The sequence below is a fragment of the Ornithodoros turicata genome, chromosome 10 (genome assembly GCF_037126465.1).
Source record: "Ornithodoros turicata isolate Travis chromosome 10, ASM3712646v1, whole genome shotgun sequence".
NCBI lineage: Eukaryota > Metazoa > Arthropoda > Arachnida > Ixodida > Argasidae > Ornithodoros > Ornithodoros turicata.
Genome location: NC_088210.1, coordinates 16837928 through 16908572, shown reverse-complemented (window position 1 = coordinate 16908572; position 70645 = coordinate 16837928). Strand labels below are relative to the sequence as shown.

General features: G+C 45.2%; 5 protein-coding genes, 1 long non-coding RNA gene and 1 other non-coding gene across 11 annotated transcripts in view; 2 read left to right on the top strand and 5 right to left on the bottom strand.

Annotated features, from left to right (window-relative positions):
• The window catches only part of LOC135370203 (uncharacterized), a 10371-nt gene extending 4786 nt beyond the window's left edge, over window positions 1–5585 (bottom strand). Inside the window, exons 1-2 of the mRNA XM_064603905.1 lie at window positions 5497–5585; window positions 4311–4374 (exon numbers count right to left, since the gene is read on the bottom strand). Coding sequence (XP_064459975.1) covers window positions 4311–4335 — 25 coding nt within the window. The 5' untranslated portion in view covers window positions 4336–4374; window positions 5497–5585. The remainder of the gene's footprint in view (window positions 1–4310; window positions 4375–5496) is intronic.
• A 12821-nt stretch (window positions 5586–18406) lies between these two features.
• Window positions 18407–24039, bottom strand: LOC135369744 (mucin-2-like). The gene is made up of 4 exons (XM_064603262.1): window positions 24003–24039; window positions 23612–23703; window positions 18810–21988; window positions 18407–18482 (listed from the first exon to the last, which is right to left on the bottom strand). Exons 1-4 carry the CDS (start codon window positions 24037–24039, stop codon window positions 18407–18409), a joined length of 3384 nt encoding a protein of 1127 aa, XP_064459332.1.
• Window positions 24040–29988: 5949 nt separating this feature from the next.
• Window positions 29989–44779, top strand: LOC135370713 (ARF GTPase-activating protein GIT1-like). 2 transcript variants are annotated; one of them, XM_064604518.1, is made up of 17 exons: window positions 29989–30174; window positions 30650–30783; window positions 31119–31231; window positions 31883–31985; window positions 32068–32154; window positions 32494–32624; window positions 32738–32832; window positions 33009–33054; window positions 33755–33803; window positions 34694–34864; window positions 35900–36023; window positions 36079–36215; window positions 36662–36905; window positions 37709–37908; window positions 39113–39189; window positions 39258–39447; window positions 41271–44779. In XM_064604518.1, the coding sequence occupies exons 1-17, from the start codon at window positions 30117–30119 to the stop codon at window positions 41469–41471; spliced, it is 2160 nt and encodes a 719-aa protein (XP_064460588.1). In that variant the 5' UTR covers window positions 29989–30116; the 3' UTR covers window positions 41472–44779. The 2 variants fall into 2 exon arrangements, with proteins under 2 accessions (XP_064460588.1, XP_064460589.1); XM_064604519.1 differs by having other exon boundaries at window positions 39269–39447; window positions 41271–41357.
• On the bottom strand, window positions 44775–46556 carry LOC135370714 (uncharacterized). Its single transcript, XR_010415435.1, has 2 exons — window positions 46087–46556; window positions 44775–46033 (listed from the first exon to the last, which is right to left on the bottom strand). It is a non-coding gene; the product is annotated as an uncharacterized LOC135370714 (long non-coding RNA).
• On the top strand, window positions 45011–68237 carry LOC135370711 (oxysterol-binding protein 1-like). Of its 4 annotated transcripts, none has more exons than XM_064604514.1 (13): window positions 45011–45375; window positions 46251–46410; window positions 50310–50515; window positions 51933–52195; window positions 54387–54588; window positions 55338–55422; window positions 55496–55631; window positions 57496–57657; window positions 58524–58769; window positions 63879–64190; window positions 64957–65126; window positions 66042–66262; window positions 67051–68237. In XM_064604514.1, the coding sequence occupies exons 1-13, from the start codon at window positions 45231–45233 to the stop codon at window positions 67194–67196; spliced, it is 2454 nt and encodes an 817-aa protein (XP_064460584.1). In that variant the 5' UTR covers window positions 45011–45230; the 3' UTR covers window positions 67197–68237. The 4 variants fall into 4 exon arrangements, with proteins under 4 accessions (XP_064460584.1, XP_064460585.1, XP_064460586.1 ...); XM_064604515.1 differs by lacking the exon at window positions 45011–45375 and adding an exon at window positions 45783–45890; XM_064604516.1 differs by lacking the exon at window positions 45011–45375 and adding an exon at window positions 45908–46087.
• A 903-nt stretch (window positions 68238–69140) lies between these two features.
• Window positions 69141–69211, bottom strand: Trnag-gcc (transfer RNA glycine (anticodon GCC)). Its single transcript has one exon. It is a non-coding gene; the product is annotated as a tRNA-Gly (tRNA).
• A 541-nt stretch (window positions 69212–69752) lies between these two features.
• The window catches only part of LOC135370202 (sodium/mannose cotransporter SLC5A10-like), a 17427-nt gene continuing 16534 nt past the window's right edge, over window positions 69753–70645 (bottom strand). The window contains exon 15 of the mRNA XM_064603904.1: window positions 69753–70358. Coding sequence (XP_064459974.1) covers window positions 70123–70358 — 236 coding nt within the window. The 3' untranslated portion in view covers window positions 69753–70122. The remainder of the gene's footprint in view (window positions 70359–70645) is intronic.

Below are 70645 nucleotides of genomic sequence, written 5' to 3'. Positions count from 1 at the left end.
CCAGATGACCTGTTCTTTCTAACTACCTGGAAAGAAGAAGGGAAGTGGCTTGAAGCTCAGAGCGGTAATCATTAAAGCCTAATTAGAAGCCAAAGGAGCGACCGGAAGAACCTTATACTGAAATAAACGCAGGATAGTTTTCGTAGGATTGGACCCTATGTACTTTGCAAGCTTAAAAAAAAGCTTCAGTTTCCATAGAGCGTTTCCCGGAGTTTTGATACTCTTCTATTGGTCACCACAATCACGTGACCTCTCCCGCGTCCGTCTCGCAAGCAGAGACGCGGCGATTTTCTACGCGTCCATTAGCGCCTTCGCTAGTCAACCAGTCGAGCCTTAATTTGATTGATTGATTACCAAAGGGGTAAATTAACTTGAATGGCTAAATGGTTAATGGCTAAAGATTGAGAATACCGGTTCACGTCGATTCATATAACCGTATTGTATTGTACTGCATTGGGAAAACGAAAGAACGTAACTATATTGTACTTGCGGCCGCTCATGCGTAGCCACATGCTTGGGGATGTTGTTGGGCTACTCATAGCCACAGTTGCTTCGCGGCGCTAACACGCAATCAACTTGGGGGCGAAGCGTTCACGACCTTTTCACAAAGTATTAGTTCCGTTGCAAATCAGAGCTGACGAGGCCTTCTTAGGCAGGGGTCTAGGATTTCGAGAACAGAATTGCTTTCTCACCTTCTGTCTGTGTGTGTATGTGTTTGTGTGTTTACTTAGCACTTCAGCAATACTATATTACTTTTAGTTACTCGGCACTCCACTATAGCCTTCGCAGGGTAAACATGTTTTTTGTTGTACGTGCGACTTTTGCACATGGAGGAAATGTGCGTGTGGTGGTCATTTTGGTATACCGTCATCCTGAATACAACACATTCGCCGCCGGGTTTCTCATCCTCATTATAGAATTGCTAATGGCAGTACAAGCTGTTCCTTGTGTGTTCCGGTTCAGTGGCATGTCTAGTAGGTGTCGTAGGAGCTTGTGGGAATAACTAGATGCTATACAACGCGCACTGCAGAACGGTAGACGCAGAAGTAAAAAATTTGGGTGGCCGGCGGCGGGACCTTTTTTCTTTCTTTTTAATCGCCCTATAAGAAAGGTGGGGGCGGGGGGGGGGAGAGTGGGCTTTTCGCGATGCCACAAGCTTTTCGATTTCTGTGCTTGAACAGTAATACAGAAAACTGACGCTGCAATTTAATTCGACAGTTACTATCGTTAGACTGAATCAGCCGGGTTAGCAACCTTCGCAAAAAGAAGAAAGAAGAAAAAACGCATGGCAGCAAATTTTACTTGACAGCTCATGTTGTGCACTGACGCTGTCATCCCGGTTGAGGCTGACGACGAACTCGCATTTTGTTTAGACATATTAATTAGGATCCACTCGTAGTAGCGATAACGCTTAAGTACTATAGTCAGAAACGCCCTCTAGCTATACATTACGTAAAACATGCGGCAAGCCTTACAATTCGCTCAGACCGAGAACACACACACACACACACACAAAAAAAAAACACGGAATCCCATATCTACGCCACATCTACGGATCTGCCCTGCGGACGCTTATATCCGTAATGCCCCCCCCCCCCCCCCCCCGTATCGTGTACGACCACCACGCTGGGTAAGTTCCAGTTTTTGAACGAGTGGAAAGAGAGACATTCACCTTGGCGATATATGGGTTGACTGGCAGGAAATTTCCATAAACAGCCGCGGCACCGATCAGCGCTCTTCGCCCCTGCTAACCCGGATTCCCGTTTGATATCTGAGGCACAAATATTATACCCGCCGCCCACACTATTCCTGTTCCACAATATTCCAGCGGTAAGTTTCCTCACTCGTCGTCACGACAAGCGTTTTTTGCTGTTCTTGTGGTTCGTGTTCACGAATCGGGAACCGAACAGTTTCTGATTGACCACAAAGAAGAGCGATACGCTCTTATAACGTGGTGGTGCTGGTGAAAGGGCTTGCCGTTGTCGGCCTCACAAAGGTGGGCAACGTCACGACTGACGCCCTAGGGGAATGTGCGTCCTGGGCGGACTTCTAAGGGAACTGTGCAGACATATGCCTGAAAGCGCCTGAGGAAAACCCGGGAAAAATCGCGGACAGCACAGCCGGCACCGGGATTCGAACCCGGGTATCTCCCAGTCTCGACGTGACATGGCCAGCCACGCTAACCACAGAACTTCTTATAACAGAACTTCACCGCACAGCGCGCTCTTGGCAAACCACCATCGGGAATGGCATCGTTCTGGCCCGTGACACCGTTGTATCATGTTTTCTTTCAACTGCCACCATTCAATTGCCCGCCTTGATTGGTTAAAAACGGGAGGCGTACGCCATTTTGTGACACTTGTACAGCTATGTCAGCGTATATTGCTCGGCGCCTTCCATAAATCAGGAGCGATCCTAATCGTATCATTCTGTACGATGGTTGGCCTACACCCCCCCCCCCCCCCCCCAGCACGATCCTATGTGCAACACCGTCGGGGTCTGCGATTTATTTATTTATTTATTTGAGTACCCTCAGGGCTTTACAGCATTAAAGAGGGGAGCAGGATAATACAAAGCGTGTAAACACTAGTGGAACAGAACAAGTTCAATAAATTGAATGCATTGAATCGATTATTTATGAACTTCCTGACGACTGCCTGTCTGCCCCTGTTTGTCCCATGTCGTGGTTTCTGTGTGATGTTCTTTTCTTTATCTCTCTCTCCCCCATCCCTCTCTTTTCTTCTTTCTTCTCTTACCGCAAGCAGGGAACACTTCACTCACACACTCATCCCCACATCACTCATGTAACGCGATAAGGTACAGCCGCAATTTCGGATTAGTGTCAGTAGCCAACACTTATGTCACCTAATAATAATAATTGGGGGCTTACGTCGCGAAACAACTGAGATCATTAATGTTACCTGCTGGTATCGTAGGTATTTACCACTGTATAGGGTACGGCGACTGAGGCAGCGAAACACCCTCGTGTCACCATATTGTCGTCGTGTAGATGCTATTTTTCGGATGAAGCCGTTCGAGGTTTTTCTAGCTGTACGTTTTTTTCTTTGTTTTTTTTTTGTTTTTGTTTTTTGTGGCGTCTATAAGGTCTGACGTACGAGTAGCCATTATTTTTCTCAATTTTACAATTTCACGTTGCAGCTGGAGGAACAATATTAATTTCACGAGTTCTGCGCAACATACCATGTGCAACTGTGTGTACATAGTTTCGGCGACACTTCGTTGGGACTTCCTCCTCCCTGTCGCACATGGGAGGATTGTCTCTCGTACATACTGTATCAAAATCTATCCGGCACCTCATTATCTGTTACGACCATAAACGAAAGCGACAAGGAAGGACTAATCCCCCGGAAGGACTGAAGGTACTCCCTTCTCTTTCTTTTTTTATTTTTTATTACTTTTTCGATCAACCTACGTGACCTTTTTTGTCTGCTTCTTCTTTACCTATGGAAGGAGGGCCTCTAATAATCATAACCGAGGTGTTTCGGCATAGGGATTGACGAACATTTTTTTTAAATGCTTCAATGACACACTGCGGTTTTCGATCCTTGCATATTTACGATACTACATACGGCTTCCGGCGCAGGATTTTCCAATCCAATCCAATCCAACTCAATCCAATCCACAAGTTCATTCATATCTGGCATTGATTAACTGCCCATTCGCACGTGCACACGCAGGTTGCTAGAGATGAGATTAGAGGGGATAAAACTAAACAAGATCATCTTTGAATTATGCGCAGTAGTTGACACGTATCTATATAGCTGTTTTGAGTTATCATATGTCATCTATGTTATCATCATCATATGTTATCTATATACATGTTTTGAGCGCATGCTCACTCAAATATATGACGTCACGAGAAGACCTGTTCGAGGTTATATTTTGCCGTGGTGGGAAAGAAGCGAAAAAAAAAAAAAACGCGTCGATTGATAGGTTGATAAAGCTGATAGTGTCCACCATCATGCTTTGCGCGATGGCGTTACGTAATCAATGACGTAGGGGCGCAGGTCGTCCAATTCACCACGTCGACGTTCAGTGAGTGAAAATGTTGGGACTACTACAGTAAATTGCACTGAGTGAGTCACTTTAACAATGCGTAAGTCGTCTATTGGAAATTTAATGCCCGTATCTATCTGTCATTCGTTACCGATATTCAGCGCGAGATGATGATCTTCGTGAAAGATGATGATCGTTTATATTGCGTTTCTTGCGGGCTGCGCGCACGGACAGTTTTCAAGGCGGGAACTTGGATGCATTTAAATTTTGAATGACATTTGCGAGACACTTACCCAAAGCAACACGGACGAGCACCATCTCCTCGTTTCGTCTTTTGAGGCTCCCTGCTCGAAAAGCCTAGATGGGAGAGAGTAGAGTTAGTTAACAGAGTTATCCAATCCAATTAAAAGAAAGTATAGCTCAGTCCAAGATGAAGTCCAGGCCCTGGACCAAAGCTCGTCATTCATTAAAATTGTCTTAAGATGCTTCATTCTTTCTAGTTTCTGTGAATACTCCTACATTGCTCAATACTGCTGTCAATACTCCTACATGTCCTATGTGGACTACGAGACGTTCTCAGCAAGGCCGCCGTCTGCAACCAACACGTGGCGCCATGCGTGGTGCAGGTGCATGTTTGCACCATGTTTTGACTTCATAATCCATTTAAATGGCACTTGTCAGGCGCAGTATGACGTGTGCAACACGTTTCATGACGTAACAGGTTTCTTCCGACGTAATAGTTTGCAGAAGACAGTGCGAGCGCTGTCGTTCTTAGATCGAACACGACTACGGCTTGCCGAAAGTTACTCCTCGCGAGCAGCATAACAATTACGTCAACGTATGTTACCCTACAAAGCCAGGCGATATTACTGGACTTCCACTTTGATACCGGTACACACGTGCAGTTATTTTCAGAACTATGTAAACTGCATTCTCAGAGTTGTAATTATAATTCAGCAGATGCGTATATTTATGCGTATAGACCACTATCTGTTTACAGAAATCGTTATGGCTTAACCGCATGGAGATCTTGTTTTGCCGAGCGTTTACAGGCTGAAGCTGAGAGTACTACATAGCATAGAAACCATTATGTCTTAACCGCGTGGAGATCTTATTTTGGAGCGTGTACATGCTGAGAGCTGAGAATATATGGCATAAATGCAGGCCAGCTGATGGATAAGCTCCATAATGTGAAAAACCTGTGTCTGGGCACAGCTAGAGGGACAGGACAGTTGAATCGTTTATTTGCCCCGTCCTTCTAATTGTGTCCCAGACTCAGGATTTTCACATCGTGGAGACACGCTGAAGACAACCAGTCGCGCTCGATACCGTACTACCTGTATGCCATGCCGACACCCTTACAAATCGTACAGTTCGCGCTATAGCGAAAAAAGAAGCGTGCTCCGCCTAAGAAAGACCACTCAAAGATAGAAAGGAGTTTGTCTGCTATAAAAAGCCTCAGGTCAGTGCGCTGCTTACCTTGCAGACCCAGAAATCCACACAAGAAGCACGAGAAAATAGGGAATCCTGAGCCGGCTCGCTGCGCCTGTCGCGGCGTCGTCCGCAAAGTCCACTCCCTTTATAGGTTCGGCACCGTTAAATTACACACTCGCCAGTCACGTGGGTTACGGGGCTCCTTTTTCCTCGTCACCTCTTCTTTGTTGCTTTACTTCTTCCTCTCCATCCTCCTCCTCTCCCCCGTCCCCTCCTTCCCTCCCACGTCACCCAAGAAGTGTTGATGCAGCACAGTAACCTACTTTTGCGAGCTTCTTGGCCGGAGAAGGTTGCAGATTGAAAAGCTTTACAGCTTTTCGGTTGAAATCTCGGTCCCCCTCCCCCGTGTCTTTTGTGGACATGAGTTGTGTACTTATATATTGCCAACTGTCACGAGGGATGACAAAGCGTGTAACATATATGAGTGCCTTGGCGGAAGTAAATTGTGGTCACCGTTATCACAAGGCTAATGGGAAAGGGAGGGATCAGTAATGAGTAATGACTTGAGTAATCGACTCGGTCGTTTAATTTCGAGCCCCATCGCGTACTTCTTCACGAACTGGAGATCTTTTGTCAGTCAGTTTACCTTCGGAGTTACATTCCTTATTTATTTATTGATTAATTGATTAATTTACTCAACGGCGACATTTCCATTGGGTTTGAGGAGGGAGCAAAAACAGAGACTACGGAGGCGTCCTAGCTGGGTCCACATCTCCGTGCCTCTTTTTTACTCCCTCCTCAATCTAAACAACAACGACAACAGATAAATTAATTATGACGAATCCTCAACCTGAAGGACGTCTACATCTCCATGTTTTTCCTTTTTTTTTTCCAATTCGTTGTAACTTGATTCACGATTTGGCCATGGACACAAAACGTTGACGTTGCCTTTTCTGCACGACCATAAATAGTGCTTTTTTAAATAGTAATTTTGACCCTTGACTTCCCAGGAATGGAACCATGTCTTCCCAGCTACCATTTCGTCCATTACCAATACTTCGCAATTGAAAAAAAAAAAAAAAAAAAAAAAAGAACATTGTATAATCACTTTCATGTAATCTAGCGTTTCTGACAAGCTTTTGGCTTTGTATAGCATTCCTTGATTTGCATGTGAAGCTCTGCGTCACCTTCTCCCCTCTTTCTTTCTTTATTATATATATATATATATATATATATATACTCATGGAACGATGCGACAGCACCAGAGGACAAGTGTTTCGCTGTGTTTGCGGCTCGTCAGCTCTGGGTAGCTGCGCATCGTTCTGAATTGGCAAACCAAGAGTCGCTCAGCGAACGATAAAAGAGAAACGAACGCTACTTTTCACTAAGAAACAGGTGCTACTAGTGAAGCAGTACCGGTTTCTTACTCAAGTACCAGAAAAGTACCACTTGCTTTTCTTTTATCACTCGCTTTAAGTATAATTTCTGGACACGTTAGAGCAAGCACCCTGTATATGTCTAAGTACTGCATCGTCTATAGGTGCGCCAATACCAAGGCTTTGGCTGTTCTTGTGCACGTTAGTAAAGGTATTATTATTATTATTTCGATTTTTCTTTCCTGATGTCTACTGATGCCTGTTTCACTCGTTATTACCCTTCCCGTTCTTTAATGCTCTGTCACGTTTGAGTCTAATGTGAATAACTAATGCTTCTGATACGAAACCAGCAGGTTTTCGGATTGTTCCCGCCAAACTAGCGGTGGAACCACTTCCCTGAAGAAGGATAAGTATAGTCAGGTATAGGTGGACAGAAATATCGCGCAAGTTAAGGAAAGTGAGACCCTTCGTTGTTCTGACTAGAGCGCGGAAAAATATGCACCCAAAATACATAAATTATGCCTAGCAAATATAGCAATTACGCGTTACGAATGGTACGAACTACAAGGGTAAGCTTTTGGTGCCACGGAAAGTGTGCGGAAGATGGGATGATGTCCATAGATAGAAAGATAGATGTAGAAAGAAAAGAATGGAGATGTTCAGGTCACGTGTGTTACGGCTATGATCCTTCGAAATATCGTAACCAACGCGTGCACACGATTGTGAAAGTCGATGCGGCCATGATTTTCTCACAGCATACAACGTTACAGTCGCGCCGTAAGTGTCACGTGGTTTATTACAAGCTACAAAGGATGGAGTGTTAATGAATGTTAATGATATTAACATCGTCATTAACATAATGATGTTAATACATCGCGATATATTAAGGATGATGATAATGTGTTAACATCATAACATCATTATATCCAATGAATGTTGATGAAAATGTCAAAACCTAAGCTGTCGGCACGCCGCGCTCTTTGTTTCAGTAAGGTCGTTGACGAAGGTGCTGCATTAGTGGGTGCTTCAATAGATGGCTTTTTTTAAAGGTCGTTTTCATCGTTCTGTCTCTTAGGGTATTCCTCTACACTCTTAAAAATGAACTTCACCGCATAACACGCTGCTAGCCAACGATCATCTCGAATGATATCGTTATCTGCCCTGATTTGTTGAGAACGGGAGGCGTACGCATTTTCTGTGACACTTATGCTGTTCATAATTGTCACAAAAAAGGCGTACGCCCCCCGTTTTCAAGAAATCAGGGCAGATAACGATATCATTCGAGATGATGGTTTGCTACACTCTAAAAACGGAACTTCACCGCATAGCATGCTGTGCTCCAACCATTGCCAAGAATGATAGGATTATTGCTTCGGATTCGAAGAGAGAGAGGGGCGTACGCCTTTTTGTGGCAATTTTCATATATCCAAATTGCCACAAAAAGGCGTACGCCCACTTCTGTCTTCGAACCTGAAGCGATAACCATATCATTCGCGGCAATGGTTGGCGCACAGCGTACTATGCGGTGAAGTTCTGTTTTTAGAGTGTAGGAGCGTTCAATGTGGTGAAGTTCGTTTCAAAGAGTGTATCATCAGGAATAATGCATTACACGTAAAATCTAGTAGGGCAAACACCACGCTATGCATTAAAACACACGAAATACTCTATTCCGCACAGAAAACAAAAAGCAATTGAACAATAAGTAAAACGTTACTGCAGAGTTGTCGTGTCTATACCTACAGACAAAATTCTAAAAATCTAACTACATAGAAATCTTCTTCTTGAGATCCTGCTTGGAATGAAACTGTTCTACAGTAATAAAAAGTAGATGTCATTTTTTGCTCTTGTTTTCTTTTCTTTTTTTTTTAAGGAAATACATTTACAAAGATGGTATTTGTGCGTCTAGCGTAATGAGGCACGAACTTCACATGAGCCTCTCATCTTCGCGCAGTAAGACAAACTTCCATTCTTGCTTTTTCTCCCGTTTTTCTTTCTCTCTCTCTCTCTCTCTTTCTATAACAATGCGTCCCTTCTCGCGTGCATTGGAAGGTCCCGTTTGCTGAGGTAAAGCAGAGTGGAGGGCACTACAAGCCTAGAATGTTCTGGTCCCTTCATTCTTGGATTTTGGCACGCAGCATTGTAGCATCGGTGCTGGAGAAAAAGAACTATAAACATACTTGACGTACAGACATACAGGCTTATAGGTAGACCTCCGGGCTGTCCAGATTTCCCCCAAGCCAACAGACAAACAAAGCAAAGGAGACACACACGATGAACCGTAAGACCAATCAGATCAAAGGAAAAATACGTGTTTTGTGAATTATTAGAAGAAGTATGAAAGGTTGTTGAACTCGACAAAGTGCCTGTTCTACATCTAGAAGGTGCAACAAAGAAAATCATATATAAAAAAAACAGGAAAGACAATACAACAGGAACGAATGACTGATGATATCGAAAGCTGTCTGACTGTTCCCTCGTGAAGCTATTCTTGCTGTGTATTCTTATTCACCGTGTGTGTCTCGAAAACTCCCCGCACAGGAACTGGGTTAGGAGTGGCGGTGCACTTTGAAACTTGCGGCGACAGAAGCAACGAAACTTCTTTACATTGAACACGGCGGTGCGGCGAAACCGTCTGACAAGCATATAGTATGCTCGACTTCAAAATCAAGCAGGTCAATATAACGAAAATGCAAAAGATTTTTGAAGGCAGGCTGCAGAAGGGACGAAGAAAAAAAAAAACGAAAAAGAAAAAGCAGGCATACATTTCTAGAGGTGAAGTATGCAGGAGGTCACTAAAGGTTAGCCAGCTGCAGGAATCGAACCCAGACCTCCTTTATTGCCGATCCAGGGCTCTACCAATTTCCATCGTGTTTCTAGTGGCGTATACCAGTCGTATCATTACAACACAGAAGGTCACTTTTAACGCAATCTTTTATTAATGGCTCTTATCACAAATATGTATCGCATATCGCAGAACCATATTGAGCTGAAGGGATATATCGCAGTCAAAGCCTGTCACTCCAGGTGCATCTGACGTGTACGGGTACCGTGTACCCCATTTCTTTTTTCTTTTTTTTTGCATAGCCAGGCTTTCGCTCCCCTAGAGAACAAGGGCAAAGGTCAAGGGAACCGTACAAAGAGAGCATTGTGAGGGGAAACTCATGAATCAGAGTCCCTGAAATCAGATTCCTTCCAAGAAAGTGAATTGGGACAGGGTTGGGTCTCCGCGTAAAGCTGAATCATACGGGTCGTGGTATTTTTGGGCGCTACAAACTTATCCTTGGAGAAATCAGAACGGCGGACTGTTTGCGCAGCATTGTGCAACAGGGTGTTTGAGCGGATGCAAACGCCAAGATCCCCAAGAAGCTAGCATCCCAAAATGGTTCGGGGTTCTTTTCGCTGCCCCATCTGAGAGAGCGAGTAAAAATCAAACTAATATGGAGGAATTGGCTCCATCTCATAATATCGGATGTCAACCATAATATAAGACCGGAAAGAAGGGAATAGGAAAAGAAGGAAGTCCAAGACATATCGTTCTTTCTTTTCCTTGATTTCGTTTAGGGTACAATGGAGAGAGCGTCGCGCATATGAACAGCAGCAGCTACTCCCGTTTTCCTACTTGGAAGAGGAAATCACGTAGTAAATTAAAGAGCGGGAAAAGGCCGGTGGACACGGGGAGGGGGGGGGGGGGTAAAAAAAAAAAGGTCTCTGGGACTCATGTGCTCCCAAAAATACACGGACGTGGTCGGACAGCCGATGAAACACGTCACAGGCGACCGAGTGTTCCCATTCGCCCTCCCTATTTATTGAAATTGGAAGACATTGGTAAGACTGTAAGATTGGAAGACTGTAAGAACCCCTACAACAAGCCATCACTTTCTGTAAGAACCTGCACAACAGGACTTCGAAATGTTTGATCGCTGGAAAGGGGCCCATCGTCACGTCAAGAGGTCTGCTGTCCAATCCGGCCAGCGCTGCCTCGAGATGCTGTTTATGCTGAGGATGTCCTTGGTAGGACAAGCAAGATCTGTGTCCTGTCAAGAGATGTGTCAGTTAGGGTAGACCACCTTCTGAAGTCCGTGTAGTGATCGTCATCGCCTGCTGTATAGGAGATTCGGGCGAAACGGGTATCTTCAAGCGACTCTTCTTCTTCAAGCATGTCGTCCATTACTATACATTCCTTCAGGGCCACGGCATCTGACGTGCATTCTTTGCAGTGTTCAGAAATCTTAGAGGGTGTCACTGGGCGTGGAACAGGAGTGGAACTACACTCTTAAAAATGAGTTTCACCACATAGCACGCTCCTAGCCAACCATCATTCCAAACGTGGGGCGGAGCCTATTTTGTGACACTTATGCTGTCACAAAAAAGGCGTACGCCTCCCGTTTTCAGCAAATCGGGGAAGATAACGATATCATTCGAGATTATGGTTGGCTAGGAGTGTGCTATGCGGTGAAGTTCATTTCTAAGAGTGTACTACTGAGTGACATACTGTCTGGAATTTACTTTGAAGCTCTACTTCTCCCGTTACCCGCGATGTGCCGGCAGTGTGCGACTGAAAATGCGCTCACGAGAGAACGTTTTGCGTACCTTCACGTTTTGGGATTAGTGTGAGTGAACAGAGCTATACATGTAATACAGGTGCGAAACTCTTGTAGAATTGGTTTCCGAGGGGAAATGGCAAACATTTCGTCTGCTTGTCATAGCGTTTGAACTGTGCGCTTCGCAGATTGGTTGTCTGGTTTTGACGATTTTCCCGGTTATTTCGACACTGCTACGGAAGGAGCTGCTTGAAAAACTCACAATCTCAATCCCATTTCTTCGAAAGCTTTCGAAAAGTTATCGAATGAGACCGGTTTCGTCAAAATCGGTCCAGTGAAAATCGCTGCACCAGGTCGATAGCAATTTGGTTAGCCGATCCCTTCAGTCCTGCGACGGAGGGTGTTTGTATGCAATGTCTCTGTGTATACCACTGCAATATGTTGGCCAGAAAACACGAGAACAACGCTTCATTTCTTTGCTACAGTTACAGGAAACCATGACGCTGCCCTTCTTGCTCTTGTTACACGACACAACCCACGTGGCATTTGAAGGAGGGATGTCTGCCTGCCAGAAAGGGCGGAAAGGTGCCCCAAATAAACGAAGAAAAAGAAATACAATCCACGGTTTTCAACGGTTGTGTTGCGCCCATCGTGATAACAGTTGTCTCGCGACGTAAAACCTCTTTATCTCTGTTGCGTGAACCCTATCTCGGCTGGAGGAGCCAACATCTCCATATTTTTCTTCCTACGCCTAAACCTAACCCAACCTAACCTAAGTGATGTAACGTAAGACGATCCTACACTCTTAAAAATGAACTTCACCGCATAGCACGCTCCTAGCCAACCATTATCTCGAATGATATCGTTATCTGCCCTGATTTGTTGAAAACGGGAGGCGTACGCCTTTTTTGTGACAATTATGAACAGCATAAGTGTAACAAAAAAGGCGTACGCCTCCCGTTTTCAACAAATCAGCGCAGATAACGATATCATTCCAGATTATGGTTGGCTAAGAACGTGCTATGCGGTGAAGTTCATTTTTAAGAGTGTAGCACAACACGCGCAATCCTCCTCCTCACGCTCCATCCCACCATAGCCTCCTATGGCACGATATTTTCCTTTTCTCCTTTGGCTCTGTATTGCCACTGCGAAGCAACTGTGGTTATATGAGCGGTGTGCAGACGTGGAAAGGCAGCGATATAGGACAGCAGGAAGGGGCTGAATGTAGTGACGGTCAGCAGGAACCCTGTTGACATCTGTCGGGAAGGTCCACCGAAAGATTAAAAAAAAAAAAAAGTAAAATCCCCAACAACGCAGTCGGTGGAAGGATTGTAACTAGGGATGGGCCAACCGAATCCGCGAATCCTAGGTTGGGATTCGAGATTCGGGAATCCCAATCCTAGTGCGCGAAACGGCGAATCGAATCTTTCGAATCCACCAACCACGTTTGTTTGTTTCTTTTTTTAAAATTGGCGCCTCCGGAGTCCGCCGAAAAAAAGCCTAGCTGATTGGCGGGCAGGTGTTTTCTCGTTTATTTCGTTACATTGCTCTGTACTGAAAGGGTTCAGGCAGGAACTCTTACATTACACGTTTAAAAGTAACATACACATGGTTTTGCTTTTGATTATTTCTTAGTTTTGGGGAGCGAATTCAGACTCGAGAGTCTATGTATGTATGTTAAATAAATTACATTTAAGAAGTATATAGGCACACTCTAAAAACGGAACTTCCCCGCATAGCATGCTGTGCTCCAACCATGGCCAAGAATGATAGGATTATCGCTTCTGATTCGAAGACAGAGGGGGCGTACGCCTTTTTATGGCAATTTTCATATATCCAAATTGCCACAAAAAAGGCGTACGCCCACCTCTCTCTTCGAATATGAAACGATAACCATATCATTCGCGGCAATGGTTGGCGCACGTCAGCGTGCTGTGCGGTGAAGTTCTGCTGTTAGAGTGTATTTTTTCTCCTGAAAGTGAACCATTATTTAATTTGTTTTTCATTAAAAATATATATCAAATTCTACTTCAAAACACTTTTCATTAGAAGTTTTCTTTTCTCCTTGACTTCTTATACTCGTTTTTAAGGAAGGATTCGAAAGATTCGAGATTCGCAAGATTCAGGGATTCGCAGAACCTTCCTTGGATTTGGATTCGGAAAATTCTGGATTCGTCCCATCTCTAATTGTAACCCAGCATCATCTCCAGGGTCTAGCATCCCCTTTTGCAGCTATAACACCAGCGAGCGGACCGCTGACCCCCGGCTTGTAGCTTGTAGCGCGTAATTGAATTAATCCGTCCGTGACTAAGTTCGACGTGCCTTGTGACGATCTTGCGTGGTTTTAATCCAAAAATATACGCGGAAAGGACAAATTTCGGTCCCGTAACGAAGGAGGAAAGAACCATGGGTTGTCATGCACGGATGCTCTAATGCGGCAACTGAGGTCTTTTTGACGGATACTCTTATTTCGGTTGTCCACCAAAGACTTCCCACTTTGTAATTTCTATCGAGTTCTTCAAGGATATGTGGCACGTCTGGTCGACGGCGTGCTTTTTATACATCGTACGCGTTTAGGAAATATTGTTTCTCAGTGAAGCAGGCAAAGAAAAAGGGAAATGGCTCGGATTTTCCGTAGCGAGAATAACTACGCTGCGATAAGGAGATAGACATTGATTGTATTGGATTGAAAAGAAAAATAATAGGCACATTGTGGTTCAAGAAAGATTGAGTAAGCTGCTCCAGACGACTGCGGCTAATGATGAAGCGAATTTTTAAAAACCCAATCCAACTAAATCAATTAACGATGAAATGACGCAGAAACATAGACAATTTGTTTTAGAGGAGAATAATGTCTCCCTATACATGAGTCCTGACAGATTGACGATGGAATATGAGGGTTGGTCGAATATGTTGAGAAGCTTCTCAATCCGCTGCCTCACGACAGGACATAGATCTTCTTCTTCCTCTTCTCCTTCTTTAAGCCTTTCAAGGTTGCTCGAGTAATCTGTAACCAATAAAGTGCTCCCAACGAAATAAAAAGTGATTCGATTAAACAGTGTTCTATGAAATCTCCCGGTTTTGTGGACACTGGAAAGAGTGGCCTTCGGCGAAACCTCTTTCCGCGGTGTCAGAGAGGGCGAAGATACGAAAATCTAAGGCATAAGTACATTTTTTTTAAATTCAAAAATAAATTTTTGTATCTGTTGAATATAGCTTATCATGCCTGACTTCCTGACAGGATGTACAATGTGCCTCGTCCCAAAAGCGACACTTGGATTGGATATTTCAAAAGGCACGTCATCCCATAGGATGGCACATCGAGCTGTATACAGGCTATGACAATCTTTGGCGTGATCTGCGTCATGCTGGACATTCCAAGGAATTTCTAAGGTGGTTCTCAGGAGAGCATCGCTGACCGCTCCTAAGGCCAAACTTATGAAAAAGTTTCCGCCGTAACGGGTATAGGTGCTCTTCGGTGCATACCGAAAACGAGAAACCCTAATAGAGGCGGTCATGGAAAGAGTCGGTAGGGAAATTGTTCAAGTCCAAGAAGAAAGTCCCCAGCACACTCCAGGGCATTACGCCTTCGCCAAGAACACCACTTCCTCCACAACATGACTGCCGTCTAACCCGTTTAACACAATGAAATACGTTCGAGATTTGAAGTGTCGTGTTTCTCCCACAGGGCGTAAATGACCATGCTAAGGAGAACGCTGCCGAGTAAGTCCACAGGCAAGCACAGACGCCCACGTGTCCCAGACCTGTCCCAGACCTGTCCCAGACCTGTCCCGGACCTGTCCCGGACCTGTCCCGGACCTGTCCCAGACCTGTCCCAATCCCCGAGCGCGGCGAAAACAATTTGATGTAGCGGAAAAGAGACCTAGAACAACAAACAACAACAGACACATGGTGCTGATGATACTGGTCTCCGTAGATCATTTGGTATAGCGTACTGAACAGTAGGGTACCACATTGCCTGAAACATTGTTTGTGCTCTGGGTATATGCGCGGTGACGACCCTGGAGCTTGTTTGAGCGCCATCTTCTGAAACTCCGTGATGTCGAAACGTCCTCCCATTGACATTGACTACAAAAGAAAGAACCGTAAACCGCAAGAATCCTTCTGTCATTGAGCAAACTACAGCTCCAAACTTCCTATTACAAGCATCCCCGGTATAATGGACCACTTTTCAACATCAACATCAATCTCTTTTCAGCCCCTACACGACTATATTTCGCGACAACCCTGGGGTAAACTATGCATTGAAAATGTTGCAGCAAAAAAAAGTATATAACTCGCTTCAAGTAGCGTTTCTAGTCGAGCTCGGTGCTAAAGAAGCACGTATTCCAGGTGATGGTCGGTAAATATCCGCGGACCAAATCAGCGAGATTGGACTGTCAACATAATTATGAGTTATTGTATACTATACTGATAGCCAAGAAAGTGCACTGACGCGCTATTGACGTTTTCCCCGCGAAACTGACAGAGCGATGCCGAAATGTGTTTGGCGTGTAGCGAAACTATAACCACTGCCTGCTGGCGCAGAACGACACAGATGCTATCTGGGACATGGCGCCCGATGAGGACTGACTAACGCAATTGGATGACCACACGAGCATGAAGGAAAAGAAACGCTCAGCTGCAACCAGAAAGACGAAAAAGGGCCTTATCGCAATCGAATAAAATGCAGCCGGAGCATTTCATCCTCTCTGCCGAGATACGCATCTGGGAGACTGGTCTATACGAGGTTCGTGGGGGGACTCACGCGGCTGACCCGATGACGTGGCTGCTGGCGTCATACGACGGATGAGAAAATATGGCTTATGTCTTCGGAAATGGTTTAGGAGCTCTTTGCGATACTGACCACAAGCCATGAGCATATGTCACGGATCGAACAGGTCATTCGTTGAAGGACAGAGATCCGAAGACGATGGTATTACCACGGTCCCTTGGTATTACCACTGTCTCTTTACACTCTCTCGAAGAGCAGAGAAACAGTGGTATTAAAAAAAAAAGAAAAAAAAAGAGAGAGAGAGATTGGCGGGATTCGAACCGCGCATCTCTCTATTGCCGGTCTAGTGTCTGCGAGTGGCCTTGCGAAGTGGTATGAGTGAAGGATGTGCATTTCAGTGGCGTCTGTCTTTACAGCTGCAATCGTGGCATTGTGAATGAAAGTGTGTGTGTGGGGGTGGGGGGAATATGTTTAGTGGAAAAAAAAGGGAGGAAAGGTTAGTCAGGCGTAGGCCGACTTGCTATTCCTTCAACAAAAAAGAGAAGAAAGCGAGAAAAGGAACACAGACACACAAAAGGGCCTTAGAGTCTGGTCGAGAGGCCGGTGATACGGATAAAGCTCAAGAGGGTAGTCGTAACCGCCCCCAGGTTGTGCAGGACCGGGCCGAGCAGGGTGGCCAAAGTAACATTAGGGTAGCCAGGTTGTCGCAAGTGGCGTTGGAGGATGAGTCTTTGTGAGAGGTACCGGTTGCAGGGTAGGAGGCAGTGCGCAATGTCGGCTTCCACACAACAAGTTGCGCAATTGGGGGAGTTCGTCTGGCGCATTTTATACAGGAGTGAGGGTATTCGTGCAACGTTCATTCGAAGACGATGGAGGAGTGATTCTTCAGCTCTATTGCAACGGCAGGCAATAGTAAAGTCCTGCAGGGGATCAATGAGACGTACGAAGTGACGATATGAGGTAGAGTATACGCTCGGAACTGCCGGGTACGGACACAGCGCCACCGGCGAATGTGCAGGGAACAGGCAGAGCTCGTTAGGGGTAGAGGGAAAGTGGGATTGTTTTATCAGCAACCGGTTCACGGACCGCTGTTTGGCACTCACACTGAATGGTTCAAATCCGAAACCATGAATGTATCGGCGTAGATTTTCTTTCTCTATTTGTTTGTGTTCGCGCCGCGAAGCAGCTGTGGCTATGAGCGGTCAGTGAGTGGACAAATGGACAAGGAGAAAGGAATGAGGGACAGGGGATTGGGGTTAGTATGCGTCTTGGGCCGACTTCATGGCGAATTGTGCCGGCATTCGTCTGCCGGAAAATCCAGGGAAAATATCAGGCAGTGCTCTAACCCGCTCAGCCATGCCGGTGGTAGACTCGCTCATAGGAGCTAGCGCAGTTACATATGCAGAAACGAAAACAGGGGGCTTTATCGCTTGCACGCGTTACGAGCTAACGAAGGGCGGGGCCCTCGTCGAGAAGGGCACGTGATAAAACCCGTGCACGGCGCTCTTCGCGCGATACGTGAAGGGCGTGGTATACGTCACGCGCAATGTGTCACGTGCTCATCTTTCTGAATTTCCCGACACTCGTTAGCTCGTAACGACCGTAACGACGATGAAGCGATTAAGCCCCCACGTGCAAGTTGTTGCGTTCCCACGCTGCCGTTCAGACCACTCTAAAAACAGAGCGGTGGGGGGGGGGGGGGGGCGATGTCGAAGTAGCTTGCCGTTGTTGGCCGGACTCAAGTGGGCATCGTCACGACTATAGCAAAAAAAAAAGAAAGAAAGGAAAAGGAGGGAGAGGAGAGTTGACGATTTCAAAGTGAGGCATAGGCAGGATGAAAGATATACTGATCGGACGGAGGTGCACTGTAGATGAGAGGTGCTTTTTGCGAGGCCCGTTTCTTGAAGAAAACGCACGAGGCGCAGCGCTTCACTACATCGCACGTTCCTAGCCAACCATCATCCCGAATGGCAACTTTCTCTTCCTTGATTTGATGAAAACGGGGGCGCGTATGCCATTTTTGTGACAATTATAAACTGCAAACAACAACAACTTTATTTTCGGCCTTGGAGAGTGGGGAGTTTCATCGCAACAGGCGATACTCTACCCCAGTGCTTGGTGGAATGGGGGGAATAAAATAACGAGCCCCTTTACAAGAACGATCGAAGTCCGATGCAACAACAGTGGCAAACGCCTCAAGTTTTCAGCAAATCAGGAGAAAGAACGATGTCACTCGGGACGGTGGTTGGCTAGTGTTATGCGGTGTAACTCTATTTTTAGAGTGTAGGAATATGGTATCAGTCTCACTCAGCAGTCTCCCATGCCAACGCTATACTCCCATACTGCATGCCTGACACTTTTACTCCACTGTCGTTACACCTGCAGCCATAAGAATACAAGAACACTATACGCATGAACAAATACGAAATAGACAAATGCATTTATTCACAGTAACACAGGCACAGTATTTACAACACAGTTTCCTCTAAGAGACAATGTACAATTTACAACAATTGGGACGTAGGGACAGGACGGAACGTACATTAAGCACCTGGTGATGCTTGGAAAAGAACAAGACGTTTAGACTTGTATCATCCAAATGACCTTCACGAGACCAAGATACCTCAAAGCATAGGCCGAGTGGGGTAGAATCTAGGCGATTTCCTGCATGGCATCGCTTGAGTGGGATACATGCACGTCGTGTACCTCTGGTCGAAGACTAGTTGTGGAGGGCACCGGAAGTCCATCTTCTTCTGGAGAGCTCCGAGGGGCAGCCAGATGCTGTGACATACGTAGAAGACATTGCAGTCCTGCGAGTCTCCGTAATATCCGTTACGACGGCCCCGGCAGGAAAACTCCTTGGTCGGTTGCGAAGGCACAAGCTGGAGAGGTGGCGAGGCGCCTTGCTCGGGAGCTGGTTTGTCAACTGCGCTCGGAGCTGTTGTTTGAGATCCCAGACTAGTCATTGGGGTGGAGGTGAACTCTAGTTGGTCGTTGCTCTGCTCAGTGGCCAATGAGGTCGTCGTGGTTATTCGTTCAGGTAGCGGAGACCGAGCAATGAGACTTTCCTCGCTTGAAGCAGTAGAAGATTCAGCTGGAAATGTGGAAACGGTAGTGAAGAACGTTGCGTCCCCTGTTGTGACGCTCTCGCCAAGTGGCGCAACACCAGCGTGGGTGGTGGTCTCTGTCGGAAGACCTGTAGCTGTCGTGGCTTCCGAACTTGTCCTCTCTTCTGGAGATGAAACGGACTGCGTCGTCGTGGTTATTCGTTCGGGCAACGGGGACCGAGCCATGACACTTTCCTCGCTCGGCGCAGCAGAGGATTCGGCTGGAAATGTGGAAACGCTGGACATTTCGGTGAAGAACGTTGAGTCCTTGTTTATGACGCTCTGGCCAAGTGAGGCAGCACCGGAGTCGGTCTCTGTGGTAATGCCTGTAGCCGTCGTGACTTCGGAACCTGCCCTCTCTTCTAGCGATGAAGCGGACTGCTCTGTTGTTAGGCCACTCCCTTCGACATCCCGCCCTCTGGGCGCTGTGGTTGAGAACTCAGAAGCCGCGCTTGGAATCGTGGTTGCTTGTCGTGTAGGGGCCTCTGTATGAACTGCAGGGGATTCCGTCGTCGACGTGGCGGCGGCTGCGACTTCGGTAGTGACCGCAACGCGGTCAACTAGTGCTTCTGCAGTCTTGGTAGTTGCGTCGAAGACACCATCTCTAGAGACCATCGCTGTAGATGCTGCAGGGCTTGGTCCTTCACTTTGGATGGTGGAAGTGGGACTTGCCTGAGTCATGTTGATTGTTGCCTTGCTTGGTGCTTCTGTAGCCGTGGTCTCTTGAGAAGTGATCTCGAAATGTAGATCACGCTGTGCTGCTGCGGTCGACGGTGACAGTGGCAGTTCTGTTACGGGCCCCACACTATTTGCTGTCACTCGATCGGCAGTTGTAGGTGAACCTGCGGTGACAGCTGACGCCTTGGACGACTGCATCATTTTGCCGAACAGCGGGATTGGGGACGTCGGTACTGCAGCTCTTTCCACTAGAGCCAGGGGACTTACGGACGTATCAGCCATGTGATGCGTCGTCTGACTTTCTGTGGCTACAGACTGTGGTGCGCTGGGAACCTCTGTGGTGGCAACATCTGGGACTCCTGCAGGCAGCGTGACATCGGCCGCTCTGAAAATCACACCATCATGTACTGCGGTAGTCAAAGGACGCCGGGTACGTCTCTGAGGAATGTCCTCAAGCATATCATCGCCAATAAACTGATCCGTGGTGATCTCAGCGTACCTGAATTTTATGTCCTTCACCTCTTGTAAGGATGTGGCTTTTGAGGCACTAGAATCAGCTTCAGTGCTTGTAGGCTCACTGGTGTGCCCCATCTCCGTGGTCACCGCGGCTGGCGGCATTTCCTGTTCTGTCGTTGTCAGCGGTTCAAATCCATAGTCAGCGCGGGAGAGAGCACCTTCCATGCCTTCAGTCGTTGTGGGCGTGTTGTTGTAGCGTGGGGTTTCGGAGGCAAATACTGCTCGCTCATGTGGAACCATCGTAGATGAGTAGCTTTCCACGGTGGGCTCAGAATCATCTGCACGCTGTTCTGGCGACGCTGTTGTTGGCACCATCTCTTGCACGACGTCTGATGTTGTGGGCGGCACGGCGCTGCTGGGAACATCGGAGAAGAATACTGCCCGCTCGGCTGGAACCATTGTAGACGAGTAGACTTCGGTGCTGTGTTCAGAATCATCTGCACGCTGTTCTGGCGACGCTGTTGTTGGCACCATTTCTTGCACGACGTCTGATGTTGTGGGCGGCACGGCGCTGCTGGGAACATCGGAGAAGAACACTGCCCGTTCGGCTGGAACCATTGTAGACGGGAAGACTTCGGTGCTGTGCTCAGAATCATCTGCACGCTGTTCTGGCGACGCTGTTGTCGGCACCATCTCTTGCACGACGTCTGATGTTGTGGGAGGCGCGGCGCTGGTGGGAACGTCGGAGAAGAATACCGCCCGCTCGGCTGGAACCATTGTAGACGAGTAGACTTCGGTGCTGTGCTCAGAATCATCTGCACGCTGTTCTGGCGACGCTGTTGTCGGCACCATCTCTTGCACGACGTCTGATGTTGTGGGCGGCACGGCGCTGCTGGGAACATCGGAGAAGAATACTGCCCGCTCGGCTGGAACCATTGTAGACGAGTAGACTTCGGTGCTGTGTTCAGAATCATCTGCACGCTGTTCTGGCGACGCTGTTGTCGGCACCATCTCTTGCACGACGTCTGATGTTGTGGGCGGCACGGCGCTGCTGGGAACATCGGAGAAGAATACTGCTCGTTCGGCTGGAACCATTGTAGACGAGTAGACTTCGGTGCTGTGTTCAGAATCATCTGCACGCTGTTCTGGCGACGCTGTTGTCGGCACCATCTCTTGCACGACGTCTGATGTTGTGGGCGGCACGGCGCTGCTGGGAACATCGGAGAAGAATACTGCCCGCTCGGCTGGAACCATTGTAGACGGGAAGACTTCGGTGCTGTGCTCAGAATCATCTGCACGCTGTTCTGGCGACGCTGTTGTCGGCACCATCTCTTGCACGACGTCTGATGTAGTGGGCGGCACAGCAGTGCTGGGAACATCGGAGAAGAAAACAGCCCTGTCTTCCGCAACCTTTGTGGACAATGTACCTTCCGTCACAAGTTCAGAATCTTGTATAGCTCTCTCCGCCGATGCTGACGTGGTCGCTGTGGAACCGTCCTTGCCTTCATTAGACGCAGTCGACGTAACGTCTTTCCTGGTGGCTTCCAAGCTTGTGGACGTCACATTCTGGTCGAATAACTCAGACACCAGCGAAGTATTGGTAGCGTTACCAACGATAATCCATTGGTCGTCACGGCCAACGCCCTGGAAAGTGGCGAGAAAGCGAGAGATCAAGTTTACAGCTTACAAAACGAACAAACAGCATGACCAAAACGGCATAGCTGGGCATAGCACACACACACACACACCACACAGTAATAAATTATAGGTAAGACAATAAAAGAACCGGTAATGTGCCTCAGTAAACGTCACCGACAGAAATAGGCCTGTCACCGTCTAATGACGTCAGTCGCAAGCGAGCTCCACAGTGGCTAGCGTGCCGTGGTCCTGTCCGTTCAGATCTTCACCCCCACCGTACCATATCCCAGTAATTTCAACATGTTCTACACTCCCAAGCAGCACAGTATCTTGGCCCAATAATGCGCCACGACACTGTGTAGCTTTGGTTACTCTCTTCTAAATGGCATGTCTCAGTGAACGAAAGCCAATTTAGCCGGGCCTACAATACGGCGACATTCCCGCCGTGTCGAAGCGCGACACACGTTGCAATATACGCACTCAAGCTAGTGTAAGCATCTCTGCACCACATTCCAAGAAGGGAGTAAAACGGGGGGTAATTGCAGCTTCTAGTGCCCTAGATTGCAATTACTCCCCATTTTAATCCCCTTATCCCGAAATGTATTCCCCAGAACTGCAAAGAGCTACTGAACTCCGCAAATGGTCTCCTGAATGCAACAGTCTACGTTAATATATGCCCTTCGTGAATTTGATGGAATAAGGGTATATAACTTATCTAATTTAGCAATTTTCCACCCGCACAGAAGAAGAAATTGTTAGCGGTTCTTTCTTGACAAATTGTGCCCTATGCGTGTCTCAAGGTTTTATATCACTGGACATATCACGGTTGACGGTTTAATTCAAAGTATTTTCATGCATGCACACGAATTATGTAACCTAGGGGTGTTAATACAGAGCGTGAAATGCAGTCTTCACTCTGTGACATTCATTTACTCCCTAAAAGGACTATTTTTTGTGGCAATGCATTTAGCCCCCAATGACTACATTACTCATTACTAAATTTTTTTCCCTTAGAGGGCACGGCGACCAGTCGAATTCGCAAACCGCCGCCGACGCTTTAGCGTGGTAAATATGGGAAAGAAGTTAAGAACCTAACACTGGATGCAAGTATTGACATATCCATCTCCCTCACACTCCTTCTACACTTCAACAGTGAACACCTAGCGTACATTAGCCAAGGAAATTTTTAGATTGCATTAGAAGGAAAAAAAGAAAATCGTCTGCAGCGTCTGACTGGACCAAAGGACATCGTGACATGGCACGTGGTGCTGCGTACATAACCTTAGCTCCAAAGTAAAATCCAAAGTAAAATTTTAACTATATGGAAGCACTGGCCCTTTTTTTTCTTTATCACATCACAATCACCGGCAAGTTACGAGAGTCACCTTTTGTCCTAAGTATAACGTGAAGAAATTCCTGTCCAAACGACCGTAGCTGGTACGGTATCGATCAACTTTTTCCAAGTTTCCAGTTCTTTTAAAGTACGTCATATTCATTTAATTGCCGAGGATACTTGGTCTCGTTCTTATTACGCAGCGTGTGATAAGAATGGGGACACGAAATTTTGGATAATCCCTTAGATGCCGCCCGGAAGAAGAACAGTCTCTCTTCGGAATATGGGAGGCCTACCTTTCTATGTTCCGGTGGCGGAACTTTTACGCATCGGTAAATCCACAAATCCGAGAATGCCACAGAAAAGGTCTCTAGGGATCCAAGCACTCCTAGAAACATTTTCTGTGGGATTTACTCGATGAGAACAGGTTGGTCGATTCAATTCCAATACAAAAAGGCGACTTTTTTTCTTTTTCGAAGGGGTATCGCATTTAGTAAATACCAACTAGATTTCACGACTTCGATCGAAAACAATAAAAATGATGACCGGCTGAAGTTCGCGGTAGGGTAAAAACAGCAATAAATCGCCGGAAGAATTGCAGAACTTTACCATCCACATTACAATGCCGTACTTAATTTAACACTACCTCTTTTCAACAGCCTGCACAAAAAAAATGAAGAAACTTACCATCGGTGCTGTCCACGCCGAATCCAAAGAGGCCCATACCAGCAAAAGCAGCGTGGCTGAACACGGAAACATGTCTTCGCAGGACCTAGAGAACGTCTCAAAATGACGAGGAACCCTAGTTCCCTGGCTTTTGAAGAAGTTCTCCACCGCAGCGCACTTAGCCCGAGGGTGTCTGCACGTGGACAAGAGTTTATTGCCACCGGACAGGAGACTATCCTTCTTGCCACTTGAACAATGCAGGTATTTTACTTGTCACATTGACGTGTACCCTTTGGGCTATGATCCCCTCCCTACCCCCACCCCCACCCCTTTCTTTTAGCTGCGGCCGTTATGAAAGATATGACTAAGGTCTCTTTGTGTTGAAGGTCCAGCAGGATTTTTAGAGCTTTAGATCTGAGTCACAGGTACATCGTTTCCTTTTCTTTTTCTTGCGACATTTTTCGGTCGTGGTGACAAAAATTGGGATCCTACTCCTTGAATGGAGGAAAAACCCGGAGCTGCCAAAAGTTGGAACAAAAGGCTGTTCTTCGGCTTGGAGTCAGTGACTCCCTGCTTCTACTGGGCCACGGCGGCCATTCTCTTTCAAAATTTCCGATGGTCACGAGTCAACTACCTTTGGTGAAAGAACTTGTGCCTTGCCGATATGCATAGTGTTGGAGGAACTCTGCGTCGGTCTAAATTTTCAGCGTGGAAGCTCTCCGACATAGCTTTTGACACTTGCGGAGAGGACTAGCAACTCCAACGTGTTAAATTTTCGTTCGAAGTCGTTCAGAACCGCCAGTCATACGTTAGCTTTTGAGAAATAGATTTCGTAGAGAATAAATAAAAAAGAAAGAGAAGAATATATTTCTAAATTACATGGGCGTCTCCGTTTATACAGTGTTGGGTTGATGTTGCTCGGTCAGAGCTGCTATAGCGTTGTAAGCTTGTATTGTTATGATTCTGTTTGTTCGCTTGATCGAGATAAAGCGTCAATGTAAAATTGGTTGCCGATAAGTTGATAAGTAAATTTAAAAAAAAAATGGTTGTCTCATCCACTGTGTTGCACCGTTTTGTCATTTCTTAATAAAAGCAAATGAGTAGAAAAGCCCAATTTCTCAATAAACAGCACAGATTGTGCTGTGTACGCGACTATTACTAGACGCATGGTGAAGCAGACAACGTTCTCCTGAACTCTTCGATAGTTTGATGTCATCACCAGCCTACAATCATTGTTGGGCAGCCATTCACACCCCATTTAGCCATTAGCCAATTAGTCATTTTTGTTTTCCTAAGTGATCTGGAGTAGCTGTCTCTCGTAATGAGTGCCTATTTCTCCATTTCCCCCTCCCTTTTTCTTATCAACTCAATTCAACTCAAGAGCATAAAAACATCGTCACATATGTGTCGTTGTCACGCCAGAGTTCGAGGTAACTCGTTACAAGTAACTCCTTACTGTAACAAAGTTCCTTTATTTGGCAACTTGTAACTTAACACGGTACTTTTGCGCCGTGGTAACTTTCAGAGGAACTCGTTTCTTTTTCAGGTAACTTTGGCAAAGTAACTTAAGTTAAGTTCCAAGTTACTTTTAATTCGCTTTTCACTCACGTCCACATATTTTCTTGCTTTCTCTCCGGTTCTTTCATGGCATTTTATGCCACAGAACGTGATATTCAGTCAATGACAGTATTCTATTCAGGAAGTAAGAACCGCTGTCACTGAAATGAGGCTGAACCGTTGTGCGCCCACAGGGAGTAAGATGCAACGCGTTCCAATTGTTGGACATAAACGAAAACGATCTAAGCGAGTGTCACTCCTCCGCAGGCAACTCAAGGTCTAACTCAACTGCTCACGCGCAGTTCACCTGTGTAGTGCTATTTTGTTGCCGAAAGTAACTTGGAAGTAACTCGTTCTTTTTCTTAAGTAACTCCGTAACTGCGAGTTGCATCACAGGCTGGAGAACTTCGTTATTAACTTAGTTACATTTTTCACACGGTAACTCAACTCGTAACGAGTTCTTTTTCACGGGTAACTTCTCGATCTATGGGTCACGCAGCAATAGTAAAGTTCCCACTTTGTATAATTGGTTCGAAAGGTTCTAAACTGGTTCGAAAAATAAAATGGTGATTTCAAAAATATATATCATTCACCGTTTCACACAGGAGAAAAGATGAAAATAAATTATGAGTCTGGTCAGTGGTGGGCTCATGGTAAAACGGAACGGGGTGAGCAAATGTCCGTTCTCAGCTGTGGATTGGTGAGCAAATGTGCGCTCCCCTACTAACTCGTGACCGTCTACTTCGTAATGATTACAGGAAAAAGTACGGAGAGACACGGGGAACGGCTGTACGCCGAAATAAATCTTTTAAAATAAAACACCAAAAAATCCACGCTTGAAATTCCACCCTTCAAAATCCATTTTCTGAAATAAACCGCTTAAAAATACACGCCTTCAAAATAAACGCTGTTAAAATAAATCATGGTTAGGCTTAGGAATGTAACGTTCCGTATGATAGTTGATGGGCAACACGATGTTTTTTTCGGCGGAACATGCTAATATGATGTTTCTTACTCATGCTTGTCATGCTTGCCGTCGGCTGTCCACCAATCAGGGATGGTGGATTTTAAAATATTTATTTCGAAGCGTTTATTCTTCAAAGTTTATTTTTCGGAGTTTATTTCTATAGCGTGGATTTTCTCATGATTTATATTGAAGAGCTTATTTTGAAAGTTTGATCTTCAAGAGATTTATTTTTGAACGTTTTATTTTTACATGATTTATTTCGACGTCATCCCACGGGGAACAAGAGCGACACGCACGACAGAATTCTCAAATACAAATGGCTTGTTTCGGTTGTTTCCGTTGATTATCATTCCTTTCTCGTCAACCTAAATACTGACATCCTACCGCCTCTGCCAAAAAAAAAGAAAAAGAGGAGAAGAGAGGGGAAGAAAGGCATGGGGCCGTGCGTTGGGGAAGTTGTTGACGGAACAAGCTGAGGGAGCCTCTTTTCTGTACAGTGACCTTCACGGGATAAATGTAATCCCCAACTGTCCCCTCTATATGCCACTTCCTGGCGGATCCGGGAGGTGGCTTGGAATGTAACCTTGGTTACCTTCTTTGAAAGTCAAAGACCGAGAGCCATCCGGCCATCTTGGGATTTCCACTTCGACGCGTCATCGTTCACTGCAGGGTCTGGATCGGCCCCCGCCACATCGGCAACATTGGGCTTTCCTTTCTCTTTTCTTTTTGAGAGAGAAGGACGTCAAGAAGGAGGAAGAGACATGGGGGGATTAGTAAACGTCTTGGGCCGCCTTCAAAGGGGATCTCTGTGCCGACTCCTGTCCGCAAAGTCCGCGGGGAAAGACTAGAAACGACCTACCACCAGCGACTGGATGCCATTCCCCTTTGGAGGGGGGGGGGGAGGGCAATTGCTCACCGGACATTAGATCACCTTAGTATAAAATACACTAGAGCTCATCCTGAGATTTTCATTTCCTCGTGAGTTTCCTTTCATTTCCCTTGCAGTTTCCACCATCCTATCGAGTCTGAAGTCATTTTTTAGCGCCATATTCACAACCGTCCTAAACAAGCTTCGATTTCCCCTGGTTGGGGGAACGACTTCCATAATCAACGTTATCTGAATCACAGATGCTTTCGGTCATTTCACCTTTTATAGCGATGAATACGGCTCACTTTTCTTTGTTTTTGTTTGTTTGTTTCGAGTATTCAACGAAAAATTTTCCGAGGCCATCCATGGGCACTCAACTTCCACAAGAAACGGGGCAGAAACTTTCCGCTGTTCCTAACCTGCAGGGAAGAACTCAACCTCGCATACACAGACCAGGTGATCTCCTGGAGTCAAGAACTTCGAAATGGCCTTTCTCTGATTCAATCACCCAGAGAATTTCCAGTTCCCGTATAAACAAAAGCGTCCCATAAGGCTATGCAAACAAACAAAAATCTTCAGTATGCGTATGGACACAATAAAAGATGGCAGTCGTCTTTTGTACTATGCGCGTTCAACTGCATTTGCATTTGTGTAAGAGTTATATAGAGAAACGAATTGGAACGAGCTTCACGGAGTCATTCATCCATTTCCGGTAACGGAATATATTTATGAAAATAATTGCCCCGCTACATATGCTACGAAATAACAAATAAAGTGACAACATAACAGTTGAATGATACAGTTGGTGAGCATTTGTCCGCCTTGAGCCTTTGGGGGTCCTTGCCTCTGAGAAAAAAAGAAAAAGGAAAACTGCCAGAAAGGCTTAAAAAAAGCCCGAAAGGCCATCGGGTATGAGTGCCAGCGGGATGTGGATTAGAAGGAACAGAAACAGCGCGTTTTCTTTTTTAGTCCTAGACATAATTTTTATGATAAAACTGTGAGAGATGCAGTTTTCGCAGGTGAGTTATGTAGACCAGGCCTACGTCCTGTTACGACAAGTTACAGAAAAATTCGTTAATTAACTTATTAATTAGATATTTTCGGGGAAATGCGAGACAGCGGAATTGGAGCCATTATTAAAAATCGCCCTCTTTTTAAATATCCTGAAACGAGCCCGTACCTTGAGATATATATATCGCTAAATTTTGCTATACAAAGGAGCCGAAACCGAAACCGTGTACTTCTTGAGCGCAAAAAGGAGCGACGAGCGTTCGTATTGGCCACGTCGTGTTTTGTAGCGATGGAGCTGTTTGGAGTAGGCGCTGATCACTGGCGCTGGCCAGATAGAAGGCCAGACTGGGAGGTACCCGGGTTCGAATCCCGATGCCGGCTGTGCTGTCTGGGGTTTTTCCTGGGGTTTCCTCAGACGCGGTCAGGCATATGTCGGCACAGTTCCCTTAGAAGTCGGCCCAGGACGCACATTCCGCCAAAGCGTCAGTCGTGACGGTTGCCCACCTCTGTGAGGCCGACAACGGCAAGCTCTTTCATTAGCACTCCCCCCTCCATTTCGAAGACTAGATGCCTCCACCTTCCGACGCCCCTGAATTTATACGATTCATCGTGGTAAATGTCAAGCCTGTACAACTCGCGATCATCAGCGGCATGGCTCGTTGGTGGCAGCCAAGGTTGTGCTGAAGACTGGGAGGTTGTGCGTTCGAATCCTACAACCGGCTGTGCAGTCTCAGGTTTTCCCTGGGCTTTCCGAAGACTTTCCAGACGAATGTCGGCACAGTTCCCCCCGAAGTCGGCCCAGGACGCATACTATAACCACCCTGTCTCCCACTGTCCACGTCTGTACGCGCTCATATAGCCACAGTTGCTTCGCGGCGCTATAACACGGCGTCGAAAACAAACAAACAAAAACATTGCAAACCAAAGTTACAACCCCAAACCCCTATGGAAAAACAATCAAGATGGAAGCCATGTGGGTCAATATTTATAGGCAGCTACCCTGTACATTCATGACTGAGTTTGAGGTTTCCTTTCTTTTTTCTTAATAAACATATCCCCCCCCCCCCCCCCCCTGAGTTTGAGGGCCATGATCGACTCTATTATTCATCTTATACACTGCTAACGATGAGGACGATTGCTATGCATAAAAGAGCAGTATCTCCTGAAATATCAGCGGCCTCCGACTTGCTTCAGTTTACTGTCACCGAACCGATGAATTTTGCAGTTTTCGAGTTGACGCGGCTCTTTTACAGACGTGTGTCACAATGGAGGTATATGTGTCACTGTCACGGTCGCCCCTGCTGTGTGCCAGGATGGCCAGGATCAACCGAAATACAGCAGAAATAACACCCGTAGCGTTGGCGGATGTGCATTTGCACATCGTAGAAAGTATATCCGCCCTTCCTGCGTGGGCAGTAGCCACGCTAGCTGTATTATTATGGATGTATACATACATACTCGCGAGAGCACAGGATGGGCAAGATATTTTTGTTTGCGTTGGTGCCGGTTGACAGATTTTGAAACGAGTAACATCGCTGGCGCCCTCTCAGAAAGATGTGCGAAACGCCAGATACCACCGGAAGTGCCGCTTCTAGTGGAGCAAAACAGGCGTACGCAAGCAACAAGCAAGAATGCTGAGGCTGTGTCGGGGATGTCTTGTTCGTAGAATGTAGCGCGTTCGGTCGAAAATTCAACGCGAGTGTTTATAGATGCATTCGCACTTATCACACATATGTCTCGCGGCAAGATTAGAATGGTTCCTGAAGTCTGTGCAGACTGCAGTGCACAGGGTAAGGTGCTGTTATTGTTTTGGACCAGTGACATCAGAACTTTTGAGACTGCTTTTTTTCGCCTTGTCACTTTTAAAGAGAGACTGTCGGGTGTTGCAGTGACTTTCATGTGTTTGCAATATAACATAACTCTTAGCCTACACCAATAGAACAATTATTCTAGACCTGGCATACCTTACAACTCGCTTTGAGGGCGTTCATGTGTAACACAGTCGGCGTATAGTTACGTACCACTAATTATTTTGTGGCTTATGTTAGCAGTGCAGGATTTCGCTGTTTAATCATAGATTCAGACTTCAAAAGTGTCACGTACCGTCGTAGACGTATTCACTTCATGCTAATAAAAGCCCAAGCGTAGGCATACACAGAGTCGTGTTTTCTGCGAGCCCACGCAAAGGCGTTTATAAGTATGGAATTTCTCTACGGTTAGTCACTTTATCACTTTCAATTTTTTAATTTAAATTCTACTTGACAGATCCCGGTTGGGCTTCGATAAACCGTGGCATCCTGCTCTGCGATGAGTGCTGCAGTGTGCATCGAAGCCTTGGGCGTCATATATCTCAAGTGAAGTCATTGAAGAAGGGAGCATGGGCTCCAACACAGCTCGCTGTAAGTACTTTTAATTTTTTTTATTTCAACCTGATTGACGGATATGGTGGAGACCCAGTCCTATGCATGTTATGTGATCTGTAAAACTGCAGAAGACATAAACGAGCGTTTTTAGGTTATGACAGTGTATGGAAGTTCAAATGCCTGAGCCTCATCAAAGTGTTGCATATTCAGTGTTGCCAACAAGGGCTTCACATGTGCACATGATGTAACGTGTACACCAGTCTACTCACCAAATGCAAGCGCAGTGCTGCTACAAGCTGGTGTTGCGGTCAACAAGCCTACACCAGCAAGCATAGCATTGTTCTGAGTTTCAAGATTTTTTTGCCTTCTAGATGGTTCATGCGCTGCACACCAGTGGGGCAAACTCAATCTGGGAGCACACTTTGTTAGACCCAGCTTATACGAGAAGTGGAAGGCGGAAGCCCACTCCGAAAGACATCTTACAGTAAGAGCTTCTCTGGAAATCCTTGCTACCACCATGAACAGACTGGTGCAGGGGAGAGAAACTTTCAGGAACTATTTTGTGTTTACTCATTTTGTGTTGCTGACAAGCACGACCTGCTAGATCATAACAACCACGTCATAATCGGCAACTCCTATGAGGAGCCCGTCCTCATGATCTGCTAGGGGCGCTACTCGTCGGCCCGTGAGGTCTGCATCATGATTGGACAATGGAAATTTGAATTTTGAACGTGCAGAAGCGGACGTAGGACTAGCAGACGACAGCAACAGCTCCTATGAAAACGCGTAGAATGATTATCATAATCAACTTTAGAAAGAAGCATCTCCTGTGGGACATCCACCGCTTGTACAAAAATACTAAAGAAAGCTGAAGTACAAAGTATTGTAGAAGTTGAGGAAGCAATAATCGGGCCGACGGGCATTGCCACCGCTAGCCAGAGCCGTGGCGAGGCGAGTTTGCACTCAGGGCAGGGCAAATCTCAAGCCCCCCCCCACACACACCCTGTATATATAAACCTTGTACACGTTACATGACAGCAGCAGAAATCTTACTTTCACACAAAAATTTACAAAGTAGGACTGAAGTTTTGTCATACAAACAGCACGCCTATATTGTTTTCTTTTTCCGTTCCAGTCCTGTGAAGGCTGACTTTATTAGGGCAAAGCACCAGAACCTGGCTTTTGTTCATAGACCAGGAAAAGATGAGCCACAGCCAACAGAAGAAGATCTGAGCAAAGTTAGTTCCTGCTTTGTGTAAATCTCCGGCATTTACCGTTTAGTGTGCCGCCGCCCAACGATCGCGTTTTTTTCTGCGACAGCAACTTCATTCGAGCGTTCGGACTGGCAACATGGAGACGAGTCTCAGGCTCTTGGTACAAGGCGCAGATCCTAATTACGTCCACGCAGTAAGTAACACATAACCTCTCTTTTCGTTTTTTATATTTACATATATATATATTTTTTATATATAACTTTTTATATATAGCTTTTTATATATTTTTTATATATACTTTTATATACAGTCAAACTCCTTTATAGTGAACACCTTTTTAACGAAAATATCTTTACTGCAATTTTTTTTTGCTGTCCCCTGAGTTTCGTTGTAAAAGAGTTTGACTGTATTTTTCGAACTTTTCATATATTTATCGAAAATCAATCTCCGCTAACCCCCACGTTGAACCCCTGCAACACCCCTGTTGTTTGCTACACCGCCGACCTTCCTAATTTAACCTTATTTGTTTAAGGAGAAAGGCAACACTGCGCTGCACATGGCTGCCAAGACGGGACAAACCTCTCAAGTGGAGCTCCTTATAGTTTATGGATCTGATCCGTTAACGAGGGACATGGAGGGAAGGACGCCTATTGATTATGCACGGTTAGCTTGGTTTGTTAACCTTCAACTTGACCTTGTTAACCTTGTTAAACTTAACCTTGTTGGACACGGCCGTGTGGTGTGGATTAAAGTTGACAAAGTCGTTCATGCTCCAGGGAAGCTGGACATCACGATCTGGAAAGGCGTTTACAGGAGTGTCAGTATGAAGTTACGGACAGGCTGGCATTTTACCTCAGTGGAAGAAAACCCGGTGTGTAATTTTTGTAGCTTCATAAACTCAACAGCATGTGGGGGAAATGCATTTTCCTAGGCGTACACATTTTATAGCTAATTTAGTTGCCAGTAACTTAATAAAGGCTCACGTTTACTCTAGAGTATAGTACTTACGAAACATTTATATATCTACTTTCGTCTCTGTGCTTGCAGATCACCATCTCGGTCAGCATTTTATATTGCCTGAAATGTCCGATTGGTAAGTTTCCGTTCGTGCATACAACATAAAATTGTCACTTCGCTGCCTGACATGATCCAGTCAAGAAAATATCTGTACGATTGTACGTGTAAAAGCTTTCATTATTCAACATGGGAAAGTGAAGGACATAAAACTGCATCTGTGTTGTTTGTTAGCGCTTGCTTTTGTGTTGTAAGTTACTGACTCTGACAGCAAAGAGAATAGTGGATGACGTTGATGTTGATGTTGCCGAAAAAATAATAGGGAGAGAATAATGGACACAAACATCCAATCAAATGTAAAACAGTAAAAACAAAACTACACACAAACAGTAAAGCAACACAAAGATGACGACGTTCTGTGTGCAGATGTGCTTTGGAAGTTTGATGTGTCTTGCTGTGTAAAGACAACCCATTTCATGCAAATGAATTGAAAAGGTCAGGGTATGACATAATAAATAAACATGCAAATGTCAAAATTAATCAATAATAAGATGAAAAATAGGTTGATCGACAATGATCGTGCATGATCAACAATCTCTTGTCGAGGTTGTTTTCCCCTTTCTTCCCATGACACTGACACAAAACACTTACATTTACTAAACAAACAGTACTACATGTGCAGAAGTAAATACCTTATGTGTGTTTAAAGCAGGGTTGTCTGCAACGAAAGCAGGGGACAATAATTATTATACAAGTATTTGTTTAATTTCTTTTCGTAGTTTGGATCTGTCCGAATTTGCGAAAGCTGCGAAACGAAAGCTTCAGGCTGTAAGTTGCATTTTTTATATTCACGATTTGTTTTGACTTGTCTCATTATGTGAGATGTGATCTTCACTGTGGAACATTTTTCTCATACAGGGTCCCTCTTAACTAACATGTGCTAAGATTTTTTTAAAAATACGGAGCGCTCTATGCCAGTGTAACCAACTGAGTGTTAGCAGTCATGTACTATGGTCTCCCGTAATTTTTCCTTTGTGCCTAATTAACTATTTAGATAAAGCTAACTAACTTGATTTTAAAACATCAGTTCAAGGGCCGAGGTGTCAATTGGAAAGAGTTACTTGAGGAACACTCGACCAATGTATTTCCAACAAAGAAAGCTTTGGTGGCTTTCAGACATGGCATTGAAACATTGCTGCCAGGCAAAAATAGTGCTTGTTGTTGTGACAGTATGGTAACATCAGAATGGGTTATCAGATTACTTTATCAGGACAATCAGTACAGCACATATCTCAAGGAACAAGATTTATTGTAGAGCAAATTTCATGTTTCTGTCTTGGGTGGGAAGAAAGATACAGTTGGTACCTAGAGAAGAACCCTCCTCTCATCGCATCTTTGCGGCAGATTTCGTGCGCCGTTGAAATACGCGTGTCAGAAAAAGCCGATTTTCACAATTTTTTTGCACTCGCTGTAGCATTAGATATTTTGGCTTCCGGTGTATTCGACTAAGTTCGCCACGGGCTTCCTGATTCTGCAAAAAAAACGTCATCTTGAGTAGGCAAATTTCAGAGTTCAATTCAGAAATTTCAATTCATTGCAATTGAAATTCGACAAAACTATTTTTTGAAGACGTTCTGAAGTTTCGTGCCGCACCCTGTATGTATCATATGATGTAAGAGCTTGATGTTCACTGGCTAATGCTGGATGCTGCTACGCAGTTGCCAGATAACCTGTTCGAAGAACTGGCGATGGATGTCTACGACGAGGTAGACAGAAGAGAAAACGACGCCATCTGGTTGATGTCTCAGAACCAGAACGTCCTGGTGGCAGACCGACAAGCAGTTCCATTTTTACCCGTTAACCCGGAATTTTCTTCGACGAGGAATCAGGTACGCCATTGCTGTTTTAGCTTGCAGACGCTGAAGAGTTGCACGAATAGTGACTTTCGTTATTGGGAGTTCTTGAGAGCAGTTTCATTTCTGTGTAACTAACTACTGTAAAAGTGGCTAATTTGTTATTCTTAATAACCCGTGAATTATGGATGGGGGCGCGATTTGGCCATAGTTTGCGAGACCTTATTTCGTGGTGCGTGTTAATTGCTGTTGTACCATGGAGCTATTCTGCGAGCTGAATTTTCACGGTGCTGTGATACACCATACATGCCGACTGGATCGTAAGGGGCCTACACAGAACTTCAAGCTCGAGATAGTGAGAAACGCGCTGGGTTCTCGAAAGCCGACATTTCTGGCGTCAATGTGCAGGAACGGAACGTTTGACATAAAGTGGTGTACGGACTAGAGCACTGCACAGGTCGCATTCTTAGGCCCAGGCCCGGCATAAGCCTGAAGGATTCTGAGTTTCTCGGCCCAAGCCTGGCCTGAGCCCGAGAAATTTATAGGCCACCCGGCCCGGCCCAGTTTATCAGGCTGTAAAATTTGAACATGGCTGACTAACAGAAGGGTAATACAGGCTGAAGTCTGATCTAGTCCCGGCCCGAGCCCAAGCCCAGGCCCACAAAAAAGAAGGCTCTACCCGGCCCGAACGGGCTCGGGTTTTCGGGTGAGCCCGACCCCGTGCAGTGCTCTAGTACAGACGTTTCAGCAGTTAAAGATGCTGCCAAGTATGTTAGTAGAGCTGTGAGCTGCAATAAATTGCATAGATTGAGACACTTGAAATACGCGAATGTTATTTGTCGCAAATTCCAGTGCCGGTATTCTTCTGTCATCACTACGGATATTTTGCGTAACTTTCAGTTTTGTGCAAAAAAGAAAAAAAGGTGGTTTCGAAGTACCCAAAAATTAGGCCCTCACAAAAATTGCTACTTTTACGGTATACGGCTGAAGGTATACCTTAAAACAGAGTTTAGTCGTGCCCTCGATAAACGGAAACACTTTCGTCAGCGTCGCTTTCTTTTTGTGGAGCAGGGACGTCAGAAGCTTGCCAGGTTCAATGCGAGGGAATTTGCCACGCTTATAATCGACATCCTCTCCGAGGCCAAACGGCGGCAGCACGGGTCATCGGACGTAACACTCAACTGCATTAATAAAGGTACGCGACATCGTATAATCCCACCAGTGCCCATAAGTATCATTCTCTGTTCCAGGACTGACCATCTCTAATAAGCAGCCCAAAGCAATCTCCCTAGTTAACTTAAGCGACGACGAGCCTCTCTATGACAGCGTTGCTTCCGACGAAGAAAATGGCCATGAAGCCGCACTCGCTGAGGTCAAGGCAACGCAGGTTGGTGCCTTTTCTTGCCCTATCTAGACGATGTCTGTCGTGTATTCTAAAGCATAGGTTGTGATGTAGTCATGAAACTTACCCTTAGTTATGCAAATTAGTTACGCAAATGTTTTACAAGATTGTGATGGTGTCACATGAAGCATGCGTGGTATGACGAGGCAACGACAGCAATAATCTTCCCTTCGTGCTATAGTAACAAACTATCCACCTATGAATAGAGTTTATTTACTTATTTAGGCCGTAGTATGCTATGACAGCTAGTTTGACAATTCATTTGTAGGTGAGTGAATAGTGAACAATGTCCGTTGCATCCAGTACGTCTATTCATGTACTGGATGCAACGGACATAGTTTCATGATGTTTCATTGAAAAAGGAACCCAAGCGATACTGATGTCTCAGGCCTCGTAGATTAAAGATAAATACAAACTATGTTTTGTTCAAGGATCAACAACCACTTGTGGCCAACGTTTCTCCAACACCAGAACCGTTGGTTCATTCCAAGGAGAGCTACGGCGAATTACAGCAGCAGCTTTCCGTATCTGAACAACGCATCAAAGAGCTACAACAGTGCAACCGCATAATGCGCCACGAATTGGACACTCTGAAAGGACTCGTTCAACGGCTGCTTCGTGACAACACAGATCTGCGGGCCAGGCTCGATGCTGCTTCACCACCGCTCTCCATAGGTCAGTTTGCCGGTCACACAGCAGTACTACACGCTATGAAAGTAGGTCAGCCCTTCGTGCGGTCCCTCGGCTTTTCCCTTTCCCCTTGTGCACGTAGAACGGTCCCATTGGATCGCTCTCAAATAAGGTACCGGAAGCACGTTGGTAGGAGGACCACGTTGCTTCACCTTTTTTGCCATAGTGTTGTGGCTCATCTGTGAATGGCCACTTATTGCTGCTTTCTGAGTGGACAGACGTTTTGTCATGTGCTATCCCCAACCATTTCTTTCTCTCGTGCGCAGAGACTTACTGTCATAGCGTATTGCTTTTGTGTGTAACCATTGTGTGTTCGAACCACGACCTACTAGATTTATAACGACCATGTCATAGGTACCCCTTTCCAGCGCCGCATTTGGAAGCTACTGGTGGCGCTACGTATCGGCCCGGTTATTTCTTCTTCAATTTCTGCAATACTTACTACTTCAGCTTACCTTAGTATTTTTGTACAAGCAGTGAATGTCCCACAGGAGACGCTTCTTTCTGAAGTTGATTACCATTATCATTCTACGCATTTTCATAAGAGCTGTTGCTGTCGTCTGCTATGGTAGTCGTACGTCTGCTTCTGCACGTTCATAATTCAAATTTCCATTGTCCAATCATGATGCAGATCTCGCGGGCTGATGAGTAGCGGATCGTGCAGATTGTCTCCTCATAGGGGTTGCCGATTATGACATGGTCGCTATAATCTAGTAGGTTGTGGTTCGAACGGGTGTCAAACAGTCTACATTATAATGTTCATTCGTTGAAATGATAATGCCGTTCAGGTGGTTCTCCACGAAGGAGCCCGCAGACAGTGCTGCATAGCAGTGGCAGTAGCAGCAGTAGCAACCGACAGTCTGGTCAACGTCCACAGTCCATGTACGAAGCTCGGCATCTTGGCGCACCACAGTGGGGGATCCCGGGGCATTCGAATCACACTCACGGATCACGGCACCATCTCCTACCTCGAGATGACAGCGGCTTGGTTAGTCTTTACTGCGGTTGCACATCATTTGTAACAGACGCTTCTGGAGCAGACAAATTTTTGTCTGAATTCTAAATTCTGACAGAATTAGTAGCGGTATTTGTAACAGATATGCTCTGACGTCATAATGATAGAATGACTATGCCATGAGGTCAAAGATTTCTATACAAATAAATACCGGAGCATCTCCCTGTTGTACACAACTTTAACATGTAAAGTTTATGTGCGTACACTGTACATTGAAAGCTGTACAGTGTATTTAACTATTTTCATTTGAGTTGCAAATGTATCTGTCTAATGCTGTTGTTTTCCGAAACAGTGTAAATGAGATATTGGATAGCAGTATTTAATGCACTACATCAATACATTATGTAAAAAAAGAAAGAGCATACTGAATACCTCAAGCTACATTCACACGGGCCAGTTTCCAACCTGGGCCAACTTCATAGCTGGTGTGAGATTGTCGACACTTCCAACCAAGGCTAACTCGAGTTGTCAGGAAATTGGTCGCAGAGCGAAAATTCCAGAAGTCGGTCGTACTCCGGGCAGTCATCGGTCATGCATTAGCATGTCACTTATGTTGTCACACAGACCCCTTTAGAGTTCTAGGGTAAAACACGAAAAAACTCAAAACCAAACTTGCCAAAGTGCATATTTAGAGACCAATACAGACACAGGAGAACGCTAAGCACTGCACATTCAGCACAGCTGCTCGGAATCTCAATGTTAATCTGAAACATGAGAGACAGCATTTTTATTATTTTCCACCCGACATCACCCAGTTGTACCTAATTTTACAGCTCCTGAAATCAAACCCAAATTTTTGTGCTAATTTTTAAAAAAACAATGTTGAATAAAGAAAAAAGAGCAGGTGGAAACTTCTTTCGTTGAAAAAATGGCTAGGAAGCAAGCGAGCTGGTGAAGATGATGCATAATGTAAAAACCCCAAGACTAGGGAACACGAAGGGACAGACACAACACGAAGTCTCAACGTTGTCTCAACGACGTTGTTCCTCCTGTCCTTTCGTAGGTGCCGACTGTTGAGTTGGTACGCGTGAACGCCAGCCATGCGTGACGTCCAAGTTGATTGTAAGGCACCGGTTGGAGTTGGGACACAAAGTTGACCCACGTGAATGCAGCCCCAGAGTGCAAGGTGTGGTGCAGTGCTACTTGCAATAACATTGTCTGTCCTTTCACCATTCAGGGACACACACATTCTAGTCAGTCATCCAGGAACAGCGGGGACTACGACAACACTCCAGCCACCATCAGCCGTGGGAGGTGATTGCATCTTCCTGCATTACCGGCGTAAAAGTATCGCAACTGTGCTCACATGCATAAACTTGCAGCTCTCCCGTAGATGGCAGCGGTGCTGCGTTCCTCCCGTCGTACGGAGAGGTGATTCTGAAAACCGAAAAGATCACGAAGCGAATCCAGGAGCTCCTACACAACGCTCAGGAGGGCAAGCCGGAGGCGTTTATACCCTGCACAGATAACATCTATCACGCTGTGCTGCAGATGGCATCTATATTTCCGCAGGTAGGCTTTTACGCGTCTGTCCTAGTTTCTAGTCAGCGTGAAAATCTCCACTGGCTCAGCATTAAAGGAGTACAGAGGGCCATCCAAAAAAATTTCAGATTAAGACATCTGATGAAAGTGTGTGTGTGTCATTATACTGAATAGCGCGAAAGGTTTTGATGTGTGCAATTTGTTTCCCAGAAAAAAACTCACATAAACGTAGCTCCGCGGCTTCACCCTTAACTCGCCACTCCAGCTATAATGAGGATGAGGAGGTATGATGGCACGTCACCGATGACGGCATAAGGAGACTCGTTCTGGTTCTGAACAAGCGCAGAAAGTTGGGCTAGTTGGTGAGACAGCATACTGCAGATGTTGGGACGCGGAAGACAGGGACTGAAGGAAGTGACGCTTGTGTTTGTGTACTTCCTTCAGTCCCTGTCTTCCGCGTCCCAACATCTGCAGTATGTCGTTCTGGTTTGCCGGTCAGTGGGGGGTCAGCGCCTTGTCCCTTTGCCGCCGTAAACCTGTTTTGCCAGTTTTCCTGGAGAATTGGGGGATAGAAGGAGCGGCCGAAGCATTACTGAGCAAGGAGAAAGGCTTTATCAGAACCCCAAACAGAGGAGTAGCAGACGACAGCGGAGTAGCAGACAACATTTCTCTAGGCCAATCAGCAAGCGTTCTCCTTATAGCGTCAGCGCGAGGTTCCAGGCAGATCACAGGCTGGTACTGCTCTTCACCACCGTTGCGCACGGTCGCTTTTTGCGGCGTATTTTAAATTCAATTTCTGTGATAATTATGACTCTGTGGTGTAAATTACTTCGCATGGTACATCTTACTGGCCTACTTAACAGTTTTATAAGAAGAAAACTGGGTGTTAAAAATGACTTCTGTGCTACTTTAAAGGAGCATGGAATGCAGTTTGATCATGCATCTTTTTACGGCGTGGTGTGAACGTACCGCCTTGAGGAACTGCCGTGCCAAATATTTCCTTTGAGAAGCGGGGATTTCCGTAAAAAATTAGTTTACAAGAATGCGCGCAGTGACGGCAACCTCGCCCAGCTACGCCTTGCATGTAGTGACGTCAAGTCAGTGGAGCACCTTTTATTGGCTGCCGACAGTCATATGCTAGGAAGAACAACAAATAACGGCTCACTATTACGGCACAGGTTGGCATCTGACGGAAGTAGTAGCTTTTCTGATCCGGGAGATTCAAAGCTCTCTTGCTGCTACCAGGATTGCACGCTGCAGTCGTAGTTTTTGTATGAATATATGTATCCTGTGGCCTGCAATCCTAATTTCTGCCACTCTTCACATAGTTTTTAGACCTTCCATGCTCCTTTAAAGGAGCACTGAAACACAAAAATAACTTGTTGTTAAAAATAACTAAGTTTGAGCTTCAACGAGCACTGTGCAACCAAAATTAAGCTATACTATGCTGTCAGAAAAAATTCCATCGTTGGTGGCAGCCAATGGGACCCCAAAGAAGGAAAAACAGTGGACACCAATGGCGTGGCAGAATAAGCGTCCATGACCATTTTGTGTGTCCATTCCTTTTGAGCATAGTCCATCCAGGGTCTTATATGAGTAAGCCACATCATGTGCATTGCTGCACTTAAAAAAAAAGACTCTTCTAATTGTCACTGGTAACATGAATGACAAATGAACAAATCCCAAAGTAATTTGAAATGAACTTCTGGCTGGTCTTTTAGTGATCCATTAACGTGTCAGAAGAGAGCTTTCGTGGCTAGTTTCCCTAGAACATGAGGCTTTGATTATAATGCAAACGAACCCAAGAATACTTTGCTATTGCAATTTTTAAATTGTCGAGACTTCACTCGCAGGTGGTGGAAACAGAGAACCTCCGCCTTGCTCTCCGCCAGCTCCTGGAATTGGCACAGAGGCTCCAGCGCGAGTGTCGAAGCCTTCTAGCTGGCCCCCACGCACCGCATGTCACCCAGCAGATCATGCAGTGCGCCTACGACGTGGCCAAGGCAGCTAAGCAGCTGGTTACCGCGTACCCGGCCGAGGATGGCAGGAGGTAACCAAGCCAAATGTAGCCTTACCAAGTCACGAGAAGTGGAAGGAGAGTTAGCAGCTGCAGAATAATAAGGAAGGCTCTTACGAGGTCTTTCTATAGATGGCGGCCCTAGAGACCACGAAAGCTCAATGCCTCTGTGGGATACAACGAAGGTTTATTTTGTGGGCACATTAGTTTGATACCGCAGTTAAATGTCTATGCGATGACTTCACACTGTGATAGATATTCAATATCAAAGGCCCAAACACATTGTTGCACAAGCAGCGATCAGACCGGCCTTATCAAAGGCTATCTGTGCATTCAGTTGAACAAACAGCATGAAGCCTCTCGAAACTGGCACATTTTGAAAAGCCTTTTCGCTACAAAGATTGCTTATAGTAACAGCACCTTCGCAGCGACAACGGAGAATGACCAGAGTGTGAAATGAGAAATCAGTGCCCCGACGTGCAACTTGCATTAGTCACATGTTCCCCATTAATTTGTACTTGTTCCTCGACATGAATTGTGCCATTGATTCTCGTTATCATCGAGGGCAGGAACTGCACAAGCAGTCACTGTGCCATAGTTGTCGGCATAGGCTGAAGATTACGGTCAACTAAGTGTAATCCGGGATTACACTTAGTTGACCTAGGGGACCATCTCAGGGGATTACTAATCCCCTGAGATGTTAGTGTGCAGGAAACTATAATAGTTATAGCCTGAAGTTTTAGGGTTTAACCCAATTCTTCCCCAAATTTTCACCCCAAATTGAAGCTTGCCTCTTTAGGGTGAAACCCGATTTTTACCCTGCGAATTTCCCTCACTGAGACCTCTGTATGGATGCACACGAACTCATTTGGCAGCAAATGCAGTTACATCACCATTTGTACCAAGCCAGTACAGTTAGTTTGAGCAACTGAGCCCGATTTCTCCCCGAATTTAGAACACTGAAAGTTTTTCCACCTGAATTCACATGAGTTTAAAGCACATGTTTATTCGCCCGATTTTTACCCCCCAAAATTTAGAAAAATATGTCCCAAAAACTTCAGGCTCATCTACTGAGCGAGCTGTTGGTACCCTTATATGATAACACCGATGTATTAATGTTAGCTCCGGTCGGACTTTTGTAACCGCATTGGTTTTATTTACGAAGAGTTCTTTCGAGCAACGGTACCACGGCACTCCAAAGGCATACTTAACTGCATGGCCATTCTGACAAGGGGGGCACGGCATACCCCTGGAGCTCCAAAGCCGCCTCTGGAAATCGCGCAGTTCGTCGTGATTTATCCTTGGGTGTTGTCATAATAACCTTAATCTTATCTTATCCCTCCCAGAATGCCTTTTTCCCTCCCCTTGAAAAAATCCCGGGAACGGCCACGCTTCGTTTGTACCGTGTCGATGTGGCAGGCCTTGCAGTAAATATTCTGCTTGATATGTTAAAGGAATTGTGACACTTTGCTCGAAAATTATGCCAAATAAATGTGAGATAAAGTTACTTGCATCAATGTGAACCTGCATTAATAGTTTTACTGCAGAAGAGGTGATAGATGCGTAGAAAATTATTATCATAGAAACTTATCTGGCTCAACGTGTCACTCTCTCAAGGAGCATTAGGTCAGCCCATGTGGCAGCGGGACAGCATCAGTGGTGCTTGAAACGTTCAATGGTAATTGCCTGCAATGATCATTCAAATGCCCGTGTGGCAGCAGTGTTAAAGTGTCGCAACCCCTTTAATTGGTATGGCATGACTAGTTAAAAATACAATCAGCCCCCCATCTTATTGTCTGTGATTCAATAATTGAATTGCGTGGCAGCTATTGGACAAAAATATGTTATGGCAATCACGATGACATGAAATATTTCTGTGGAGATAGATTTTCTCTGGACGCTCAATCGTGGAAGAAATGTTTCTTTTTTTTTATATGCACATAAAATGTGTTAACAGTTTAAGTACTGCTCTTGTCCTGGGCTCAACATGGCAAGCACAGCAATTCAGTATGCCCAAATGAATTTGAAAATTGATAGCCCCTCATCTGTACAGTACATGCAACACTGCTCTAGTGCTCAGATTTGGTACTCTGGTATCTGAATCCCCCATTGCCTTTCACACGTGTTGAAGCCACTTCGAACGATCGCCTTCCCAAGAAATTCACACCTCATGAGATTGCCTGGGTCACCTTCTGCCCAAGGCTGCCATTACATATATGTATTTCGTGGGGATTTAAGCCCCAAACTTTGCGATACCAGCACTGTGCAGCACTTTTTGACATATACATCAGCGATGCACAGGTAGGGGCAGCGTGTGAGAATTGAATCAGAAAGCCACACCCCAGTGTTGCCTACCTGTACACTGCTGATGAAATTTTAATGAAGCTGGAACAGCTGCACAGCGTTGATATGGCAGCATTTAATTTTGATGTATTTTGACGATTGTGTCACGTATTGACATACGTCATAATAATATGACTGAAATTACGATACTGTGCCAAAACTTACAAATTCTCGCAATATGCTATTTAACGGAGACTAGTGTGCCTCAATAAGAGTAGCGTATGTATTTTTGATAGTATGTACCACATGAGAGAACAATGATTTTTTCGTGGTTTGAAAAAGTGTACAATCTGTACATTGCCTATGAATTCATGTGAAATTTGCACAAATGGAGAAATCCGTCCCTTCGTTCATGAGTTACCGGCTATATGAATGTCCTCTGCAACTTCATTTGCTATGTATTTGCATAAGGCAAAGGTGGTGCATACATGGTTAAACACTCCTACAATCTGCTGACCACTGTGCATTTGAGTTGTACCAGCCATCCAACTTACTTACCAAAGAATGTTGACGAAGTAGTCTACTATTATGGCTGTTCAGCGTTGCAGTAATGGTAGATCTTTACAGATACATTGTTGTATGTCACCTTGGTAGAACGACACCTTGAAGGTGGATATTTTATAACAGCAGCGCTGTTTATGGTGTGTTTGAATGATGTGTTCATGTTTGTTTATGTAGATATACTCTACATTATACTTACGATCAATGTTACCTCCACACCTGAGATGTTAGAGACAGCTTACTTGCGGGCACCTGAAACGGGTTAACACTGCATTTGTGTGCACACGTTGCCATGGCATTGTTCGTTCTTAGCAGCTGCTTATAGTGTGTGCTTAGATTGTTGGTGTTATTTTTTTAGAATGTATGTGGACTACCGTTACCCAATGCAGGATTGTTGCTAAAAAGAGTCATATACATATATATATAAGAGAGTTGTAGAGAGTCACCCTATCAACAGGGTCATTTTACAGCTTGAGAAATAAAAGCTTGTGACATGTCAAAGCACGCATCATTTATTCTCATGTTCTGTGAAAAGGGGCATCCTAAATAGTCTAGGGGGTGCAATTGCAGTGCACTCGCTTCCTATTTCTAACAGGAAAAAAATAGCACCCGCTAGTCGACTGTGGTAAGAGGAAAGAGAATCACTTGCGTATCCTTTTTCTTTCCTGTACCCAACAAGCCCGATGTCCTGACGTCATCACTTACCGGGCTCGGCGGTTTCGCCACTGACCACACCTGCGTGCTTATTGCCACCGTGCGTGGGGGCTGCAGGAGGTGGATCTGAAGGCTGATCCCCAACTTACTATGACTCAGATCCCTGATGCTTTCGTATCTGATTATCGTTTGGCCAAAAGTCTGTGTGATAACCGTGTTCGGAGTGTGCATCAGCTGATGAGATGTTGGAACGCTGCCGGTTTCTTCACTGTCCTGAAGCTGCGTCGAGATAGCTGCGATGGAGCCTGACATCGGGAAGACGCGGATAAAGTTAAAGAAACGCAACCCCGACCTTCGGTCCTCCGGCACTTTATTGAAAATTGCGTTCTTCAGACCACGTTATTGGAAGTTCGCCTTTCGGCGAAGACCTCGCACACGCCGAGGTGAGATGTATTGCTGTCATGGAATGACTCGAGTTTCTCGTGGCTTTTGTGTAGCTCCTGAAACAATTACACACTGAGAATAATGCGCAAGAGAGCGAGGTCATTTAGAAGTTAACAAGCAGCGCGGTGAACTGATGGTTTCTGCAGATAGGAGCATGCGCGCGAGTGTAGAAGCAGACGACAAATCGTGGGATCCTACGCAGAACTACACGGGTACATTGACAACTTATTTTCCGAGCCTATGCGAAACTCCACTGCCGTTGCCCCTCACCTGCTTTACGTAGTTAAATCACTCTATGGCTGGAAGAGATTTGCAATTTGCTATTTCGGGCGCAAAAAACAAAGAGGTTACGGTTGAGAGCATCGCAAGAGGGCGTAAAGACGAAGCGGAAGTGTACTCTCAAACGAAGATGGATGCCATCATCTTATGATGGTTTTTCCCTTAGTAACGTGATTGCAGGTAGTTTAATGGAAAATTTGTGCAATTAACGGTACAGAGACCGTCACAGCATATGGTAGGCAACCACAATTTATCGCATGTAAATCGCACCAGAGCATCAAACTACCGTTGCGACGTTTTGTTGTCGTACATTTGACGGAAACTGCAAAGGTGCTTCGGCAAGTCACTAAAGTTGCTCCGTGACGTGTCCCGTTATACCTAGGAAAGGCACAGATTTTAACGAACAGACAGTAATAATCCGCAGTACTTACGGTGCGTGCATTAATTGTCATCGTTGGTGGCTGTCTTTCTTTTTGCTGGCATATACAGTTGTGGTCCTACCCACTGTGCCATACGAAGCGCTATTTAACATACGCCTGTGCTGTAATTGTACGATCGCCTGTGCTAAGTTTGCGTTGCCCACATTTCCCCGCAGCGGCATCTGATGATCGTAGCCTGCACAGAATGACTACGGAAGCAAAGTTCCAGCAAAGTGAACCTGAAATGAAAGGTTGGTTAGCCAAATGGACCAATTACTTAAAGGGATATCAGAAACGATGGTTCGTGCTTTCCAATGGACTGTTATCTTATTACAGGTAGGTGCAGTTTCGTTAACGTATCTAATACAAGTACTGCTTATTCGGTGATAATATCATACAGCAGTACCACGTATTGATATTATAACTGCTGCTATTAGTGCGGTTGCATGTGTAAACAGGCAGCGTCTAAAAACTGTCGCACGGTTCCAGTGCTTCCTCATACAGATTCCTTATTTTGCAAGGGACATTATCGCATCTATATGACTATCAACTCCTACATGACTTATCAACCTAGTTGAGTGCAGTGTGCTATCTTGTTACTGACCTATGTGTGCGTTGGCTGAAATGCAGAATGAATGATAGCTGGCCATTATTTACTCAGCTGGAGACATTGTTCCCGAGTGCATCTTTTGTGTTAAAGCAGTGGTGGTTACGTGCATGTACACACAGACACACATACACACAGAAAAAGAACGACGAAAGGTTAATACATATAACATGATCGATGTGTAACTCTATTTTGAGATTTGTATAGTGTTTGGCACCTAGGAAAGGGGACACTGGGGTTGAACCCTCCTCTCCATGTAAAGTCCCCATAGAACCCCACCCAGAATACTTTTCTGCATACACTGTTCTGTATGTGCCATTATGTGAGAGTTGGGCTGTGTGAAAAGGGCTGTATTTTTCTCATACTTTTACCAATGCATACAGCAAGTAGGGAATGATCTGGTGACCTCTCCTACATGTAACTCTTGAGTAAAGACGTACGGGGCAAGCGATCTGGTGTAATGAACTTGTAGGCAACATTTTCTTGAGTTCCCTGCGAATTCTTCCCTTCGTGTCTCTTAACTTCACGTGTTCTCCTTGTTCTCAAGGAAAGGTTACCTTCAAGTGTACCGTAATTTCACTCGTATTAGCTGCTGCTGATGTGCGATTTGTTTCTTCTCACGGGCACTCTGCGGCTTATCCACCAGTGCGGCTCATCTAATGACTATTTTTACCTGGTATTTTCCCCCGTACGGCGGTTTCAAAGAAAGGCCCGATGGTGTCGCTGGAACGGCACCGCCCTGCCAATGCACGAACAATGCGTAATAGGGGCTTGTCAAAATTCATGTAGACTGACCTTCCCGGTGTCTTTTCCCAAGCAGCTTTAACGAAAGTGGTGACAGTGATTCATGTCTTCTGGAAGGCCACTGACCCGTCGATCCATGATAAACACGCAACGAAGGCATAATCCGATCTTGGTAGAACCATGTGGTAGAACACTAGAACTGACCTCCTTTATTGTACACCATGCCGACCACTGAGTACGGACCATAGGGTTCATGGCCTTCTCTATGGTCTCCTTTGTTGCACAAATCAGTGGCGTCGTATTGCCCGCAGCTTATCTTCCTGCAAATTTTCAAAACGTTTATAAATATGGGTCCTGCGGCTTATCTGTGGTGCGACTTATACACGTCAAATTACGGTAGTGAGAATAAAATTGATACGTTTAGGAACATCTAGTTTTAATGGCAAGCTTTCATGCACTGTTTCATGAACTGTTTGACTGTCATTCCAACTCCTTCCTCCGTGAGCTTGACAGCGTTCTTGTATTTTGTCTACTTACGAATTAACTTTACAGAGCTGCAACAAAGGCCAGACAGGACAAAGTTTTCCACGTTTTTGCGTTCTTGACCTCGACATTCTTCCAGTACACGCGGAAGCTACCAGGAAATCCGTAGCGTGTATTGTGTCGAGAAGGAGTGCATGTTGCATGGTTTGCGGATGATGCATTCGACACTTTACCCTTCGTGATAAGGGCAGAAAAAGAAATACTGAACAATGGGGAAGGATAAACAACGCAGCGGAGTTAGTGGGTGATAGCCTCGGTGATAATACCCAAGAAGGGTGGCACCTGTGTGAGATTGTGTACTTATCACGGAATGGCGACTTATTATTATGCTGTTACGTACAACCCTCCACTGTTAGTGTAGGATGTGTGTGCACTACTGGCTTGCAGAGTTACATTTGCCATGCTAGATGTCTATGGGTAGAAGTGGAGAAACCAACTTGGTGGGCCATTAACGGTAAATACTAATTTGGAAATCTTAGAAATGGACTGATTGTGGCCTGCGCTTGCTGGTACACTTTCCATTCACCAGTTGGCAAAGGGTCAGATGACAACAGCATTAGAAGGCGAATGCTGTGGATACGGACTCAATTTTTTTGGACAAGGGCTAACCAAGAGTGCATCGGATGGGCTAACAGTGGTTGCAGAAGTGAAATTTATGCTGCAGTAGAGGTAGAGGGAACCGTTCATTCATAGGGCCTTGTGTTTTTGGGTTTACTTTTTTGTGAAAATGGGGTTAAAAATCGTGCGCTTAGTTAAAGAGCCATAAACCATGATAAAATCAAGTGGTATCGAGTGGTAAAGCAGATTTTTTGGGTGAAAAAAAGAGAGAAAGGGAGAAAGTTGCTTGCACTTTAGAGGAACACAAGATGTGGAACAACTGCGCTGAATGTGCAGTTGCCTAGCATTCGCCACCGCCCATATCGGTGGCAGAATTGGCAGTATGCCAAGTTAGTTTTTGGGTAAAATAGCGTATAATCAGGCAAGCTGGCGAACTCGTGTTGTGTAGTTATGTCATGCCCTTGTTGTTTTTGTGCCCAAGCTCAGGCGTCATCGTCATGGGTTTCTTTCGGGTTTTCTCAGTGCTTAACCCCAAAACACAAGGCCCTATTCAATATTCAGTAAGTGCTTGTACATTTGGGAAGTGCTCTTAGCTCTGCAACTATCAGTTGATAAGGCACAGGCTGATAAGATAATGTGACCTTGGACAGGAACAAGTAAAATGATTTGAAATAATTTTGACAGCATTTTTTTGTAGAGTGGCTTTCAATACAGCAAATGTACTAGGGTCGCTCAAGTGATCACGAGGCACTAGTAGGGTGTGATTTTGTTGGGTCAAACCAGACACCTCCCCGATAATTCCCTCCCGAACCAGGTTAGGATAACTCCGGGTTAAATTAGACTTCAGAATCAAATCAGAATTCCTTCTTAAATCAGAATTCCAATCACGTATCATTATTACCACTTATCATGTGTACCAGCAATTTATAGGTAGGAAGGTATTTTTATTGTTGCAAAATATTTTTTGCAAAATATGCAGTGCAGGACTACTAGGCAAGCCTGCGATGCAGTCCTGACTATACGCACAAAAAAAAAAAAAGAATTGCTCGCAGAATGGTCACACCTACATTAGTGATGGAGAAAAAAAAAATAAGAATGGTCACAAATCCCACACAGAATGGTCACACTTACATTGGTGATGAGAAAGAAAAAATTTCGAACCCAAGCAAGCAGCTTAGTCATTGCACAGCATTTCTGATATGCGGTTCTTTTAAAAATACGTAAGCTTGGGGTATATCTTATGTCTACGGGGAGAGCATTCCAATTTTTCCCTGCATAATATTAAAAACAAATGAATGCCACTAGTGGCACTACATAATCGTGCACCTGTAAGCACCTGTAATATCCTGCATAATCCTGCACCCGTAATCCTGCATGCTGTAAGAATGATCTGGCATATATTTCACGACATGGCTTGAAGAGACGAAAGTAATGGGATGTGGAATCTGGTGATTTTGGAGGCGGGCATTCTACCTTTATGAAAGGCAAAAAAAGAAGAAAAAAAGAAACACGTACAGGCATTGGAAGGGGGGGGGGTGCATTTTCATTTCTGGATGATGCATGTTGTGAGTGGTTTGAGCCTACGGTTCATGTGGTGAACTCCCCGAATGTCTCTTCAGTGTTATCTGTACTTCATTATTTGAGATGAGATGCATGTTTTTGAAGGGTACCCTAATTAGGTGCACGCTGTCGCACAGCGTGTACCTGGGTGCCATTGCTTGACTTTGTTTCACGGTTATCGCAAAAAGCAAACACAAATATGGTTTTTGGATACTTTCCCCAGGAATCAGGCAGAGATGGCGCATACGTGTCGTGGCACCATCAGTCTGGTCAGCGCGGTTATACACACTGAAGATTCCTGCAACTTTGTCATCTCCAATGGCGGAACGCAAACCTTCCACCTGAAGGCCAGCAATGAAATTGAACGGCAGAAATGGGTTACTGCTCTGGAGCTCGCGAAAGCACGAGCAGTTCGAACTATGGAATCGGGTATGCATTGATGTCGTGCCACGTTGAGTGTCTGCCTGTGTGTGTGTATGTTTGCTGCTGTTTGTTATCCTGTCCGCTTTTCACACTCTCTTATGATGTGTGCCGCAATACAGACCAGCACGACTCAAAGGCACAGCTGCTGAAGGTCATCCATAAAATCCTTTCATAGCGCAGAAGAAGCGTTTCTTATGACTTTGCTTGACATTTGTTAGAACAGAGGACCAAAGAAGTAGCGTTGTCGCTACTGCACACGGTCAGAACCTAAACCGTGTGTTTTTGGTCTTGGCTACTTTTTTGAAAATAGCATGTGACCCCAAAGCTGGCTTGGGTCGCTTTCGCTGTCGGCGAGAATCCGCGCGGCATCTGCAAGCGGCCGAAAACATTGACAAGAAAATTGTTTTGATTTTTGATGCCACTATGTTTATTGTTACTATGCTAATGATGCGGTGTGTTTACAACATGTGTTTTTGTTTTCATTTCTTGATGTGGCTTTTGTTTATAAGTCTTGGTTGTTAGCCGTAGTGGTGCCGCAAGATCACTGCTCTGCATTATGAAAACCGTATTCCGTATGCTGTGTGTGCGAAGAGGCGGCTGCATGCGTTATAGTGCTCGTGTTTTGCATCCTCCGTTCTCACACGCTTTATTCTAAAATTGTCTTTCTGCACTGCAGCTATGATGTTAAAGTCTTACAAAAGCCATTTAAAATATATGTAAAAAATGAGTATAAAATATGCATAAGTACATATATAATATATATATATATATAAAGTACATATTGGTTAATATATCAGACGGCTACGAAGTTGAATAAAAGTGTAATAATAATACGTGGACTACAGATTACAGGAACGTTAAAAAAAAACTAATTTATTTAATGGGCAATTTAACACATTGATTAAAAATTTTTTTAATCTATGTGGTAAATTGCCCATTAAAAAAAATTATTTTATTATTATCATTAATTTTTTTTTTTTTTTAAATATGGGTTAAATTGCCATTAAGTAAATTAGTTCTTTTTAACGTTCCTGTAACCTGTAGTCCACGTCTTATTATTTCACTTTTATATATATATATAAAATATGTATACATATTAAAAAATGTATGCACTGAAACATGGATCTTGCCTATTAGCAGATTACCGATAGTATGTCATTTCCTAAACCATGCATGAAGTCCTCTAGAAGTCCCGCATCGTAAGGTCTGTTGCGTTTTGGGAACCTGCCTTCTGATTGGTACAGTTCATACACCTCCTTGACGATTAAGTTTTACTTGGTATAGGAGTGCTGAGGAATCAGCTCCACTTTTGTTTGTGCCTGAATGTCTTCCAGAGACTCAGTACAAAGTTTCACGCTGAAAAATCATTACGAATCAAGCCTGGTGAGCCGTACTCTTACGAAAATGTTGTTGGAATCTGCAGAAGAAGACGAGGAACTGGACATGCCCTCACAGATGGACAAGTCAGAGCTGCTGGCAGTTCTGCGCCTCCTGCATGTGAAGTTGGAGGACTTGTCTATGTGCAGTGACCTCATAGCCAAGCACGGCACTGCCTTGCAACGTGCGCTTTCTGAGCTGGAGCAGCTGGAACCTGGTGCAGCTGCTGGGCCAGACGCTGCGGGCAAGATGCGTGCCGTCAACGAACGGGCCACCCTCTTCCGCATCACGGCCACTGCTATGATGAATGTAAGTGAAATAGCAAGTAGTCACTTAGCTTAGATGACGCGCTGTAAAACTCTGTAAGCACTGTAAGACCCTTTCATTTGTGACCCCAGCTTTTTGCGAAATGGGGTCAGGGCACATAATCGCGTGTACTAGATGTCTCAAATGCTGCACGCTAAAGTTTGTTATTTCAGTGGATTACCTCGTAATGGACCGGAGAGATTGCACGTGCCACATTTGGTAAAAGCGGCCTTTCACACGCTCTCACTGGAAAGTACAGCTTATATGCTCGCTAGTGTCCTGTACAGTGGACTGTAAAAATAAGGTTTGTGACTGCACCAGAGCCTCGGAAGTGGCTGTTCTTATTTGAAATTTTCATGTGCCCTAGTCTAAAATTAGGAAACTTTTCAACTCACAAAATTCTCGACAATTAGGAGCTCGCGAACGTTTTATTTTTAATGTTACGAACCAAAAATTACATTAGAGGGACCATGAAAGGATATTCGACGAGCCTATGATCAATTGCAATTTGTTCCTCATTACAAAAGCATTCGCCCTGTGAAATATGAAGTTGAAAATCGTTCAAATAGCAAGAATATTCTATATTAACCACGGCCGTGAATGGCAGCTGCTACGACCTGCCTGCGAGGCGAACTGGCCGTGACATCACACGCAGAAGATGTTGTTGATTCGCGGACGGTGTTTTGCGAGCAAATTGCAAAACTTGCAAGCCTCGCGATGAAATGTTTCAATTTAACCTGGAGCTAGAATCGTACCTAATAGTTAACACAGAATCCTACCAGAAGTATAATGTAGCCGTTGATTGTCAGCGTAGTTACTGGAGCACATTTTCCTCTCCGAGCTGCTTCTTCGTCAGAAAACGTCTCTGTCAGTGGCCTTTTGGGAGCTGCTGCGTACGGAATGATTCCTAGACGCAGTGTGTGTCGCATAATCTCTTCCTCCATTGCTGACAATTTTGTTTCGCCATATTTCTACCGATTTCGACGGCAGATATACGACGTCGTTGTTTTCCAAACCGAAACCATGCACCCACGTGGTCCCGCGGGGTGAGACCTCCCGGTCGTCCACAATTGGCTGAGAGGACTGGACGTTGATGACGTAAGGCCGCTTCGAAGGGATGTATCTGGCAATCACGCCCCACCATTTTCGAGTGTTAACTGCGCCCCTGGTGCACTGAATACGGTTAAAAGTCGATGTGTGTATGATCGTGAGGGATCATGAGAACTGTTTCCTGCGTTTCAAAATTAGCGAAAATCATTTCATGGTCCCTTTAAAGTAGACAGAAGTCATTTTTAACACCCAGTTTTCTTCCTATGAAACTGTTAAGTAGGCCAGTAAGATGCACCATGCGAAGTAATTACCACCACAGAGTCATAATTATCGCAGAAATTGAATTTAAAATACGCCGCAAAAAGCGACCGTGCGCAACGGTGGTGAAGAGCAGTACCAGGCTATGATCTGCATGGAACCTCGCGCTGACGCTATAAGGAGAACGCTCGCTGATTGGCCTAGAGAAGTGTTGTCTGCTACTCCGCTGTCGTCTGCTACTCGGCTGTTCGGGGTTCTGATAAAGCCTTTCTCCTTGCTCGGTAATGCTTCGGCCACTCCTTCTATCCCCAATTCTCCGGGAGAACTGGCAAAACAGGTTTGCAGCGGCAAAGGGACAAGGCGCTGACCCCCACTGAGCGGCGAACCAGAACGAGTTCTCCTTATACCGTCATCGGTGATGTGGCATCATACCTCCTCATCCTCGTTATAGCTGGAGTGGCGAGTTAAGGGTGAACGCGCAGAGCTACGTTTATGTGAGTTTTTTTCTGGGAAACAAATTGCGCACATCAAAACCTTTTGCGCTATGCGGTATAATGACACACACGCTTTCATCAGATGTCTTAATCTGAAATTTTTTTGGATGACCCTCTGTACTCCTTTAATGTCACGAATGTTAAGGGTTTTACAGTAAAAATAAGTACCATTTCCTTGAGTTTGCATAACACACAGTACAAAGAGGACAACACAAGTATGTTGTATTGTGTGTTCCCCAAACTCAAGGAAATGTTACCTCTTTCTACAGTACACCAGCTCGCTTGCACCATTCTAATTTGCTCATTTAGTTATGGTATTTGGATATGACAAACTCTCCCACAGATGTAGTGGTTACCTGTGGCTTTTGCTATATCCGCCCTGTTGATTTCAGGCCTGCAGCGAGTATGTACAGCTGGCGCAGTCGCAGGGCCGTAAGTGGGTCCGCATGCTGCAACATGAGCACGAGCAGTGTGTACGTCTCCAAGAAGTCTTGGAACAGTTGGCGAAGCAACATTCCCACCTTGAGCGGGCAGCACAGGAGGCAGCTGGTACTGCCTCAGGTGTTACGTCTGCACAGCACAACTCATCCTCAGGTACTTACAAAAACGAATGCACTACGACGGTTCATCTCTGGCCAGGGGAGAGGGCAAAGTTTGGAGAAGCCACATGATGAATTGTTTGTCCACTCACAAGGCAGCAACAAGGGGACATTCGTAGACTGGCATTTATCCGCAGAAGGAACCATGTGCACACTACCTTGAAATGTGCCCCCATATGTATGAGGGGCACCAATGGTGCCGCTCCATGCGCAATAGGGGAAAGAGGAAAACTGGAGAGCTGTGCAGACAGCTTGTATAGCCTACCTGCATAGTGTATTTCACGCTACAAACCATCGTGATAATTGGAGATAAGGAAGATGGATAGAGCCTTGTGGTTTAGGATAAAATCCGTCTTTACCACCAGAAGTGAACCATTGTCTCTTCGGGTAAAACAAAAAGAAACAAAAGAAAAGTCGAAGAAAAAGTGCAAATTCCACCACCAACATGAGCACTGCCTCCTTTTGTGGCACTCACTTTGTTAAATACCCTGTGTGCTGGCATTTCTGTGCTTACGAGTGCAGCTTCGGAACTGTTGGTATATACTTCGCTTGGAAGAGTCATTGCTTTGCTTCAAATATAAAATTCCACATTCAGTTCAAAATTCTAACGGAAAGTACAACTTTTTGCTTTCAGTATCAGAAGAATCTGAATACTTATTTGCACAGCTACAGTTGTTTGTGTAACCATGTAACCTTGTAGGATTTAATGTAACCACGTTGCGTTCTCTGTTTCACGTCCTGCAGCACACTCGGATGATGATGAATTCTTTGACGCCCCAGAAAACTCGGCTGCTGACTTTGTTGTGTCAATCCCGGGAAAGGGACACAGGTATTGTGGTCTGTTAGTAGTCCTAAAATAGCCTGGTGGCCTTGCCATTACCTATAACGGCATTTTGTTGCAGGCGAACGTCTAGTGGATTGAGCCTACAGAGCGAGGGTCGTGCATCGGAAGGTCAGGCGACGGATTCAGACGCGGAAAGTGACCATGCTTGTGAGGAGGCTGGCGTCATAACTCGTAGGAACAGGGGACCAGGAAGTGTGAGTGCTGCCGTTCACTAATGTCTAGTTCTTGATGAACTGTGAAGTTGAACTTGCTCGGATTGTTAAACCACATCATGTTGCAAGAGATATGAAAAAAAAGAAGAAAAAACTGAGTACCATAATTTCATGCATATTAGCCGCGGCTTATGCGCGATTTTTTTTTCTCACGGGCGCTCTGCGGCTTATCCACCAGTGCGGCTTATCTGATGACTATTTTTTTCCTGGTATTTTTCCCATACGCCGGTTTTAACGAAAGGGCCGACAGTGTCTCTGGAACAGCACTGCCCTGCTGATGCACGAACAGTGCGTAACAGGGACGGGTCCACATTCGAGTAGATTAATCTTCCTGGTGCATTCCCCAAAGCAGCTTTAACGAAAGTGGTGACAGTGATTCACGTCTTCTGGAAGACCACTGACCCATCAATCAATGAAAAACGCCCAACAAGTGCACAATCCGATCTTGGTAGAACTCAAGAGCTGACCCCGGAGTATGGACCACAGGGTTGATGGCCTTCCCTATGGTCTCCTTTGTCGCACAAATCAGTCGTCTCGTATTGCCCGCGGCTTATCTGCGAGTGCGGCTTATCTGCCAGAAAAATTTCAAAGCTTTCCTAAAAACGCGTCCTGCGGCTTATCTGCGGTGCGGCTTATACGCATGAAATTATGGTAGTTAATGGTTCTCCTCAGCGAGTGCACAATATGTATGCATCTGACACCAGAGTGCTATAGTTAGAGGCCTGCATGGGTACCTAATTCTCCACCTGCACTGCATCAGCACACATGGCCTCCCAAATGGCATCCACTCCAGTTCTGCTGGAGGTACCTGCACCCACGGGTCGTGTGGGTAGGCACCTATTTAGTGACTTCAGGTGAACTAGGCTATGATTTATGTGAATATAAATGAGCCAAACTGTAAATATAAGAGTGGATGAATGAAACATAACACTTGGCTTTTGCATGCATTCAAAAGGTCTAACGTGAAAGGCCAGGATAACATAACCCAGAGAAATCAGAAGATGCAGCCCGCGAAGGAACCGTGAGAAAGAATCGGCCTTCGTTTAGACTTCCTTTATTTATTTAGTGCAGTTGACCTTGGCAATCCTAACAGAAATGTGAAGTATACTCTGCTCCTCAAAAGTCAATGAGGTCGCGCATGTTTTTGGGACTACATGCTCTTGCAGAGGATGGAGTTACGTTTGACAAGGGTGCTGGTTAAAGTGCTCACCAGGCTTGAGACCCTGATGAGAGCCGTTTATGGGGAGAGTTTGGCCATTCGTTGATTTTTGCCGCGCGGAGGAGGGTACCTTGCCATGGCGTCAGACCCATCATCGCTCTGCCCACCTGGCTGGAATGGAGGGGGAACCGCAGCGTCATGGGGAGACTTTAAGGCTGTGTCTCCTCTCCAAAATGGCGGAATGAAAGGCGCAGGGAGATTTTGATGTTCAGCTCCAAAATGGCAGCACTGGCCTTCGCGCTGCCCGTCATGTGACGTCAAATGACATGCTTTGAGACAGGCTCCTCCCAACGATCAAACTCTCCGCAATAAACAGCTCTGACCGAGACTTTCGTGTGGCGCCATCTTCATTAGAAAAAATCGTGAATCCGAGGTAGACCTTCACTCGTTGACACTCTTAACACGTTGCCAATTTGTCATGAATACAGATACAGCCATCAACACCTCACTGTTAACAAAAATGGTGGGGAAAACTTACTGGTGCAAGGCAGTTAGAGAACACCAGCGACATAGTCTGTTGTTGACTCTTGCCACAGAGCTTATCAATGCTCCTCTGGTCTGTGTAGTTCTTATGGAAACTATCACAGTCTTGTTGTGCTGCAACATAAATCCCTGTCTCTGCTACAGACCGGTGCAGTTACTCCAAAGTCGGTAGACGGAGATTGTCCTGATGACATACCCAAGCGTCAGCGACGTCAGCGGATCCCAGAGAAGCCTAATTGCAGCCTCAGTCTGTGGTCCATCATGAAGAACTGTATTGGGAAAGAACTTACGAAGATACCCATGCCTGTGAGTGAATGTTACTCTTTTAGCCTTACCATGAGAAATGTAATGCTGTAAGGTGAAAAAACAAATAAACAAAAAACACACACCTCAAGACATCTTTTTGGCGTACTGAGTGGTAATATAGAACGGCTAACGCCCAGAATTTTGTGTCATGCAGCAGACTCATGATACATCACCTTGATCATTTGTCCAAAGCATTTTGTCTGTCCAAGTACATGTCCCTGCTGCTGATTGTGTACGGCTCGTGTCAGAGTTAACTTGAACGCCATTCCGGCCTGGTGACCCTGGTGGTGCTTAGTAGAAATAGCTTTCTGAGTGAGAGCGCTCAATGTCCAGTGTTCACGTTTACTGCTAACCGTGAGGAATATCATGCCACACGGCCACAAGATATTCCATAGCAGACGATAGGAAAGACGCTGACGGTGTCGTCTGCTTAGTGTCGTCTGCTATGTGCGCAGTACGCCACTCCCGATATCCAGCACCGTGTGAACGCTCAACATATCACTGGACGGAACTTCGTCTCTGTGAGCAGTGTTTTCACATTTTCTTCCAGTAGAATATTCCGCAAGGATGTCGCTTGTGTGAATACACAGAGGAGTGACCCTCGTTATGAAGGCATTGTTCTCTGCTAGGCTCTGCCAGGGTGGCTCTCTTCCCGCTTCGCAGGCTGCAGAGGTGTTCAAGTTAACTTTGATGTGAGCTGTACTTGATGTACTCTCCACAGACTACCCCAAATTGCCACCTTTCTCATTTGGTCTGCTGTCATGTCGTTCATTTAGGTTTGCCTTGAACAAAAACCTCGATTTTTTAAAAATACTTTTGAAGTAGTGATTCAAACTAAGTTGTAAAAAAAAAGGAACGATTTTCAGGTCAACTTCAACGAGCCACTATCAACTCTGCAACGGTTGACGGAGGACTATGAGTACTCCGATTTGCTGGACCGAGCAGCCAAGACGGATGACCTGGCCATGCAGCTGGTCTACATTGCTGCTTTTGCTGTTTCTTCCTATGCCACAACAAGCAATAGGACAGGAAAGCCTTTCAATCCACTCCTGGGAGAAACTTATGAATGTGACCGTCGAGATGACTACGGATGGCGCTCGATCTCTGAACAGGTACCATTTTTGCTTCCTCGCTGCCTACCTTGATTTTGCCTGCACCATTTCGAACCTTCCGCATGGTGTGAAAACTTAGTATACCGCATTTGACTGCATGTAATGCGAAGTCCCATTTTCACCGTCCCATGGGAGAACCTCCGAACAATGTGATGCAAGATTTTTGCGTTCTCCCATGGTAATACATACTGTAGTTCCAACTAGAGCCTGAAGTTTTTGTGTTCAACACGTTTCTTCCCCGTATTTGCAGCCCGAATCGAAGGTTGCCTCTTTAGGGTGAAACCCGATTTTTATCCAGCGAATTGCCCTCACTGAAACGTCTGTAGGAATGTGCACTAGCTTGTTTGGCAGCAAACTCAATTACATTACCGTTTGTACAAGACCAGTATAGTTTGTTTGAGTAATATCTAGGTCCTGATTTCTCCCTGAATTTAGCATACGGGAAGTTCTGCTACATGTTTTCGACATTGCTATCGCTGGTCTGACGAGGATCGATCTTTGTATAAACTGATGATGGGAAGGGCAGATTGGAAATGCTGAGGGCGCAATGCCTACGCAATGTGTATAACACAAGCCCCTGTATAATAGGGCCATATTTTAAGGGCTCATATTCGAGGTTACAAACCTCATTATGTGGTAGCTTATGAAATAACAAAATGCATGCAACGTCGTGAGACATGCTGTGAAGGGGCAAACTCCTTTGAGAATGAGGTAACATAGGGAGGACAGCAGAATCTTAATTGCACTATCTTTGATGCTTCTTCATTGTTTCGGCACCAATTCGTTGCTTCTCCTATTCACTAGGCATTCCTCAGTATTCCACCTGTAAAATGTGTCTCTGCACTACAGAACTCAGTTCTGTTGTGGCAGGAAATATTTAAATTGTACATTAAAAAGGGAAGACTGTGATAAGCTATATTAGCCGTAGAGGCAAAGCTTCAAGAAAAGGAGGGGTTGGAGAGTTTCGTTTATTAAGTTATCTATTTAATTACCCTCAGGGTAAGAACAGTGTAGAAGGAAGTGAATTAAGTTGTATGAAAGGAATGTGAAAGAATCTTTATAACAAAAGGTTGCAAGACATAAGAATAGCATAGAACAACATGACACGCAGTACACATGAACATTGGTACAATGGAGAAGCACATATTCAACACATCGATCCCATAGTGAGCTTCTGAAAAATGAGGTGCTGGTGATAGATGTGAGACACCTAGGCATACAGTTCCATTGTAATGACGTTCTAGTGACGCTCATGCGAAGTACGTCACGTAATGTGACGTGTGAAGGTCTGCATTAAACAGTGATGAAAGCCTTCTTTACGACAGTGGCCTACTCCAGAAGAAATATATTTAGCAAGAAGCAGACGTGATTTTATTTGAGGGATTATGGTGATAGACCTTATGAGAGAGGACGGGACGATTAACTTTGCGACGCCGTGAAAGTGATGATAAACCGAAGAGATTAGATCTCGTTAGTGTAACGCTAAAGGTGCGACTGCAATTCCCCATGATAAAATGTGCTGCCCTGTTCCGGATTCGCTAAATGGCATAAAAGTGTGAAACATACGGGACATACATTTACGCCATACGGGTCCCGCCGTACGCTATACGGGTCTCAGGCAGCTGTAGCATATACAAGTTTTGACCTCACAAGGCTTTCGTACGGTGTTAGTTTGCATTAGTCCTAGGGCTAAAGGAACAAGAGAGAAGTTCCATCTGATGTAGGCTAAGTTCCAGCTGGCATTATTAATGATTTATTCGACTGGATTTTTCCAGGACAGATCAGCTGTAGTGATAACCCCTAAGTATTTGTACTAGCTTGATACTGGTTCGAGAGCGGGTGTTATTCAGTGCGATGTTGTAATACAAGGAGGGAGAAAGCGGGGCTATTATGAGCTGTCGTAAAGTGTTTGCACTGATTAATATTTAATTTCATTTATTATTATTTTATTATTTATTTTATTTATTTAATTTCATGTGCCAGGTGATACACCAAGTAAGTACGGATTCACGATCAGATTGAAGAACGGTGATGTCCGACTTGTGCTTAATTTCACGATAAATGACACAGTCATCAGTAAATAAGTAGTCGTATGTTAGAGTGAACACAGTTAAGCAAGTCATTAGTGTAAAGAATGGAGTCCTGGGGCATGCTGGAAAGAACACGTGTTAGATCAGATTCACAGTCGTTAGCCGAAACATACTGGAGCCTGTCAACCAAAAAGGAGTGTAGCAGGACTAACATGTTTGCATCGGTGTTACGTTTGTGCAACACAAGATTGTGAGAAACCTTATCAAATGCCTTTGCAAAATCCAAGAAAACTCAGTCAGTCATGATGCTCTCATCGAATGCACGATGCAAAACACGAGTAAATGAAATCAGTGGAGTTTTGCGCTTAAATGATTCACGAAATCCATGTTGACTGGGATGAAAAACAAAAAGGAGTTATATTCCAGATGTTGTAGAAGCGAGAACAGATTATGCGTTCTCGTAGTTCCAAGAAACCAGTGCTGTAGAAATTGGGACGGAAATTAGTGGTATTATGTTTACGTCCTGATTGGTGCAGAGGGATTACCTTGCCCACACGCCAGCCGCTTGGAAAGCTACCCGAGTCCAGGGACTGCTGAAAAATTTCCCTGAAAAAGATTGACGAATACATGACTGTATTTTTTAATAGAAATTTTGAGTTAATCATTAATAGCGTCACAACCAGTGCTGGATGATATTTAGTGACAATTGCTGAATAAGTTTAGTCATGCCCTATGAATCAACAGTAATGGAGTTCATTGGTCCATGGACATTGGTCATTGGTCCATGGAGTTCATCCCTGCTCAGAGTAATGGGGGAGTAAGTCACCTCTGCGATAGGTTGATTCAGAATGGCCGTACACAGATGACCAAGAAGAGAGTCCCCAGCTGCATCGCGCAACAAGATATTGGATTGATCGTTATCGTTGACGATGTTCCAAAATTTTTTTGGATTTTCTTTCAGTATAAGAGGTAGCTGATTAGAAAAATTGGTGCTTGGCCTTGATATCCTTGACGGCTCATTTATACACGGCGTCGGCGTACTCGGACCATGCAGGAGCAGCATCCCATCGCCCATTAATTTATTTATTTACCCTCAGGGCCACGAGGCAATACAGAGGAGAGCAGGTTAACAATTTGTAAAAAGATGTTAATATAAGCAGCATAAAAAATATTTCCACATTAGGTCCACATGAATAAAATTGCACTTATTGAACACATTGCACAGATAGAACTGAACAAATTGCGCAGATATGTATATATGAAAAAAAAAAGAAAAAGAAATAAAGAAGGGTTTGAATCTATTAGAGAACAAAAAATGACAGCACAAGTGCACAGCATGTAGAATGAAAAGTGGCTGCAGGGAGAAATAATCGCATTAACACTTCTGAAATTGCTTGACGTCGGTAATGGAGGTGATGGTACCGGGAAGGCGGTTCCACTCTGGAACTGGAACACCCAGCTCAGCATTAATAAGGGCTAGCAACTTAGATTCGAATTGTGACCATGTCTCCGTCTCATCATCTGGTATGCTGTGAAAGGTCAAATTCTCGTGCAAAGAACTGTCTTCAAGGTCAGCAAGAGGTGGCCTGAGTGAACTTTCCTGAGGTATTAGGTTGTCGCGTCACATCTGTTCAGTGGGGCTTACTTTGGTTTCCTTTTCTTTCCTTTATTTCCTAAAACGAAAACAAAAACAAGTTGGCCTGGGGTGCCCAGTAGCAGAGCTAGAAGATCTGATCGCCTTGGTGAAACGACACAAGTCGAAAAATAATATTGAATACATAACATAAAAATGACTGGAAGCAAGGTGAAGATACCTGTTAGTAACATGTTACAAAATAACAATTGAGATACACAATAGCAAAATAATATATGCAATCATAAATTCAAGGGACAAAATACAAGTGACAGCAACAGATTTCCTTTCTGTCTTTTTCTTTTCCATTTATTTAAGACCCAAGGTGGGCAAGACTGCAAAACGAGGTGACTTTTAATCAAAGAATGAAAATGTGGAAGTGATCGTGATTTCAGGTGGTAAATTGTTGCACAGGGAAATGACAATGAAAGAAAGTTTGTTTACCATGTTGTATGTTTTTAATTTGTTTGTTTGTTTGTTTGTTTGTTTGTTTTTGTTTGTTTTGTTTTCAGTGGCAGAGACAGTCTGTCACTCTTTAGTGATTTTGTTTAAGATTTTAGTCTGTGTACGTAGGACCTCATTTATAACCTGCATGACTGACCCTTTTCAAACGCAGAGGATCAACTCGTTAATTCACGTAGAAGCTGAGAAATTGGTCTAACTGTTTGGACCGAGTTTCCCTGGGAGGACCAGGGTTGGTTTCGATATCCCCACATTGCATCAGTAGTCAATCAATCAATCAATCATTTTTATCTCAGTCTTATTTCATTCATTCATTCATATAATACATTAAATTAATGTATAGTCGATGAGTAACACACACACTAATGTGGGCTGTAGGTAATGTGGGCTCGGGAACTCTACAAGGAACCTGTTTCCAGTTTTCTTACTGAACAATGAGCCATCATTCCTTATCTGCATGAAAAGCAAAGCAGGTTTAGGCGGGGACCACTTTGTAGAGCCTACAGGCCCACTGCTGATCCGTTGCAAGTCACTGTCTTTGCACTGGATGATGACGTGTCGTCATGTGTCATCAAAATGTTCTTGACGTGTAGCAATCAGTCTCATAATCCCAGAATAGGGCATCTGATAAGTCATGAAACCTACTTGTTGTCAAGATTGTGATCAGGCATATGCCAAAAGCAATGCTCAGCTGGACAGCATGCCATCATAGTTGTGTCTACATGAGAATCAAAGTAGGGCTAGGCAAGGACCACATTGCAGACAACGACGCAGCCCACTCAAGTTGGTACATTTAGCTGCAGTTGTTTAGGTGCGCTTACTTGGTGCATCTTGAACAAAAGTAATGAGGTTTGTGCAGTGATATAAAGGTGTGAGGAGCAGATTCTTCTCTCCTAGGTAAATCGAAGAATCATAGAGGAAATCACCCTTCACTGAACGATCGATTGGTTGGTTGATTGATAATGAGGTTTTTACCGTTTTCAGGTCAGCCACCATCCACCGATGTTGGCTCAGTACTGCGAGGGACGTGGCTGGCGCTGCTGGCAGGAGTTCTCCATGTCGAGCAAGTTCCGTGGCAAGTACTTGCAGGTTGTTCCCCTTGGAGTGGTTCATCTGGTGATTGGCGAGAACCACTTCACTTGGCGCAAGGTCACCACCGTGGTGCACAACATTATCGTGGGCAAGTTATGGGTGGATCACCACGGCGATATGGACATCACCAATCACACGACGGGGCACGCCTGCCATCTCAAGTTTATCCCCTACTCGTACTTTTCCCGGGAGACTCCTCGCAAGGTAGGTGCTAATTTTTAAATTTATTTTTTGTAATACTTTTGGCATGAATGCCATAGAAGGAGGGACAGTACAAACACGAATACAGAAGACATGCGATGAACAGATAATCGCACAAGTTAAAAAGGACACTTACAATTAAGAGAAAACCTATAACGCTCTGTAATATTGTGAGATGCCATCCTCAAATAAAGACAGTGTGTCACAGTCAACCACCGCCTGGGGAAGGCTGTTCCAGATTCCAAGTTCCAAGATTAGATGTGCAGGGATGCTTTGTAGGTGTGCAAAAGCGAGGCACTGGGAAAAGCAGAGTGTGCCGCTCTCTGGTATAGCTAAGACTGCTCTGGTATGCTTTGTCTGTGTACTTTTTTTTGTGTTTTGGGAGGAGTTTGTGGGGTGCGCGGGAGATCTCATGTATTACGACGAATGAATTTTTTGTCCATCTTGTATGTTAATTCAATTAGAGAACTTGTAGTGTTTCTCAGTAAAATAAGCATCACATTGCTTCAACATGGAGTAAGTATGGACCACTGCTTGTTCTAGTATTTAGTTGGGTATTGATAAACTGATTTTCATACGTGCATCGGTATATTACTGTGGCACATTCTTTTTACATGGACTGAACCACTTCTCAGCTGTTGCGCCCTATTTTTTGACAACACCGCGTCCTATACTAGTAGACAGAGATAAGGGTCCAATGGCATCAGTGGTATCCGGAGTTTGACTACCTCACGGTTTGTTGGACCTACTTTCTGCCACTCATGCGCAGGTAACGGGAGTGGTGACGGACAAAGAAGGGACTGCGATGTGTGTCCTTCAAGGTACATGGGACAGCAAAATGGAGTATGCGCGAGTTGTAGGAAGCCATGGATCCCTCAAAGGCAAAGCTATTTTAGAGTCTGCTACTCCAAAAGTAATATGGCGTCGTGTCATGCCCAGGTGAGGAACACAACCATGCACAGTTAGGGCCAGTTGCTTTTCTGGAAACGGTTCTCATTTTTTATTTTCCTCCCTCGAAAATTCTTTATTCTGGGTGCAATAAATATTTCATACACTTGTGGGGGCGTTTATCTTCAATCCCTTTCATACAACGCTTCTGATGATCAACTCATGCACACAAGATTGTCCCCAGATAAGTATGAACGGGACAACAACATCTCCTCTCAGCGATATCAGTTAACATGCAGTGAGCATAATCACTATAAAGTCACAGCAGGCGCTGCGTTAATAACCACAGCTGAAGGCAATGTCGTTGCCCCCTGGCGGACACTTCCTGTAACATGAGTGGGATAGCCCAAACCTTCTCTCTCTTTATTTCCGCTAAGAACCGACCACTTCGCACGGTGAAGCTGCATTCAGATCAACTCTCGATCAAGCTGTACAAGTTGCTTGAACATGCGGCCTTTCGTAAAGGGCGTTGAACACAGTGTGCCTGGTGTTGAAATCTTAGTGCATGTTACATAACCTACTTGTGGGCAAATTCAATCTGTTCAATCTCGAGACCGTAGTTGTCTTTCAACGTAAAGGCACAAATTATAGTTATTATGATAGAGTGCTCCTGAAATGTGCCCTGCAGGTCAAAACGAGTACGGTAGGTTTTTGTGTGAAGTATCTCTTTTATTTTTATTTTTTCACCGTGTAGTGCCCAGATTTTCTGCGGCCGTAGGTCCAGCTCGTACTGCGGATACCGAGTTTAACCCAGGGTTGCTCGTAGCCATCTTCGATACACTTGGGGAGCAATCGGATTTAATCCTGAAGCTTCTGGCCCTACACATAACACAGTTCTGAATACTGAACTTGAAATAAGACAAAGTGGTTGTGAAATTTCCTTAACGTGCAATTCACACTATGTAGTGACGACTATGAGCGCATGTACAACTTCACGGTGCTAGCCTGTCAGCTGAATGAGCCGGAGCCCAACGTCGCGCCGACTGACAGCCGGAATCGTCCCGACCAGCGCTTCATGGAGGAAGGCAACTGGGACGAAGCGAACCAAATCAAGCTCCAGCTAGAGGAGAAGCAGCGCAGCGTGCGACGACAGCGGGAGGCCGAAGCGGAGGCTGCAGCAGCACAAGGTAAGCTGGGTACCCGTTGGCTGGAGCGGTGACACGTCACTAGGGGGGGTGCGAGGGGTGTAGTTCGCACCGGGTGACGTGATGGAACGGGGGGTGACGTTAAAAACAACACAAGGGGCCTGTAGCTTCGAGTATGTGACTTTTTTTTGTATGTGTGTGTGTGTGTGGTATGGTATCGTTATTTATCTTGTGTCACCTGGTATGGGAAGGGATCCATTATTTGTGGGAGGGGAAGGGAGGTGGCACTCCCGGTGCAGGGGCTCTATTACCCCAGATTTGTATCATCGTGACTCGGTGTAAAACACGAAGAAGCGTGAAAGCTTGGCAAACTGCCAATTCAGCCACCAATATTGGCACTGGGGAACACACTAATCTCTGCACGTTCAGCACGGCCATTCAACATCTTTCTGTTCGTCTAAAATGCGAGAAGTGATCTTTTACCATTTTCCATCCAAAAATGTGCTCTACCACCCGATATCGCCGGATTTCACCCTGTTTTACGGCTCCTGAAATAAACCTGATTCATTACCCCTCTCCCCCCTCCCCAATTAATAAAAAAACTAAAGGCCCCTAACTACGCATCATTGTCACTTCGGGTACACCTGGAAGGCCCTTGAAAACGAACTTGCCAAGGTACAGATTCAGCCACCAATACAGTATTTTCTTGCTGTTCAGGTGTCACTCCGATGGAGAAATGGCGACACCCTAGTGTTCCGTAAACTTTTGTCCCAAGCTATACAAGAGTCCAGGTGTGGGGCATTGTTTTATGATACACGTTTCCAATGCAGGAAGGCCATATGTCGTGTACGAGCCCGTCTGGTTCAAAAAGGAGATGGACACCATCACGGGGAACCCCATCCACGTTTACCAGGGTGAATACTGGACCTGCAAAGAAGAAGGACGATGGGACCGCTGTCCGAGCATCTACTTGTGATCTCTCTTTTTTTCCGCAACGCTTTCCTTGACCTTCTCGTTCCACCTGCCCACAAAGTTTTATTGCCACACTGATGTAGTGCTTTCGTTTTTCTGCAAATGGGGGAATATCATTGATGCAGCGAGTGCTTTGGCCGCAGGATTGGTGCCTGGGGGTGTGATGCTTTTTTGTGACACAGACACTTTCTTTAGGAATGAGCCCAGTTTTGGTACTTACCGCAGTTGTTGGCACGGCTGGCCTTCGTTCCGCCATTGTTGGAGTGCAAAGCTCATTGAGCCGCGTGAAAGAGACATTTATTGAAGCGGAAATTTGAAAGAAGGTGGCGTGCTCTGTTAAAACGTGGTGGAGCGTGCATCATTTCAGGGCGAGCGGGAAGCCTATAGGGAAGTGCTTCCTGATGTGTTTCTCTCCTTGCTTTGGAGGTTTCATAAAGTGGTGAGTTATATAAGCGTGGCAATATTAGAGCACTTATCTTAGATGTGTCAATAATTTGCATATGTTGGTCTGCCTTCTTAGGGTGTTCAGTGAATTGCTTCTTACCTTGGTGCTTGGCAGCCACTAGTTTCTTACTCGAGGAGCTGAGTGTAGCTTCAGTTTTTACGATTCTTTTTGATATAGTTAGCAGCTCCTATGAATACAAAATCCTGGGGAATGTCCTAGGGAAATTTTAGCATTGATGATGGCATGAGCCTCACAGCAGTCTAACCTTAAGTGGAGAGTGTTGCAGGCTTAGAATGCATCACCGCTATATCAATCAACCAAATCACCCTATCTTAGAAGGTAGTAGTAATATAACAAATATACAATGTCACAATAACTCCAGGATGGAATGAGAACTTCATAGTCTGTCCACGCAAATGTCAGATTTTTCGCCAACGGCGTGCTTTATGGAACAAACTGGAAATATTGAAGCTGTAAGATAACCTCTAAATGCTTCTGGCCAGCGTGGATTCCGGCAGCTGCTGCGGCAGTGTGTACATGCTTAGCTACGATCTTGTACATATACATAGAATATACGATTAAAATATGTGTTGTTTTTAACCCAGACTACATAAACTTGATTGGAGCCCCCAATCTCCCTGTGGCATGGACTGCAGGTTTCTACGAGCTGTAACATTGGAGTGAAACCAGATTTTTGAGTATCTGTCGTCAGTATTCCGGCACTTCCAGTGCAATACAGCAGGAAGCTGTTTTAGCTGGAGATAGGCATTCTGGTGCAACTGCAAATAATACTGAAACTAATAATAAATAATAGTAATACTGAACGTTGAGGAGATTCGTCAGTTGTGTCCCTCATTATATTTTGCGCGAGTAATTCATTTGTAAATTATGACAAGAGCAAAACGGAAACTGAAACGCGAAGCGCAGAAAACAGAGCTCCATACAACTGCTGTTCGTCTGGAGGAGGATACTGTGACATCGGTCAGCATTGTCGTCTGCTTCGAAACCTGCAGGATTATGCAGGATACCGGATGATGTCCGCAGTGTGCTGCTTTCCGTGCCCTCTCTCTTCACACAGTCGTTTCAATGAAATCTGCGCAGTTTTGGAGCGAGATGCTTCATACACATGTTCCTGACATCTTAAAGGTTACCGATATACCACAACCTTTTTGGTGATCACACTTTAAAAGGACCCTGCGGTAACATCCTGCCAGCTTTCTTGTAGTATGAAAGATGAAAGTCACTGAAAAGGTTAGCCAGCTGTAGGACTCGAACACACATCTTCTGGATTCGAGTCCTACAGCTAGCTAACCTTTTCAGTGACTTTCATCGCTAATTTCTTAGGCAACTTGAGGCCTTGTATGTGATTGTCCCTTCTATGTTGTTCCAGTCTCAGATCATCAGTTCTCATGTTCTTGTAGTGTTTAGTTCTTTAGGAGGAGGCTTTGCCTATCTGTAATCTACCGCAGAAGTGCGAGGTAAAAAATTTTCAGGAAAAGAATATGCGTCGGCCGGGAATCGAACCCGGGCCACCCGCGTGGCAGGCGAGTATTCTACCACTGAACCACCGACGCCTACATGTTTCAGGTCTTTGGTACGAGTGAGGTGGCAATACTCGTGTTGCTTCTATGATAGAATTGATAGAATGGTGGACAGAAGGCGCGCCGAGGGGAGAGGAAGAAAGTGGCGCTGACGCACAAGCTTTGCCGCGAACACGTGGACGCGAACGGAAACGCAGAGCTCGCGAAGATCCAGCTTGTCGTGCAGCCGAAGCTGACGCAAAACAACTCGGACGCGATTACAAGGATTTTCCTCAGCACCCCCTAACTTTGTTTGGCACTCCCCCCCCACCCCCGAAATTTCTTGTCGAACGCCCACACCCCTGGGGAGGGGAGCATGATGTCCCTTTAACTCTCCTAAATGCGCTCGTTATTCCCGTCTTTTTTTTCTGGTTGGTCCAACGATTCTGCACACACGTCGCCTTGGTATTCTGTAGCTTTATCGTTTCTATTGCGGGTTGCAAAGTATTGGCTAACGGATTCAAAAGGACAGAAGCATATCACCACAACAAAACACACTATACTAATGAATTTAATGGTTATCCTTGCATTTTTCTGGTGTCATTCGTGCATAGCGTGACCTCATAACTTTTTGAGTCCCATCCCTTCCTTGTAATAGCATAGGTCATCAGTCAAGCATATTATGCTGCCGATTGAAACCGAACTGTTCACCGTTCCCGTTGTGATGTTGTTGATGATGACGATGATGCGTATTATTACGTTATCCGTACCATACGTTTCTTATAAATATAGATGTCAGGGACCAGATTCTTGCTCGGACTATTCATGTCTTCCCGTCTCCGTGTTGTTCACCTACAACGCGAACTATATCCTGCACCAGACACACACGCAGGAGCAGGAGCTTCCAAACGCTCACGTCCAATATGGTAACCTCACGCGTGGACCTCCCTATTGTACAACAGTTTTCAAGCATAGTAGCCGAACACGAAGCAGGCTACTCCCAGCAGAACGAGTCCGTTGATGGCACACAGTCGCCGCAGCACAGGCTTTTCCTGGATGGCGCGCACGGCCTCGAGGGCTTCTTCGGCAGGAGTCAGATCTGGAGGGGACACATTCTCTTTTTCGATCTCCGCCCCGCAGATCCAGAACAGTGCCCTTTTCCACTTGGGCCGATGCTGCCGTACTTGCTCGGGGGTTTCGGCTGCAAGTGTGAAAGTTACATCATGCGCATAAGTAGCGGTCTCACGATATACGCAAACATATTAATTGATACACGATCGTATCGATTAGCCCTATTGATGGCAGATTGTGGACAGCATGAGAGGGAATTGATCGGAAGAAATGACTTATTAGCCAATGGGTCCCATATGCCCTGACAGGTCGCTGACAGGCTCTGTTCAGCCTACCCCAATAGACCTCTCCCTGTTTGTAAACAAATGACGTCATAGTGTTCGACAGCGCCACCTATTTGGTAGAGTTGAACTACGC

Coding starts and splice junctions, on each gene's coding strand:
- LOC135369744 (XM_064603262.1), bottom strand. CDS start 24,039: ATGGGCCTCTTTGGATTCGGCGTGGACAGCACCGATG. Junction 23,704..24,002: donor CGGCGTGGACAGCACCGATG/GTAAGTTTCTTC, acceptor AAATGTTTCTAG/GAGTGCTTGGATCCCTAGAG. Junction 18,483..18,809: donor CAACTAGTCTTCGACCAGAG/GTACACGACGTG, acceptor TTATGGCTGCAG/GTGTAACGACAGTGGAGTAA.
- LOC135370713 (XM_064604518.1), top strand. CDS start 30,117: ATGTCTCGCGGCAAGATTAGAATGGTTCCTGAAGTCTGTGCAGACTGC. Junction 36,024..36,078: donor ACTCAACTGCATTAATAAAG/GTACGCGACATC, acceptor TCTCTGTTCCAG/GACTGACCATCTCTAATAAG. Junction 39,448..41,270: donor TGGCATCTATATTTCCGCAG/GTAGGCTTTTAC, acceptor CTTCACTCGCAG/GTGGTGGAAACAGAGAACCT.
- LOC135370711 (XM_064604514.1), top strand. CDS start 45,231: ATGGAGCCTGACATCGGGAAGACGCGGATAAAGTTAAAGAAACGCAAC. Junction 45,376..46,250: donor AAGACCTCGCACACGCCGAG/GTGAGATGTATT, acceptor ATTTCCCCGCAG/CGGCATCTGATGATCGTAGC. Junction 64,191..64,956: donor CCCGGGAGACTCCTCGCAAG/GTAGGTGCTAAT, acceptor ACTCATGCGCAG/GTAACGGGAGTGGTGACGGA.